At 38.5% G+C, this 72,089-nt stretch overlaps 5 protein-coding genes across 5 annotated transcripts; 4 read left to right on the forward strand and 1 right to left on the reverse strand.

Moving 5' to 3' along the window:
- Positions 1-9,361: 9,361 nt before the first annotated feature.
- On the reverse strand, positions 9,362-9,811 carry LOC135152779 (uncharacterized). Its single transcript, XM_064093876.1, has 2 exons — positions 9,632-9,811; positions 9,362-9,550 (listed from the first exon to the last, which is right to left on the reverse strand). Exons 1-2 carry the CDS (start codon positions 9,809-9,811, stop codon positions 9,362-9,364), a joined length of 369 nt encoding a protein of 122 aa, XP_063949946.1.
- Positions 9,812-18,024: 8,213 nt separating this feature from the next.
- LOC108223406 (protein NRT1/ PTR FAMILY 5.10) lies at positions 18,025-20,976 on the forward strand. Its single transcript, XM_017397656.2, has 4 exons — positions 18,025-18,403; positions 18,550-18,767; positions 19,194-19,711; positions 19,789-20,976. The coding sequence occupies exons 1-4, from the start codon at positions 18,286-18,288 to the stop codon at positions 20,603-20,605; spliced, it is 1,671 nt and encodes a 556-aa protein (XP_017253145.1). The 5' UTR covers positions 18,025-18,285; the 3' UTR covers positions 20,606-20,976.
- Positions 20,977-21,401: 425 nt separating this feature from the next.
- On the forward strand, positions 21,402-24,300 carry LOC108223405 (protein NRT1/ PTR FAMILY 5.10). The gene is made up of 4 exons (XM_017397655.2): positions 21,402-21,690; positions 21,782-21,999; positions 22,794-23,341; positions 23,418-24,300. Exons 1-4 carry the CDS (start codon positions 21,540-21,542, stop codon positions 24,232-24,234), a joined length of 1,734 nt encoding a protein of 577 aa, XP_017253144.1. The 5' UTR covers positions 21,402-21,539; the 3' UTR covers positions 24,235-24,300.
- Positions 24,301-25,012: 712 nt separating this feature from the next.
- LOC108223283 (beta-amyrin synthase 2) lies at positions 25,013-31,656 on the forward strand. The gene is made up of 18 exons (XM_017397452.2): positions 25,013-25,325; positions 26,513-26,698; positions 26,819-26,908; positions 27,085-27,282; positions 27,563-27,647; positions 27,888-28,054; positions 28,302-28,490; positions 28,620-28,733; positions 29,068-29,187; positions 29,305-29,427; positions 29,523-29,621; positions 29,792-29,848; positions 30,117-30,163; positions 30,250-30,393; positions 30,468-30,645; positions 30,813-30,893; positions 31,006-31,089; positions 31,279-31,656. The coding sequence occupies exons 1-18, from the start codon at positions 25,119-25,121 to the stop codon at positions 31,411-31,413; spliced, it is 2,304 nt and encodes a 767-aa protein (XP_017252941.1). The 5' UTR covers positions 25,013-25,118; the 3' UTR covers positions 31,414-31,656.
- Positions 31,657-33,066: 1,410 nt separating this feature from the next.
- Positions 33,067-35,699, forward strand: LOC108223284 (patellin-3). Its single transcript, XM_017397453.2, has 4 exons — positions 33,067-34,330; positions 34,675-34,799; positions 34,909-35,050; positions 35,160-35,699. Exons 1-4 carry the CDS (start codon positions 33,386-33,388, stop codon positions 35,403-35,405), a joined length of 1,458 nt encoding a protein of 485 aa, XP_017252942.1. The 5' UTR covers positions 33,067-33,385; the 3' UTR covers positions 35,406-35,699.
- The last annotated feature ends 36,390 nt before the right edge of the window (positions 35,700-72,089 follow it).

Consider the following 72,089-nt stretch of genomic DNA (forward strand, 5'->3'; position numbering starts at 1 on the left):
ATTTTTTCTGGCTGAGAAACGCGGCAAGACGATCTGAATCATTGTCTTACCGAGTTTTTTCATCCGTTTTTCTTTTATTTTCTTATTTTCTATGCGGCAAGACAATTTCCGAAATTGTCTTACCGTTTTTCCTTTTTATTTTTAATAATATTTACACGGCAAGACAATTGTAAACATTGTCTTACCGTGTTGATCTTCCTTCTCGCAAACGCCTCGTGTGGGACGGCAAGACAATCGTACCGATTGTCTTACCGAGTTTTGGAACGGCAAGACAATCGGCCTGATTGTCTTACCGCTTCCCAAACCCACCTAAGACAATATACACTATTGTCTTATCACTTTTTCACTTTATCTTCTCACTTTTCTTCCTACTGCCATTAACACACACACACCCAAGATTCGTTTTTCAAGTTTTTCGCTCAAAACTTGCTGTTTTCGACTTAGTTTTTCAAGTTTTAAGATTATAAACTTGCTGGTTTGGTGAAATCGCTTCGATTCCACTAGTACAGAAATGATTTTATGCGTCGCACTTTAGGCGTCGGTTTTACAGGGAGGCGATGCCTTAGACATCTTTATGCGTCGGGTGATAATTTAACCGACGCATATTGACAATTTCTCTGGACTTTCTGCGTCGGTTTCACAGTTAACCGACGCCTTAAACCATTTTATGCGTCGGGCTTCAGAATGCCGACGCCTTAGGGTAGTTATAGCGTCGGGTATTGAAACGCCGACGCTATAGAAGTGCAGTTGGACTGGAGCTTTTGCGTCGTGCTTCAGAATGCCGACGCCTAAAGTGCCAGCGTCGTCTTTGTGGAACGCCGACGCCTTAGGTGAAGTAAATAAAAAATATATAAATCTATACTATACTATAATAAGCTAACATAGGTATATTTTGTAGTCTAATCAGCCACATGGGTATATTTTGTAGTCGTACAAAATTTTGGTTTGGTCATGTTGGTTTGGTGATTCACTTTATAACTAAAAGTCTGCCACACGTAGAGTTCTCACAGTCTTACATCTCTAAACAGTTTTATATACTACAAGATAAAAATTACACTATTATACTTTTAAATATAATTTATAATTAGTTAAAAAATAAAAAAAGTAAATTTACTATCATTAATATATATTACTATTATATAATAATTATTAATAAATGCGTAACTTATAATAGAAAATATAAAAAAATATTGCAAAAGCTCAATTTTAAAGTGAATATAATCAATTTGTTAATATAATTTAATAAAAATTTAAATTCATTAATATAAAAACACGAATAAAATGATGTTAAAATTTAAATTATATATGATACATTTAAAATTATATACTATACTATAATAAGCCAACATTGGTATATTTTGTAGTCGTACAAAATTTTGGTTTGGTCATGTTGGTTTGGTGATTCACTTTATAACTAAAAGTCTGCTACACGTAGAGTCCTCATAGTCTTACATCTCTAAACAGTTTTATATACTACAAGATAAAAATTACACTATTATACTTTTAAATATAATTTCTAATTAGTTAAAAAATAAAAAAGTAAATTTACTATCATTAATATATATTACTATTATATAATAATTATTAATAGATGCGTAACTTATAATAGAAAATATAAAAAAATATTGCAAAAGCTCAATTTTAAAGTGAATATGTCAATTTGTTAATATAATTTAATAAAAATTTAAATTCATTAATATAAAAGCACGAATAAAATGATGTTAAAATTTAAATTATATATGATAAACTTAAAATTATATAACCGCTAGTACAGTTAATATCAAAATATAACCCAGAACATAAAAGGAAAAGAAAAGAAGTTGTGCGCGAAAAGCAGTTGTGCGCTTCCAAGGCTCCGGACACGACTCTGGACTTCGTTCTCGACTTCTCTTCCGTCTCGTTCGATTAATCATTGCAGGTGTCAATCTCACTTTCTCCCATCTCCATTCTCTTCTCACTTTTCCATTCTCGTCTCTTTTTCCTGTCTAGTTGTCGAGGGATCGAGGTCTCTTTCTTTTCCGTTTCGAGTTATTTGGGTGTATGATTTCTCGCTAGGTGCTGGGCTGGTTGTTGGGTACTGAATTTTCAGTAGAAAGCCTTTGCTGGGCACTTAAGTTTGTTACTACCCATATACTTAATTTTGTTACTGCATTCCAGGTGTTTGATTCATTGCTCGGTGATGGGTGTTTGAGTTATTTTGCTAGGTGTTGGGGGCTGGTTATTGGGTACATAATTTTGGTTGTGGGTACTTAATATTGAGTACAAAGTCCTTGCCGGGTACTTAATTTGATGTCAAGTTGATGTTTGTAGCTTTGTTTAGTCATGATGTGATTATATAAAATGTTTAGCTTTACATATTGCAGTGTTTTTTAGTATTAGTTTTTTGTTAGTATTTTGCGCCATTAGCTTCTTTCAGTTTTTTGTTGGTTTTTTGGTCTAGTATGTTCAGTTCTGTAACATCAATGCTGTGAATTTGAGTTGGTTTAAACTAGTATTCCCTCCGTCCCCTCCAATTCTTATCGTTTGAAATGGGGTGCTCGGCACGCATTTTAAGACTCATATAAAATATAGTACTATAACTTATTTTTATAATTTTCTTTTTTTGAATAAAAATTTAAACATTATATTTTTATGCCGAAAAAGAAAATTTTAAAAATAAATTATGTAACTATATTTTATACGAGCCTTAAAATGCGTGCCGAACACTCCATTCTAAATGATAAGAATTGGAGGGGACGGAGGGAGTACTGTAGTTGATGATGCACTTTTGATTTGACTGTACAGTAGCTATTGCTGCTATCAAAATTGTGAGTGTTTGATGAATCAAGTGATCCCAAGTTACAATATTCAACATATGATTGTGATTGCCTCTGTCAATTTGATGTTTGTAAATTTGTTTAGTCATGGTGTTATTATATAATATGTCTAGCGTTACATATCGTAGTGTTTTTAAGGATTTATATTTTGCGCCATTAGCTTCTTTCAATTGTTTCGACTTAAAACCCTCTTTTTCGGACTCGGTTTCGCTGGATTTCGCTTGGATTTTGGTGATTTGATCGACTTTGTGGGTTGTTACGATAGTACATTTGATTTGGAGTGTGATTTGTGTGAAAGAGTTTTCGAAACCCTCTTTGGTGATTTTGGATATTTCGAATTATTTCGAATTTTTGGAGACTTTTGGGGATTTTGTGGACTCTTGGACTGATTTGGAACCTTTGCCTTGGATTGATTTTGAAATTTACAACCGTTATAAATTAATTAAATTTTAATTCGGAATTAATTCTTATTTCGAATTATTAATTAATTAATTAATTAATCGTTAAATTAATTATTACGTGAAATTTGCGAGATATTTGAGAATTATCATTTTTTTTTGAAAACTTCTCGCTTAATTCACCTTTTAATTAACAAAATGGTTGGTAAATTCAAAATTATGGAGACTAACTACAACGGATTTGAAGACCTTGAAGCAGTTGTTGCCCGGTTCAGACCCTGGGTCAAATTTCTGAATGAACAATGTCTGGCGAGTACTGCAATCACTGCCTCAGCAGAATTACAAATCCAACCGTTGTATGACTTCTACTCCACGGCTCTAAATACTACTCTTCTGGACAATCATAGAGTTACGGGAGATATAAGGGTAGGTGACGTGAATGGACGCCGGACGATCACAATCTCTGGTGATGATGTGAATCGTGTTTTGGGTTTCCCCCGTGCTAATTTTGTTAATCCTCCTGAAGAACCTGAGTTGATGCAGTTCTTTGAGACTATCCAATATCAAGGGGAAATTCACTTGTCAAAGATGACGAAAGGAAAACTGAAACCAGAATGGGAGATCTTCTTCGACACGCTTGCTAAGGTGTTCTCTCCCACTGACCGGAGAAATTTTCACAACATATCCAACATACTGCAGGTATTTGGAGTATGTATTGCTTTTAATCGTCAGATTGATTTTGGTACAACTATTCCGAAGGAGATTCTGAGGAAGATGGGACCACTTGGAAGTCGGAACGTGGAAACTAATGATAAAGTTGAATGCTTTTATCCACGATTCCTGATGTTGCTGTTAAATGATAAGATGACTGAAGCCGACAAGAACTTCTACTTCAATGCTGAGAGACTCAATGTCAAACAGACCAGTCTCAAGTTGATCAACAAGCTGGCTAAAGGAAGTAAGTACAACGCAGTACCACTCATTGTTACTCCATTTATGTTGGAAAGGTTCAATGCTCAAATTGTTCCTTATCAAGTTCAAGTGGCTCAACAACAACAACATCAACAACAACAGCAACAAGATCAACAACCACCTCAACCTCAAGATCAACAACAACAACAACAATCACCAGATCAATCCCCTGACCAATCACCAGTTCAATCACCTATCCCCCAACGACAGTTTCCATCATATGAAGATGAGCCTCTACCTTTTGACTTCTTCGAAGCTCAACCATCTTCATCTGCACCCACACAACCTACTGCTCAACCACAATACTCTCCACAAACACAATCAACCTCACAACCACTGCCATCAGATTCAGATATCAATCCTGATCTTCAGGAATTCAGAGATAACTTACAGGTAGCTCAGGTACTTACTGACTTCTCATCTAACTTTAATGTTGATATATCTGATTATGGTTGTAACTTTGATTTGTTTTGCCAGCCTGCCAGCAATAAACCACGACAACACACAGGTTCATAACCCTGCTGATGATTCAATTCTACCAACTATCTCTTCTCCAAACACTTCAACCAACACTACTTCAAAACCTGTTAAGAAGGTTGCCAGAAAGAGGAGTTTGAGTAGTTTAATGTATCAACCCGCAGCTCTGTCTTCTCAAAAGAAACAAAGAGTAGAAGCCTCGGAGACAACTGCAGCCACATCCTTGCCTTCCCAAAAGGGCTTGGACACTGATATGGAAATACAGTCTCTGGATTCATTCTCTCAACAGAATGAAGCCATTGAAGTTGACCGTCCAGCCACGGTATCCTGTACAGAGTCTAGCACTGCTCTAGCACTCACGCTAGTGCAAAATCAAGCCAATACACAGGTTACTACACTTTCTGAGAGCACAGTTTTTCAAAATCAAGTTACTATGCATGAAAACTTTGCAGATCACCCTTTCTTTCATGATCAGGAACTGCTTGGCAATGTGCAAGTAGATTTGCCGTCACTGGCTTCCGGAGGACAATTTGTTCCCCCACTACCTTTGAACCCATTTCAGGGAACATTGGTAGTATACACAGGTACAGCTGGAAGTGTGAATGAAACGAGTGACGTGAGGCAAACACCGAGCGATACACATGCACGTGAGGCTAGTGAAACAGCTTTGAGTGTACGTGAGGTGAGTGCACACACTAACCCAGCTCTGTTCGAGGAACAAATTGCTAAGTTACAAGCTGAACTTGCCCGGATGATTGCAGAGAATGAGAAATTGAAAGGTGCACAACTGGTCACCTTAGAGAAGAAAGTAGAGGAGGAGCCATCCAGTTCTTACAGGGATGAGCTCAAGTCTGATATCCATTGTTTGACTGTCGAGATGAGATCCAACCATCAGCTATACATGTCTAAATTTGATGAGATCGACAGCAAACTGGATCAACTTCTCAGGAACTCCAAGTCTGATGCTCCAACCTCCGGAGAGGATCCCTCAACTAAGGGGGAGAATAGAGACAAGGGAGGAGAAGACAAAGGAAACAGCTCCAATCAAAATAACAAAGGGAACACAAACACCAACACTTCTGATTCTGCACCTGGCAGAGAATCTGAAAATTCAAAAGGCAACCAACCCATGCATCAACAGGAAGACAATTATGATGCCTTTCCTAAGGAAATGGATGATGATGATGTGTTTGATGCCACTTACTGCCAGAATCACGAAGATGGTGCATTTGATGAAGATTATGTGTTCCAGACTGAAGAGGAGGCTGTAGATCTTGAACATGAAGAGTTGGTGAAAAAGTTCAAGATGGAAAATGAAGCTAGGAAGAGAAAGCTCAGGGACTTTCAAAAGCTTCTGGAGGACAAGCTCATCACAGAAGAGGAAATCAAGAAGGAAAAGCAAAAGATCTATGATGCTGCCTGTGTGCAGAAGAATCTTGATGTGAAGCATAAAGTTGGTAAGAGTTGGGACATTGCTCGCAGAATTTTCAATGGACCTCGGAGGGAACCCTTCGATGACAGGAAGTTCATGTCTCTTATCTATGATCTAAGGGAGATAAACCCTAATGAGGATTTATTCATGCATGCCCTTTCTCTGGAGTTGTGGTACATTACTGTTGCAGTCAGGAATCTGCTAGATCAATGGGAACTCATCGTATACACAAGGAGAAACGGGACATTCAGACTCTCAGTTGAATTCTTAAAGTCATTTACAGTAACTGAGCTCTGGGTGCTTCGTAACAAAGTCAAGCGAAGCTCTAATTTGAATGAACTCCTTCGAGACAAGCTGATGGAACATGCTGATTTCAATAGCCCTCAGATTGTCAAGAATCCTTACTGTATGAAGTTCATCAATGACGACGTCTTAAACACCTTGTATCTGAATGATGAGTCCTTTCCCAAGTACCCTGTGAACCAACTGATCCTTGCATCTACTCTCCTGAGAACCAAGGGATTCGCTTCGAAAGAGAAGGCTGATGCTGATAAAGTTATAGCTGACTACTGTCTTCGGAATGGTATTTCCAAATATACAAGGAAGATGAAGCAAGTCACAAAGACTCAGCCTGCTGACTTTCAGGAGGACCCTGTGGATTTGGAAGTTATGCATCAACTGGCTCTGGCTAATGAAAGGAAGAAACGTGGTGAAGCCACTACTGCTGCTCAGCCATCCAGGGAAGAACCTTCAACTCCTATTCTTCACAGTTCTGATACTGAAGAAGGAGAAGTTGATACTTAGATTATATAGGGTATTGTAATATATGTTATAAATGAACACCCCTTTTGTAATCTACTTATTATGTTTGAATCTGGTAAATGTTTAATGAATACCAGAAACTTTTGCTATTTATCTTTCAATGTTTAATCCTTTGTCTTATCAGTTAGTTGAGTTATCCTCTCGATAATTTGCATGTTATGTTAACAAACAAATAGGGGGAGATTGAAAGGCATATGTTAAACCTATTTGTAATTAAGAGGAATCAACTCAACTCTGATAAGAAAGCAAGTAAATAGCAAGTACTGTTATCCGGAATCCGTACGAAGAACGTCAAATGATTTATTGAAGATTTTATGTCAGAAGAATTTCAGGATGCTGCTGCAAACCACTGGAAGAAGTTCATTAATATGATCAAGCCCCAGTGTACAAATAATCTTTTGTAGCACGTCCAGAAGATCAGAAGGTATAAAGTTTCAATAATTTATTCATTCAGAAGATTCCATCATTGTGTCTACAAATGAAGAAGAACTAAGAAGACGAAGAATCGACGAACAAGTCACAGCTTAATTGTTTAAATGACCAGGAATATTTAATTGAGCTAGTTACAGATTAACCAGACAGTACATTTGTGTATCAGCTCATCTGATTAAATATTCTACGTCAAAAGAAAGTGGCCGTTCACTCAAGTCGAAGATCTTAATTGTCTACAGAAGACTGAAGACTCTGAAGAAGAAGAAAAGGGATAATTGATTATCTAATTATTTAATCTACTTCTCAAAATAATTATATATGATGTGTAATTTATTTATTAAATTAATTCTATCTCGAATTAATTTAATTTATGAATTTATGCATTTTATATAATTAAGTGGATGTTAATTGGTTAATTAATTAAAGAGAAATAAGCATTTGTCTTGTTGGAATCAACGGGAAAGACAATTTCCTTGATTGTCTTAAGAAATAACAAGGTAAGACAATCAAACAGATTGTCTTACCGTGCCATTTCCCTCCTCCAACACACGGTAAGACAATCCCACAGATTGTCTTACCGTGCCCTTCAAATGTCTTACCGCATGGTTGGCAAGACAATCATTCTGATTGTCTTACCGTGTGGCTCCAAAGACAATCAGGATGATTGTCTTACCGTTTGGAGTGTAAGACAATCCCAAAGATTGTCTTACCGTGTCCCAGATTGTCTTACCGCTTCCCAAAGATTGTCTTACCGCTTCTGATTGTCTTACTAAGCTATAGACAATGCTTATGATTGTCTTACCTTATGTTTTTCAGCAAGACAAAGTGCCAAATTGTCATAGCAACCTCTAGATTGTCTTTGCCACCATTGTCTTGCCTAGTTCTTGAGATTTGCCTATAAATATGGTTCATTCTCATTCATTTGTAAGTGTTCAAAGTGCTTGTAAGCTTTCAAGTTGTGCTAAACTTGCTATTCGTTAAAACCACAGTTTACTGTGCTTTGATCATTCGGTTGTTTTGTTCCACTGAGTTAGAATACTTTCCGTCAAATTTATTCAACGAACTAGTGGACATTAAAACGAACCATATTAATTATATAACGACTTAAAACATTGTTATATTAATTAATCTTAATCTGATTATCAAGTTACATTCCAATCAGATTTATTCCGCCGCGATTATTTTTAGTGACGATTGTATTCAACCCCCCCCCCCTTCTACAATCATTCCAGGACCTAACAATTTGTTATTCGAGATTCAAAAATCAGAGGATCAAGGTGCATTACATATACGTTATCATATATCATTTTTTTATAATTAAGCTAAGGTTTGTTTTGATTTCTAATTAGGTTTTGTTTTGATTTCTTGATATTTTTATACATAGGGGCTGTTTGGCAACAGCTTAAAAGCTGGTTTCTAGATTTATAAGTTAGAAGCACTTATTTCGTACCGTTTGTGTAAAAAATCAAGAGGTACTTATAAAAAGCTAGGAATACTACCTTTTGTTTCAGGGTTTCTACTTATTTCCCAAACACTTTAATCACTTATAAGTCGTAACTTGCTTCTAACTTCTACTCCACTTTTTTATATTAAGCAGCACTTATTTTAAACTCACCCAAACAGCCCCATAGACTTGCAACACATCAGTAGCAACAAACCAAATTCTTTTGGCTTATGTCTTATTTTTTGTTTTGGTTATTTGAGATGATAACATGCATCTGCAGGAAGTAGCTCTATAAAATCTATTAATTGCTAGCATTATAAAATTATTTTTAGCATCAGTGGCTCCTGTATCTACACACCAAGTGCTCGTAGATATGGCCGCTATAAATATTTCTGTAACCAGAGAAAGAGACATACCAGTATTGTTTGTCTTCTTAGGAAGAGGACAATCCTGTTTCCAGTGACCTGACTGCTTGCACATGAAGCACTTTTCCTTAGGTTTTTTCACACCACCTTGAACTCCCACTGCCTTCACAGCTTTCTGTGTATGAGCCTTTTTCTTCTTCTTATTAATTATCTTTCGGCTTAGAGGAAGAACCTTTCTCAGCCACATTCACTTGAACACTCTGCCGAAATAATCTTTCAGCTGCCTGAAGTTCTGTCAGCAGTTCCGCAAGACTATATTGCCTCTGTTTCATGTTGTAATTCAAGAGGAACTGCTCAAAACTCTTGGACAAGCTCATAAGGATAATGTCAATCTGGGTTTTCCCGTCAAGCTCAGCACCAAGGATCTCTATCTCATTCAAATGTGACATCATCTTGAGAACATGATCCCTTACAGGTGTCCCTTCAGCCATCTGAGTGTTCATTAAAGCCTTCATGGCTACTTGCCTAGCAGCCCTATTCTGATCTTCAAAAAGCTCCTTGGGATTAAAGAGCATATCTGAAGCAGTGACCATAGACTGATGTTGATGCTGCAAAACACCCGACTTTGCTGCTAGAATGTAACATCGCGACATCTCATCAGTCTTAATCCACCGCTTATAATACTCTCTCTCATCTTCAAGAGCATCAGCAGCAGGCTGATCAGGCTTGGGTTCATAAGTGCAAAACTTGTACTCCTCAGCAGTCAACAGAATGTCCAAATTACGTTTCCATTCAATATAGTTAGGTCCGGTAAGTTTGTTATCCTTAAGTATGGTGAAAAGTGGATTAAAGCCCATTTTATCTTGAGAATCATGCATGAAATATAAAACATCACATTACACATAAATAAGGGTGCATTAAAAATTAAGACTTATTGGTTCCTCTAACAATTATTACAATTAAATGCTAAACAACATAAGTTTCTGGTACGTCACGATATTTGACATGTATACCATCTAAATTTGTTTAAACGTTACTTCGGTCCTATTACTAAACAATAAGCCACGTTGGGGTGGTCTATATTATTTTTCATAGCTAAGTGTATATCATCATCAAATCTTAAATTATCCGAAATCTATGGAACTTGGTACGCCACGATGGGTGGCATTTTGAATAGAATACTTCAATTCAATATTCATCAATGGTTTGATTTCTAGGCAGTGGAGGAGTCACAACGGTCTCACTTAATACCCATAAGCCTTACAAATCGCCCCATATTAGAAATAAAGAAAATTCGTATTTATTCTTATTAATTTAAGAAGTCTGTTCTAGTAATATCCATAACATTCTAGACACCATAAATTACATGCCACGATGGGTGACGTATATATAATTTATATTCGTCTTTATGATAAATTACATACAAACAATGATGGAGACCATGGGATTTAATCTCATATTAATTCCCTCTCCCACTTAAAATTTACTTTGAGGATTTTAATCTAGATGCATCGCTCTATGTTATTTCTTCGAAGTCCACATGTATACTATCATGGTTATAGCGTAACACAAAGAACACATAACATAGCAACATACTATCATGATTAAAACATTAATAAAAACATTCATATGTCCATGTCATTCTACCATGCGAAGGGTTAGTATCACATGGCATACAACATAGACAAGAAACACATAATAACAATAATCAAGAAAAGGCAGAATTATGTAAATCATAATAAAAACACATCACTATTATGGCCCCGACAAAACAGCTTCGAATTCATCCTTCGAAAAATTCCGGAAATCTTCGACAGCCCGTTTGGAGGCCTAAACAGCGTCATAATGCCTTCAAAAAGTATCTCAACCGGATAAATCCGGGTTGGATCTTGTCCGTCTCGTTCTGCCGCCTCCGAAAATGTATTATTCACCCAAATCGGACATCGTATGCAAAAGTTACGGCCAAAACATTGAAGCACCCCAACAACTGATCGCAGCAACGGAAAACCTCCGTTTCTTGCAGCCCCGTTGATTAAACAATTACATACAAACTTGTACAGACGAACCAGCCTATTCTATTAAATCAGATCATAATCTAAAACAATTACAAATTCATTTACAAGATCAAAACTATCACGATCAACCCTCGTGATTTACAACAAAGTCACGATAAACCACGTGGAACCCAATCATAACAGAATAACCACGATTAAACCTCGTGGGATCCAAAACACATAATCAAAACATGGCCATAATAGTGGATAACAACATGCATCACAGAACCCCTATATACATGCATATATGATCATGACATGGACTACATATCATAAAACGCAGAACCGCAAACCTGGCTCTAATACCATTGTAGGAACAATCGGACCTTGACCCTGCATTTTATGATACTTATTAAAGAAGTTCGTACAGAATATTAACCTTAATCGCTACGGCACAAGCGATTCAAATCCACGTCTTCTACTGCATTCCCTGATTCTCCTTGGACGAAGTGTGGCCTTCGATCTACCAAGGTGCACCTCTCCTTAAAACTCTGAAATTCCAAAACCCTAGCTGGCTCCTTGAGAAAAACGGATTCAAACACAAGGATGTGAATTCGTTTTTTGTGTATCTCATAGCTTTAGGAGAACGAGAATATATATAGGCTACAGTAGGGATCATGGACCATTAGGTCAGGCCTTCCAATGACATTTCGGGCCAAGCTCAATGTCATTAAATATTAATTCAATCCACTAAAGAATTAATATTTGCACTACCTTTCCTAATTCCGTAAATTAATTATTTAATTAGGCTCCCATATTAATTGCTTATAAATTCCCCATGTTTAAGATATCGCATGCCCATTAATTAAATTAATTTCTAACAATTAATTTAATCAATATCTTTTATCCTTGATCATCCATCCACTCAACCTTATAATTATGCAGGAACAAATCTGCCTGCAGGACTAAAGCATAATTATCTTTATGAGCTTTCAAGAGGACATCATCACCCGAATATATTTTTCGGACATGGTTTCCTTTTATAGTTAATATCCAACTCTGTATATAATGTCATTATCCAATACATAAATTCGTAATTTAAAATAAATTATTTAACGTATGAATCAAGGCATGTACATTAGATACAAGTGTCAATCACTATATCCGGATTAAGAACCTAAGCAATAATAACATCATAGAATCTTAGTTCTTTATTGTCAGAAATAAAAGAAACAATTATTCTACTATTTTAATCCCGTTCAATATACACAAAGTATATAAGTATTATTCAATAGTCAAGATAAACTATTTCTAAATAATACTTCAGTCGTTCCAGTGGTTTGTCTAACACCACTTCGACTGTGAACCTTTATTATATTATTATATAAGGAATTTGACAATCTAACCTTCTGCTATCCCATCTGATACTAGATTGTCTACAATATATAATATACAGACAATGTGAAAACATGCATTCAAGATTCTCAAATAATTGTTATATACTTCAAACGAATATTTCAGTATAAACCCTAACGCTGGTGTACTTTCAAAGAATCTTAAAAATTTGCAAGAAACTTCTTCTTAGTAAATCAAAACAAACACAATTATCTTTGCATTCGGTAGGAGAAAATGAAGGCATTTTTAAAAAATAACATCTTGATCAAAAACTTATAGACGTAAGTTAACTGTCATTATCATTATTGATGAACTACCATACATATCTTTCAAGAGTGAGGATTTCATGATTTCATGCATACCACACAACCACTTTTTAAGATGCCATCTCTTATTATCGTTACACAAATTACTAACAAATCTTTTAGGATCAGAAGAAAAAATTGACTACATATATTAAGTTGTCAGTTCAAACCACCGACACTTTGACTTCAATATAGAAGATTAATTTTTATATACATCACGGCTCACTACATTGATCAAAATTGGAACTTGCGAACAAAAATAATGCAAAACTGTTTGCAATCACGGTTGATAATGCAAGTTAAAATTATACTGGTATTGAATTATTGAAAGGTAGATTGTTTTATGGGGGACTTTGTTTTTGAACCAAAGGTACATACACATGAGATGTATAGCACATATAATTAATTTGATTCCGGGGGGATGATTTTGAATCTAAGTCAAGTATCCCTTGCTCCTAGAACGCTCTAGAGAGGCACAAGGGGATTAAACTACAATGTATTGGCGTTAGGGATGAATCTCTGAATAACTTTTAAGGTATTTGGGTGTCATGGGCTTGTACTCATACATTCATAAATACAAAGCTTGGACTAAGGGAATCTTGGAGTAAGGGGATCTTTGAAAAGTTGCCCTATGAACTAAGTAATCATGGTTAGATTAAAAGTCTATCAATAGCCAAGTAGTTTCATTTGAACCAAACAACACACAAACAAATTTGTGCACACTACAACACTTACATCCATTTAACAAGATAGAAAGAGAATTTTGGAAAACAAGAGCTTATGAGAATTGTAGTTTATTGTCATTGTAGCAAACCTTTGTGTTAAAATTTATAGCACCTTCGACACACGCACACGGTATATTCCTTGAACTTTTTGGACTTAGATTTCGAAGACGAACATTAAAATTAACATTTCATGAAAGAAATGTTGATTTGGTAGTGACATATTCAAACATCCCCCCCCCCCCTTATGGCACTTCGGGACTAACAGTGTGTATCAGAGCTTGCTGATCGACATGCTGATCAAGGATCAGTAAAATTAGATAATTTAGCTCTTCACACCCAATTAAAAACATGAAACAATGAACTCTAGAAACTTGGAATCAAAGTTCCTTCTTTTAAATGCGATGACTATAATAATTGGAAGGCTTAATGACCTTTTAACCCCTAAAGTTTGGGGGTATGTACCAATCAGCCGTCAACGTTTTAACTTTGCCGATTCAACCCTCCAACTATTCATTATATACCGAGTAATCATCCTGGGATAAAATGATAAAATTTTATCACTTTAAATTAGATAAATGTTTATCACTTTAAATTAGATAAATGTTTTATAAATGATGATTGTACAGCATGTTTTACTGAAATACATTATTTATCAAATTAAATTGTTAAGGAATTGGAATGTTTTCGGAAAGTAGATCAGATTCGTGGCCAGACCAAATTCATGGTCATGTTAGGCCAATGTGTGCCTGTTGGTCCTCGAATGTATTGCAGAAAGGGGGGGGGGAGGTTGAATGCAATACTGATAAATTTAAATCTTAATTCAACAACCAATTAAAGATTTAAGTATATCAGCAGAGTAAGATACAAACTAAGTTATGAACACTTGTAGTTTAACTTCACAAAAAAATGGTTTATTTATTTTGTTGTTTTGCTACAACCTCGAAAAATAATTCTCGAGCTTCAGTTAATTATCTCAAGGAATACACTTGTGTTTCACTCCTTTGATGTTCACTCTATTTGATATTCTCAGATTCACTCAATGACTGAAGTTAAGGTTCATATACTTTTATCAGAGTTTTACCCTTACTTGGCCATCACGGGTTCTGCAAATCTATAAAGTGGAATTTCGCTTTTGCAGCTACTTTACTGATTACAACCCATGCGACATTCCTAAAATGTTATTCAACAGTTGTTACATTGTATGAAAAGCAACCTAGGAACATACTATTTTGAGTATAACAGAAGTGAATGAATAGTGACTTGTCTTCTTTCCAAGTAGCTATCCACGACTTTGTGTATACTTGAGCTTCAAGCTGTAGGCTTGGTAGGTCTGCTACAGAAAATCTTTTCTGCAACATTCCTAAAGTTGAACATCTTTATCTGCCACGGGATTGACTTGATGTGGAATCAAATCTAATCCAAGATCTCCGATGACAGTGACATAGGGACACCAGAATTTGTTGTCAAACAATGATTGGGATGACAGTGGCATCTTGAGTACGCTTTAGGTAGGAACGCCAGTGTTCAGCTGTCATGCGAGCGGAAACTTGCTGTCTGCGGAGCTTCAGCCAATGTTGTTGTCAAATACAAACTTGCTGTCATGACCTTGCAACTGTCTGCCTTGTGTAGCACTGCTGTCAACCATCTTGACACTAGCAGTCTTTTATTCTTGCTGTCATTTATCTTCGCGTCTCGGGGCATGAAAAATGTGGATTGAACTTCTTCCAAGTGTACAAATATTACAATTGACAGTAATAAAAAGATACTACAAAGATATACTCTGGTTGTGACAATATGTTCTACTTAGATAAATCTAAGTACATGAAAATGTTAAGTTGACTGCTGTCTATCACCCATAAATCCTAACAGTGCCTTGGATCTAGTGTGAGAGCATGATGCATGTCTTTCTCGGGGTCAGTGTGTGATTGATCAGCAGCCTAACCTTTGTTTTAAAATAAATTTTGATTATCCAATTTCAATATTGTTTAAAAACTTGATCACCCTTATTCATTTCAATTGATAACTGTTTAGTTCATTTTATTGTTTATATTACTTGCTGATCTAGTTAGCTCACTCTTGCGAATCTTTATATTCTTTTCTAGTTGAGAAAAAAGTTGTTGGTACCGAGGACCCTCAATCCAGTAACCGGGCAAGGTTTCCAGGTTAAGTTATGGAGCATTCTGCTGGAGATGTTTTGTAATAGTTAGTTGTTGACAGATGTTGTTGTTGGTTTTTGAGATGTAAGTTTGTATAACGATAGTTGAAACTGTTGGGATTAGTACATTGTAATTAAGATATGAATAATGACTTGTTTTATACTTTAAATTGTTTTGATCTGTATTTGTTAGTGTCATTTCGTACTATGTTATAAATAAGTTTGTGTTGTGTCGTGACCCTCAAATCTATGACCCGGATTTGGTGGGCGTCACAATCAGCGAAGATTCTGGTTCAGTATTTCTAATCGATTTATATTCTTACTCGGATTGTTTGATTTCTTTCCAATCTGAGAAATTTTGATTCGGTATCATAAAGGTGCAGTTGTTCATGAGAAAAGAGTGGAAAATTATGTATGGGGAGAAATGAGTTTTCTTGTATTCGAGGAAAGATTGTTATAAACTGGTCAACACGAATGATTTGCATTTGTGGTGGATAAGAGAAATAATTATTGTCTTTATTACGGGACAACTTTAAGGTTTGAAAATGATAATCTTTATGCTAGCAAAAGAGTGGAGTGTGTGTGGCGTCAGTCGACGGTCGTGATTTGACTGCGAGTGTGACACATGATGGTGTCTGCTAAATGGCGATGATTGAGCCATTTGATAGGAACAATGGGATGGAGACCGGTAAAAGTTATTCATTCTTTCTTGAAATCTATATGCATGTGTTTATTTGCAGCTCTTCATTTGAATCTGCTTAATTGTTATATATCTGTTTAAATTTATGATGTTGTACTTTCAACTATTTTCAATCATGATAAGTAGACTTGCTGAACATTCAATTACTCATATGTGCAATTATTTGTTTCCTAAAATATGTCACGGATACTAAGGACAATCCAGAAGCGCACAACATCAAGCGTAAGGGCAAGGCAAGGAATGTAGTCGTATTAAGATGAAGGGCGCGATGGATAGTTCCCGTGGCGAGGGTGTTTGTGTTTATCTTCGTTATTTGTACTTTTGAACTTATTATTGTAATATATTATGAATTAGTAGTAGGTGGACATTCGACCCTGTGTGGGGCGAGTTATGTAATGTAAAACAGGCATGCGAAAATAGTGTGACAGTTTGGATCCGAAAAATATAAATCTTGGGGTGTTACATTTTCATGTAATTAGTCCAAATTTTAGATATTACGTACACACATTTATAATTGGATACCCATTATTCATTATTTTTATATTATATATAGTCTTTTTATACATTGACTAATATTCTCATTATTTCGTTTGTTATTGTTTTTAGACGGAGATTTTAGGGGTTTGCTTAGGGCTGTTAATCGATAAGGACTATCCTGTGTCTCGACTTATATTCGGCTCGAAAGTATGATGCATGTCTCATATCCGTTTTTGAAAACAATCCAAATTTGACGGAAAAATTAAACCTGGATAATATATAATCCCGTATATGAACACTATACCCGCTCAGATTAAGTCTCATATTTTTTTATAATATGATCCTATCTATGATATTGTTCATATTCGATTCGAACTTATATACAGATTATATTTTCCACCCATAACATTTGTACGTAAATGCATAAGACCAAGATAGATCGGTGGTGGGAGAAAATGAGATAATCATTATTATATAAATTTTTTATAACTTATTTAAGTTTAAATCTTCATAAAATATGATTTATTCACCTTGATAATTCATATTATTTTAAAATATATTTGATAATTTATATATACATACATATAATTATAAATTTAATTTATAATTATTATATTTTTATAGTACTATGTTTATTTAGGCTAAATGACAATTATTTATTCTTTAGATCATAAACTACCCGTTAAAAAATTGAAAATACGATACCTGCTCATATTTTGAAACCCAAACATCTGAGATCGTAGGATTGTAAAGTTCGATTATTGAATGTTTTTGTTTTAAAAATAAACTTTTTTAATAAACTTTTTTATTATCTATTATTATATTTTTCTTGTACTCCCTCTGTCCCTCTCATTTCTTTACAGTTACTATTTTGGGATGTCCCTCTCATTTCTTTACGTTACTATAAATAGTAAGTTTTTCACATCATTACACCCACTATCTTCCTCTACTATATCATATTTAACAATAAAAACTACTATTACACCCACCACTTTCCTCCACTATTTCAAATCTACTATTAAATAATTGGTAGGTCCCACCACTTTACCCACTTTTCATCTAACTTTACTCATTTTTCACACATTGTCTTGGTCTCCGTGTCGCCCTCCAATGTAAACAATTGAGGGGGACGGAGGGAGTAGAAAAATAGACCACTACACATACCTCCATAACTCCATTATTAGTTAAGTAGGCAGTAGACTGGTAGTTGGCATTTGATGCTCAATTGCTTCTGAAAGCGAGATGGATTCGACAAGTAGAATCGTAACAAATTAGTAACCGTCCAGAATTCATGCAATAAAAACGAGCAGAATTTAGGATGGAAACGTAATGAAGATATTTTAAAGGTTGACAAGGCTGCTCTCACCGCTGCCGCCATGGACTCGCCGCTACTACCAGTCCCCGACGATATCGTGGATGGCGTCGTTGACTACAGGAACCGTCCAGCTCTCCGATCTAAATCCGGCCGATGGAAATCAGCTTCCTTCATCATAGGTACCTCCTAAAATCCTACAATTTTCACTATTTATGAACATAAACATATAGTATTATTCTTCAATCGAACCAGATATATCTTGCAAATCGAAAGTTAAAAATGTGTGTGCGAGATATATATATGTATGAATGAATTTGATGTGCAGGAGTTGAAGTTGCGGAGAGATTCGCATATTACGGAATCAGCACAAATTTAATTACATTTCTTACTGGTCCATTGGCTCAATCCACGGCCACTGCCGCAGCTAATGTTAACGCTTGGTATGGAACAGCCTCGCTTTTGCCTCTGTTAGGTGCTTTTATTGCTGATTCTTTCTTGGGACGCTACCGCACTATTATCATTTCTTCCCTTATTTACATTCTGGTACGTGCTTCACTCCAATCCGCCACTCATTTAGGTTGCTGCGTTTACTTGGATGGAATAGAATGGAATGAAAAATCATAAATAAGTTTCATGGATAAATAAGAAACTATGAGATAATAGTGACTATATATGAGTTGGTCTAAATTTTTATGATGAAAATTGTAGAAAACATGATGAAGTTGAATGAGCGAGATTTCTAGTTCAAATGATTTGGAATGAAAATTTTAGAAATTTTATCTAATCAGCCCAAATTTATAGTACTAATTTCATTACATTCTCCACTCATTCCATTCCATCCTCCTGACTTGCATCAGGAGGAGTCTAACTCAAGATCTTGTGTAAATTATGCATACTGCCATTGTTTTGTACATTGACTGATAACAAAGTAGTGAAACTGTGTTTACCTTAAATTTGATTGCTCTGTAGGGGCTTGGACTGCTGACACTTTCGGCTGTTTTTACTTCTTCCACTTCTGCGGTCTCTCCTCCACCGCTCGAAATTATATTCTTCTTTTTCTCCTTATATCTGGTAGCAGTAGCACAAGGAGGACACAAACCTTGTGTTCAGGCTTTTGGTGCCGACCAGTTTGACGTTGATCATCCGGAGGAGTGCAAAGCTAAAAGCTCCTTCTTTAATTGGTGGTACTGCTGCATATGTGCTGGTAGTGTGGTGACTCTCGCAATCTTAGCGTATATACAGGACAATCTTGGTTGGGTACTCGGATTTGGGATTCCTTGTATTGCCATGGGAATCGCTCTTGTCCTCTACTTGCTTGGGACAGTGACCTATCGATATACTGTCAGTGACAATGAGAAAAGCCCTTTCGTTAGAATTGGTCAAGTGTTTGTCAAGGCAACTAGGAATTGGCGAATTTCCCCTTCAGAATTGTCCATCGATGAGGAAGCCCGGGGAACTTTACCTCATCAGAGTTTTCAACAATTCAAGTAAGAGAAAAACATATCTCCTGTTCCCTGACTAAAGATCAAATTGATATTTTTAACTAAATATCTATTTTCTTCAGTTTTCTCAACAAAGCGTTGCTGTCACCCGATGGTGTAAAGGACGAAGCGCACATATGCAGCATGACTGAAGTTGAAGAAGCAAAATCAGTTCTCAGGCTGGTTCCTATATGGGCATCGTGTTTGGTATATGCCATTGTGTTTGCACAATCACCTACTTTCTTCACCAAGCAGGGAGTGACCTTAAACAGGTCTGTCGGGTCAAGCTTTGAGATTCCACCCGCTGCTTTGCAATCTTTTATCACCCTTTCTATTGTGATCATTATTCCCATCTATGACCGTGTTCTTGTTCCTTGTGCACGAGCTGTAACCGGGAAACCCTCTGGCATAACAATGCTTCAAAGAATTGGGGTTGGTATAGCCTTCTCCATCATTTCTATGGTAATTGCAGCTCTGGTAGAGATGAAAAGACTCCAAACTGCTCGTGACTACGGGCTGGTTGATAAACCCGATGTTACCATTCCAATGTCCATCTATTGGCTGGTTCCACAGTACGTGCTATTTGGAATTGCTGATGTATTCACTATGGTTGGTCTGCAAGAATTCTTTTATGATCAAGTTCCAAATGAACTAAAAAGTATTGGTCTTTCTCTGTACCTCAGCATCTTTGGTGTTGGGAGCTTCCTTAGCAGCTTTCTTATTTCCATTATCGAGAAAACAACTGGTTCTGATGGTCAGGACAGTTGGTTCTCAGACAACTTAAATCGAGGACATCTGGATTACTTTTATTGGTTACTCGGGGGCCTTAGTACAATCTCAGCTGTATTGTACTTATACTCTGCAAGAACATATGTTTACAAACAGAGGCATACTTTCTGAGTCTACGGAGATGACTGTTGTTGTTAGCATAATACAACTATATAAGCTAGTACCATAGCAATGAAAGTTTCTTTGTAAACGACTGCATTTGTATACACGAGCTTTCGTTAAACGGCTTGTAATGCTCCAGTTGGTTAAGTATCATCTGAAATACTACAGTTCAGTTATCGGAACAGAGAGCAGGCTTCCCCTCCAGCAGGAACAGGAAACGTAACACAGGGTTTAAGAAATTTTATGGTGTTTCAGAATAGAGCCAACAACAAGATTGAATAGCACTATAGGCTATAGCTGGTATGAATCTGAGGATTGTAAATTTGTAACGCAGCACAAGTTGAAGGAAAGAGATGTCATGTTTTAACTTGATCGCTCAACTCATTTTCGAGTAGAGATAAACTCATATCACCTACCCAATTTATAAATCACTGGGGTTTAAAAATATTACGGTACAAACTACTAAATACAAATATAAATTCGAATCAATGCTTTTAAAAATATGGAAAGCTTCGTGGGTCTTGAGAATGGACTCCGAGGAAGGTGTGTGATAAAGTATTGGGGCCTAGTGGACGGGGATGAGCTCTAGTCGGGGATGAGCTCTAGTCGGAAAGGAGTACGGTAAAGTATTGGCTTTTGAGTTTAGAGCAGATTAGAATGGATGAGTGTGGATGAGTGACATCTGGAGATGGTTAAAAGGAGTACGGTAAAGTATTGGTTTTTGAGTTTGGAGTGGATCAGAATGGATGGGTGACATCTGGAGACGGTTAATGTCACATGTCTAGCTTCTCATTCAATTTTCGTATAATTGAACCTCGTGTTGAATTTAATACTACTACACTTGCTAGCGTGGGCAATATTATACCAAACGTATAATATCAAGAAGATGACAATGACAACATAAAAAGACACCACCTCGCGTTGAACATAATTTGAGTTTGACATGGCTACTATCACCGGAATCACTGCTGCTGCCATGGACACTCCGCTTCTGCTAAGCAACGACGACGTTGTCAGCAGCGTCGTTGACTTCAAAAACCGTCCTGCTCACCGATCCAAAACTGGTGGATGGAGATCAGCTTCATTCATAATAGGTATCAAACAAATTAAACTTCACAAATCCTGAAACAAGTGCAATTTGTAATTATATAGTATCATGTAGAAAATTATGAATCTGATATGCAGGAGTGGAAGTTGCTGAGAGATTTGCGTATTATGGAATAAGTACGAATCTAATAACATTTCTTACTGGTCCATTGGGTCAATCCACTGCCAGTGCCGCAGCTAATGTCAATGCTTGGAATGGAACCGCATCTCTTTTGCCGCTGTTAGGTGCTTTTGTGGCTGATTCCTTTTTAGGACGATACCGTACTATTACCATTTCTTCTTGCATTTACATTCTGGTACGTGCTTCACTTCTTATGTGCATTTTATTATGCAATCCCGCTCAAGTTAAACTGATAATTTTGTGATTTATATGCAAATTATTCATTAGTAATTTATGTAACTGTTGTGAGTGGCGGTTTTGAACTCAAATTGTGATTACTGTTTTGAATCCAAATCACCAGTTTCAACCACAGAAATCATCAGTGTCACAGATCTTGTTTTATCTGGTTCCTTGTTGCATAAAGTTTGAGAATGGAATAAGAGTATCAGAGACACCTCAATGGTCATTAATGTTGATTACCATCATGTACCTAAGGAGGCCGTAAGAATTGAATTGTCAAATTTTGAACATGCCTGTCATTGTTTCTAAAAATTTCAAGAGTTATTATACTGAGGCCAAATATGATATTATGCAGACAGCTCAATAATAAGCATTGAATTGTCAAACGTCGAACAGGCCTGTCATTGTTCCTGAAAATTTCAAGAGCTATTATACAGCGGGCATAAATGAAAGTATTCAGATGATGTAGTGTATGTGGATTGGTGGGACGTACGTTTAGGATCATACAAATTTTGATAACTAGATGTATGTTTAATAAGCTCCCATTAACTCATGCTCTGCTATTAATCCCCAACCTCGAGCAAATATCTTTTCTAAGACCTAATAAAGAGACAAAAGGAACCGTGCAAGGCCACTTCTGATCAATCAAAAGCTTTTACTTATATTTTGCATCATGCTGTTTATTTGATACAATTTATTCTATTTAAAAATTGCTAACTGCATTTCTCATAAAGTTGGATTGAACTGCAGGGCCTTGGATTGTTAACACTTTCAGCCAGTTTTACTTCTTCAACTTCTACAGGCTGTATCACTGTCGCTGATACTGGGACATGTTCTCCTCCACAAATCCAGATTATATTCTTCTTTTTCTCTTTATATTTAGTAGCAGTTGCACAAGGAGGGCATAAACCTTGCGTTCAGGCTTTTGGTGCTGACCAGTTTGATGTTAATGATCCAGAGGAGTGCAAAGCTAAAAGTTCCTTCTTCAATTGGTGGTACTTTGGATTATGTTCTGGTACTATGGTGACTATTATAGTCTTATCGTATGTACAGGATAACTTTAGCTGGGTACTTGGGTTTGGAATTCCTTGTATCGCCATGGGAGTTGCTCTAGTCCTGTACTTGCTTGGGACAGTGACATACCGGTATAGTAGTAATGATGATGAGAAAGGCCCTTTCACTAGAACCAGTCAAGTATTTGTCAAAGCAATTAAGAATTGGAAAATTGATCCCTCTGAATTATCCATTTTTGAGGAAGCTCGTGGAACTTTACCACATCAGAATTTTCTACAATTCAAGTAAGTAAACATATTTCTTGTTCCATGAGTTGGAAAATTAAATGACGTTTCTAATCAGCTATTTCATTTTATTCAGTTTTCTTAACAAAGCTTTGATCTTGCCTAATGGTTCAAAGGAAGAAGCAAACATCTGTAGCATGAATGACGTTGAAGAGGCAAAAGCCGTTTTGAGGCTAGTTCCTATATGGGGTTCTTGTTTAGCATTTGCCATCGTCTTTGCACAGTCACCCACTTTCTTCACCAAGCAGGGAGTTACCCTAAACAGGTCTGTCGGGTCAAGCTTTGAGATTCCACCCGCTGCTTTGCAATCTTTTATCACCCTTACTATTGTAGTCATTATTCCCATCTATGACCGTGTTCTTGTTCCTTGTGCTCGAGCTGTAACCGGGAAACCCTCTGGCATAACAATGCTTCAAAGAATTGGGGTTGGTATAGCCTTCTCCATCATTTCTATGGTAATTGCAGCTCTGGTAGAGATGAAAAGACTCCAAACTGCTCGTGACTACGGGCTGGTTGATAAACCCGATGTTACCATTCCAATGTCCATCTATTGGCTGGTTCCACAGTATGTGGTATTTGGAATTGCTGATGTATTTACCATGGTTGGTCTGCAAGAATTTTTCTATGATCAAGTTCCTGGTGAACTTAAAAGTATAGGTCTTGCTCTCTACCTCAGTATCTTTGGTGTGGGGAGCTTTCTCAGTAGCTTTCTCATTTCTGTGATCGAGAGAGCAACTTCTTCTAATGGCGGAGGGAGTTGGTTCTCAGACAACTTGAATCGAGGACATCTGGATTACTTCTATTGGATACTAGGCGGCCTGAGTACAGTGTCAGCTGTATTTTATTTGTATTTTGCAACAACATATGTTTATAACCGCAAATATACTCTCTAAGGTTGAGCATTCTATATTTGAATGGTAAGCCTGATCATAAATGTTAAGTATCCGAATTAATCGTCCTGACGGGGTCTAAAAATGTCCGACAATTCTTAGGAAACTGAATCAAAATCTGGAATATCTTGGCGAAGAAAGGTCTGAGAAATAGAACCAAGCTGGAGAACAATAGCTTGAAACAAGAAACAGGATGCTAGTTTTATTGTATGCAGCTTCTTCTTGTCCCTGGAACAAAAGATAAAACTTAGAGGGTTACTGCTGTTTCAGTATTATATGGACTAAAAGATTTGCATTATATATTTTAGTTAGGTTAAACGTCAAATTTTCACCTTCCACATGTTTATGTCTATAATATAAAGTTAATGCAATTGTTTTTTTTTAATTCTTCAGTATCTTCACAGGTCCTAGATTCTTGCTCCTAGCTTTGCTGAAACCAACCTGCTAAAAATTTCACCTACCAGTCACATGGGAGAAGTATATTGTATATATAATCTACGACGTATATGAGTTCATTATTATAATCATCACTCTTCGCTATTCTAAAAAGTCATTTTTATATAAATTCTACATCAGACACATAATTGCAATTTTTTCAATAACAAAATTTTTATAAAAAAATTGAATTGGTAACTAAGATTTCTTAATAATTCAACATATAGTACTTTTTAAACGAATTACTAATACAGAAGAAAATTTTTTTCTAGTCTTTTGTTGGGAAAGCTCAGTTCAAGTAAATTGAATTATGGAATAAATAACGTGCGAATGCACAGTTTTGTCCTATACAAAACCTGCACACTTTTGTAATGTTTCTGGGTACTGGAAAGCATATATATATATATAGAGGTCTTATTTCCACATGAATATCAACATACAATTGTTCGAAAATGTGGAGGCTAAAGATAGCAGAGGGAGTTTCAAATGATGATCCTTATTTGTTCAGTAGAAACAACTTTGTGGGGAGGCAGACATGGTGTTTTGATCCTGATTATGGAACCCCTGAAGAAAAAGCAGAGGTCGAAGAAGCTCGAAACCACTTCTGGAACAACCGCCATCAGGTTAAGCCCAGCGGTGATCACCTCTACCGAATGCAGGTTTATACTTTTGCCTTCCTGCCGCTTCTTCATCAAATGCATACTTATACTGTATACATGAATAAGCATTGTTAGATAATACAGCTCGGTATGATATGCTGCAACATACGTTGAAATAATGCATGCTCGGTTAGGAGGCAAGTTTGAGTCGGTCAAAAGACACGCGCGACTCCCAATTATTTTGATTAGAATATATGTCCCTTGCACTTAATTCCAAATGAACTTACGAGTTTTTGCTTTGAAAATTCAGGTTTACTTTTACTAGTGACTGACTTTTAGTTTTTAGTCTGCCTTTATACTACCAAACATCTTATTAGTGGAGTGTTTTCTGTGGTTTCTTTTGTTTATCGAGTACTTAGTTAACTCAGACGAATATACAAGAGCTTGTGCATTATGAAAACAACCATTTTACTATAAGTTAGCTACACAGTAAACAGATCCCCACCACCTACAAGTTGAGCTACTGGGATAGAAATACTGAAACATGCCCTTGAAACAAGCTGACAAATCCAATTATTTATCAAACGTTCCAAACCTAACCCCATAAGCAGCCCTCGCATAATGGAAAGATACACGTTAGTTTTTGGTTCATACAAAAAAGGGTTCCAGCCTGAGATAACATGACAATTCTATATTCAGAATGAGATTTCTCAGGTTCTTATTAAGTACTGATACATATGTATTTATCTATAACCGGCCCCCACTAGCTTTCACTAGGAGTCTCCATTTGGACATGAAAAACTACTGTATTACAGTAAAGGCATCTGGTTGAGCATCAAGCCATCAACCACCAACCACAGTGACTTGTAAATTTTTCTAAAAACATAATTAGCAAACAATATAAATGTTCAAAACATTTGACAAAATGATTACTTTGCCGTAAAAATAGGAATATATAGTTTCAAGTATTTTTAATTGAACTCGATCCTAGCTAATCTAGTGAAGATTGACAATGATCAAGCAGGTTTCAGATCATTCTCTCTCTGTTTTTTTTTATGCCATCTCTTATCTATATGGTGTGCGGACTAGTTTGTTATATACATATTTTTAGGGAGTGCTTATAGAAAACATGGGCATAGGTGGTCGGTTCATATTACAGAAGTGGCACTACATTGCATACAACTTGCTTATTAAACAACTGTTATAGTAGTATGTTTTAAGTTTCTACATATGTTTTATGAACCTAGTTCTTAAAGGAAAAGAATTTCAAACAAACAATACCACAAGTGAAGGTTGAGGATGGGGAAGAAATCAGCTATGAGACGGCCACAATCACATTGAAAAGAGCTGTCACCTTCTTTGCGGCCTTGCAGGCTGATGATGGTCATTGGCCTGCAGAAAATGCTGGCCCCCTATTTTTCCTTCCACCCCTGGTAACTAAATCTTCTCCTTTTTTTTCAAGTCCAGTTGTACTGCTTCTATCAAAATTTTATTCCCTGCTGAAAGAATAAAATAATTTTTCTGCTAACTTCTGCTTGTTACAAAAAATGCAGGTGATGTGTTTGTATATAACAGGGCATCTGAATACTGTATTCCCTTCTGAACATCGGAAAGAAATCTTGCGGTACATTTACTGTCACCAGGTATGAGTTTTTGCCATATACTTGATATTTATAATCATATGATTTCAATATGTCATTTTAGAGCTGATGTTTGGCTTATGTGTACCTCAATAACGATCATAATTCATATCATCTTAAGCAACCATTTTTATTTATTTAACAATATATATTTTGAAATTGTTCATGCTGCGTTTCAGAATGAAGATGGTGGATGGGGATTACATATTGAAGGCCACAGCACAATGTTCTGTACAGTTCTCAGCTACATCTGCATGCGTATTCTTGGAGAAGGACCAGGTGGTGGTAAAAATAATGCATGTGCAAGAGCACGAAAATGGATCCTTGATCATGGTAGTGCAACAGCAATACCCTCCTGGGGCAAGACATGGCTTTCGGTAAATCTAATAAGTGTACTTGCTGAGATTTAGACAACAAAATATATTTCACGAAGGATGAACTTTAAGTAAATGTTCTAAAATTCTACTAACTTAAATCATCATAAAACAAATCTAAATATGATTATCAAAATAATTTTGAGTCCCGAACATGTGTAACTCCTAGTAAACATAATTATATTAAGTCCTGAACATGTGTATCGTGTACCTCCTGGTGAACATAATTATCTCAAGTCCTGAACATGTATAACTGCTACTAAACTTTATTATCTTGTTCCAGATACTTGGTGTATTTGAATGGATAGGCACTAACCCAATGCCTCCCGAGTTTTGGATCCTTCCATCTTTTCTTCCGATGCATCCAGGTTGGTTTAGTTACAACCTTATACATACTGCCCACATAAAGTATAAAGTATACTTCCTGCCTTTGCAAAATATATAGCACAGACCCTTATTATGCATAAACACGGTCATTTAGTTTGTGAAGGAAGGAGTACTCCCAATAAACCAATTTATTGTCCATAGAACCCTGTTGGCCTTCCTTGAATTTCACAGTTCCCATGTGGAATGTTCATAAATTTGATTCTTTCTCTCTATGAATGCAGCAAAAATGTGGTGCTATTGTCGGATGGTTTACATGCCTATGTCATATCTCTACGGAAAGAGGTTTGTTGGTCCAATTACTCCTCTCATTTTACAACTAAGAGAGGAACTTTATGCAGAATCATATGACAATATAAACTGGAAAAAAGAGCGGCATAATTGTGCAAAGGTACTATCACGTTGCCCTCTTTTCTGATAAAATATTAATTTGATAGACTAAATAAAGATTGAAGGTGGTTTGTTACCGTGGTTATGCACAAATTTTAACCCTACAACACATGTGTATGTCATGCTATACTATAATAGTTTGAATTAAACAAGCTCATACAATTAGGCATTAATTCTCATCTACAAATTAGTAGCTATCTGCTTATTCACGTAATAATAACACATGAAACTACAACTTGTGATTTCAGGAAGACCTCTACTATCCTCATCCATTGATACAAGATCTCATGTGGGATAGTCTTTACATATTTACAGAGCCTTTCTTGACTCGTTGGCCATTTAATAAGTTAAGAGAAAAAGCTCTTCAAACAACTATGAGACATATCCATTATGAAGATGAGAACAGTAGATATATTACCATTGGATGTGTGGAAAAGGTACCCTCAATATGGTATACGGAGTAGAATGTTATAATAAGATATAGGTTTCGAGCCAATACATTTTCATTAACCATTGAGATCTTCTACTGTGAAAGTAATACTTTGCTTTCCACTTAACATGAACAGGTTTTGTGTATGCTTGCTTGTTGGGTTGAGGATCCAAATGGAGATTATTTTAAGAAACATCTTGCAAGAATCCCAGATTATATATGGGTTGCTGAAGATGGAATGAAGATGCAGGTTAGAATAAATTTGTTATAATCTAAAACTATCCGAAACACAGAGTTCAAGATCAAAAAGAAAATATATTATGTTATATGTTGGAGAAGCCTCCCAACTTTTATCGTATACTGTTATATTAAAATTTTAAACTATTACCTAAATAGATGTCATTTATAAAATAGTTTTTCTCCCATCTTTCTACATTTTATACTATATGCAAATTTGTACAGAATCTACTATATAGAAGTATTGACCTCATGAATAAAAGCAATTATACCCAGAACTAAGCATTATTTCTTGTTACTTGTTCCTTTAAAGTTGCTAATGTTTGCATATCGACATTCAAATGTAGAGTTTCGGCAGTCAGGAATGGGACACTGGTTTTGCCGTACAAGCTTTATTAGCAAGTGATCTTACTGAAGATATTCATTCGACTCTTATGAAGGGACATGATTTTATTAAGAAATCCCAGGTTTTAGACTAAACTTTCAGAAAACTCTTCATTTCTTCTAACAAGTTTGCCTCTCAGTCAAGATCGCTTAGCCTAAGAATATTACCATTTACCATTTCTATTTGAATGATCTTGCAGGTCACAGAGAATCCTTCTGGGGACTTTAAAAACATGCACCGCCATATCTCTAAAGGATCCTGGACCTTTTCAGATCAAGATCATGGCTGGCAAGTTTCAGATTGTACTGCTGAAGCATTAAAGGTATTTGAGTAATATTTATGATTTTTGACCATCTTTGAACTTAGCAAAGATGACAAAAGATTTTTATTAACATCCCTAATCTTTTGGTTCTTTAGTGTTGCCTACTTTTTTCAAGAATGCCTACACATATTGTTGGTAGTAAAATGGAAGATAGCCGATTGTTCGATGCTGTCAATGTACTGCTTTCTCTGCAGGTAACTATGAACCAGAACAATTCCTTGTGGCACATGTTATTATACATTGTTATTGTACAAGGAATAACTTTGATATTAGCATCGATACAAAATCGTTGCATCAAGTGAACTGCTATGCAGTATTATTGACTTGAGATGCTGAATTTTATTTATTTCATATGCAATTTTAGAGTAAAAATGGTGGTCTAGCTGCATGGGAGCCTGCAGGATCATCAGAATGGTTGGAGGTAACTCATTTACGATATGTCCTTGGGTTAATAATATTTTGTACACCCCCTGTTCCAGTATGGTCCAACTGTAGGTTTCCAAATACAATCAGAGAGGAAGAAATCTGAAAAACTAAGAATCTTAATTTGGAAAGTACCAATCGGAAAAATATTACAAATACAAAGAGGAAAACCCCAAATGCAGAAACTCAATTTGAAAAGGTTATATGTGTCATTGCCTTTAATGTGCATAATATAATCTGTTTCTTTAATTTGTTTACTTTTGCAGCTGCTCAATCCGACAGAATTCTTTGCAGACATTGTCATAGAACATGAGTAAGATTATCTGCATATATTTTTCTAACTGCCAATGACTTTGCTAGTACTCTTGTGAGCTCAAAGCTAATAAACCAGTTATTCAGGTATGTTGAATGCACTGCATCTGCAATTCAAGCAATGGTATTGTTTCTTAAATTATATCCTGGGCATAGGAAGAAAGAAATAGAAATCGCTATTTCAAATGCTGTTCGCTACCTGGAAGGCATACAAATGTCAGACGGTTCATGGTATGTCCTCCATAGTAATGTTTGAGTTAAAATGAAAATAAAAAATCCTCTAACATGAGAAATTATGCATGCAGGTATGGAAATTGGGGAGTGTGTTTTACATATGGCACTTGGTTTGCTATTGGTGGTTTAACTGCATCTGGAAAGACGTACGACAACTGTCAGAGCATTCGTAAAGGTGTTGATTTTCTTTTAAAGTCACAGCGCAGTGATGGTGGCTGGGGGGAAAGCTACCTTTCCTGCCCAACAAAGGTACTACTTGTAGATAAAACTCATACACAAAATTTCTTCAAAATTTAGGAAGTCAGGCGGTTTGATATTGTTATCTATCCTCTGCGCTTGGACAGCATCAGAAGCTCACTTCGCAAAATATTATAGGTCACTCCTAAACTTAACATAGCCCATATAATTTCCTGCAGAGATACATACCTTTAGAAGGAAGTCGTTCAAATTTGGTACACACTGCATGGGCAACCATGGGCCTGATTAACTCTGGCCAGGTATATAAGCTTGTGATAATTGTCTTTATCTAACATCATAATGTCAACTAGCTTCACTCCATTGATATGTTCTTTCTTAGAAATATTCTAATTCAAGCTATACTCTTCATAGGCGAAGAGAGATCCAACACCTCTTCATCGTGCAGCAAAATTGCTGATCAATTCTCAATTGCAGAGTGGTGATTTTCCACAACAGGTAAGATAGCTGTGCCAATAATTTGAGAAAGCAATTTGTACCAAATTAAAAAAAAAGAAAAAAAAAGATCCAAATTCTATTACATGAACCAATTGTCCATATCAAAGATGCAGGCTAATACTCTTTCATCATTAAAATAAATTTGTTCCGCTGATCTCTAACGAGTCCAATCCGACTGCACAATGACAGGAGATCACTGGAGTGTTCATGAAAAACTGCATGCTGCACTATGCAGCCTACAGAAATATCTACCCTCTGTGGGCTATAGCAGAATACCGTAAGAACGTGCAATTACCATCCACAAGTGTGGAAGTGCTTGCATGATGCCTCAGAAATGGATTCTAAATCGATACCTACATCGTACATAAAGGATCCTAAAGAAATGGGAATGCTTGTTTCTCAGATCATTTGGAGTCGATGTCACTGCAAATAAGTTCTGTTCTCACCAGCCTGCATAGTACATGTATATATTACTTCATGTTTAGCCTTCTTCCCGTGGCATGTATCAATAAAGGTCGTTTGTATGAAAATGTGATTAGTATTGAAGAAATAACAAAGAGTTTACTACCTCAAATCCTCAACCACATGAAAAATGGCACCAGATCTCACAATATGGAGAAGTAATGCCCAGAATAACAGATTTGAGAGAAATGATCTCAAATACCATTATTAATGCCAGGTAATCTAGCGTTTTCAAATTGAGAAGAAAACACTGGATCGTGTAAAAGAAAACGCTAGATCGTATAGCGTTCTGTTGTTTTAACCCCAACAAAACGCTACATGATGTCTGTTTTTTTTAACCCTAACATAATGTTACATAAACTAGCGCTTTTAACCCTAACACAACACTACATAAACTAGCGTTATCTAGGCGATGCAGCGTTTTGTATGAATATACAAAATTTACACGATAAAGCGTTAATAAATGATATTTAAGGTTCTTTTTTCGGATCGTGATATTCAGGGTATTAATAATGGATATAGTCCTAACGGGACCAACACCTCAATACATTTATCCAAATTCTAGATAAACACATAGTAAGATGTAATTTAACTCTCATTAAAAAATTTACAAGAATCTTGTTGTATTAAATTAAGATTTTAAATTCTCTTATTAAATTTGATAATATTTCAAGATTTTAAATTATTCTTGAAAATTCGATGATATCGAACTTATATTATTAGAATCTATTAAAATCTGTTGGTATTCAATCGGGATTTTAAATTTTGCTTAAATATATAATGATGTCCAATTGAGATTATTTAAAATTCATTAAAAATGATGGTTTCAAATACTCGTGATTTTTTTTGTACTATATAAAATAATGGATTTATGAAATTGTTCGATATATTTTATTATTTTTAAATACTATCATTAGAGCATCTCCAACGGGGTTGGCTATAATCGTTGGCTAAATGGGATCTGTAAGACATTATGTAAAATAGACATTTTATTTCAATGGTATTGGCTATACCAGTTGTCTATAATTTAAAAATAGTATGTTATTAATAGTTTAGATTGTTAAAATAGAATATATCAGTTCAATATGGTAATAAATGATGTGCAATCTTCCTACAGATTTCTTACAGACCTGTAAACGTTCGACAAATTTAGTCATCCATAGGACGTTGGTTAGAGTTGCGTTTTTCGAGCTGTTGGCTAAATTTTTTTATTTTTAGTATGCCAACTCATTTTTTAGCTAAGGGTTTTCGATGATTGAAGAAGCTTTAACCGATGAGATTTTGAACTATTATGTTTAAATGCGGAGGGAGTGCATTATTAATAATTGATAGCCAATTAATTAATAATTCCCATAGCTCAGTGGTAAAGAGCTTATCCTCTGTCGTCCCAGGTCCTGGGTTCGACCCTGGCTCACCCCGAGAGTTTCGTAGAACAGATACTCATTTCTAAGGCTATAAGCCATATTTGTCAAAAAAAAAAATTAATAATTCCCATGATTAAGTGATTAATAATGTACAGTGATTACGTGGTTCTAGAGTGGGAAGAGGCGGTAGAAATTATAAATGGGAAAGCGAGGGAAGATTGATTGGGATGATTGGAACATCTTCAATTCTTCATTGCGTTGATTAGGATAGTGCTTAGCAGGAGAGAAGAGATGGGGGTCCACCAACACAAGTAGTGGCGAGGAGCTGGCAAACAGACTGTGTCACACGAACCCCCCTCTCTTAAGCCCAACCAACTTTGTTCTCATCTATAATATATATCCCCATACTTGATTTCCTCCTACTCATTCTCTACTCTGCACATACACTCACACATACTTCTCCCCTCTATATGGCTGAAGAGACTGTCAAGACCGAAGCATCTGAGGTTCTGGTGGCTGTCAGTGATGTTCCCCAGGCTGAGGAACTCACTGCACCACCCGCTTCTGTCGAGGAAACCAAGAATATCGTTGAGTCAGCTTCCTTTGAAGAAGAGACCAACGTGGCCCATGAGCTTCCTGATCCCCAGAAGGTTGCTCTAGATGAACTCAAGCAGCTTGTCAAGGAAGCTCTTGAGAAACATCAGTTCACTACTCCCGAGGCCCCGGTTTCTGAACCGGAGCCGGAGGAGGTGGTTCAGTGTGAACCGGAAGCTGCGGTTGTGGACAAGGCGGAGACTGTTCATGAGGACGGTGTTAAGACAGTGGAAGCGATTGAGGAAACGGTTGTGGTGGCTCCGGAGGAGCCTGTTGTGGAGGCTCCTCCGTGTGAGCCGGCGGTGGCGGGGCCAGAGGAAGTTTCCCTGTGGGGAATTCCTCTCTTAGCTGACGAGCGCAGCGATGTGATTCTGTTGAAGTTCTTGAGGGCCAGGGATTTTAAGGTAAAGGAGGCGTTTGCGATGTTGAAGAGCGTGGTGGCATGGCGAAAGGCGTTTGGAATTGAGGAATTGCTCCACCAGGATTTGGGAAGTGAGTTGGAGAAAGTTGCGTTTATGCACGGTGTTGATAAGGAAGGTCATCCGGTTTGTTATAATGTGTTTGGGGAGTTTTCGAATAAGGAATTGTATCAGAACACGTTTGCTGACGATGAGAAGCGGACTAAGTTTCTGCGATGGAGAATTCAGTTCCTGGAGAAGAGTATTAGGAGGCTTGATTTTAGTCCTGATGGGATTTCTACAATTGTTCAGGTCAATGATCTTAAGAATTCACCGGGCTTTTTCGCGAAAGAGCTTCGACAGGCAACTAATCAGGCTCTCCAATTGCTTCAGGACAATTATCCCGAGTTTGTAGCCAAACAGGTACTCAATTGTTAATTCAAATCACTTCCAACTGTTGTAATTCAAATTCTGATATTGTTTATGTTGTTGTTGCTCTGTGCTGTTTAAATTTCTTGTATCTGAGTTTATAATTCTTTTCATAATGTGAAGATTTATCAGGAAAGATCTGTTGGAACAAGTATTTGATTTTAGATTTTTAGGTGATTCTTGTTGTTAAATCTTATATAAAAGCCCGTGTCAAATTTCTGTAATAAGATGCTATATATGGACTCTGGATACACTTCTTTTCTTTTCTGATGTTTTGATTGTTTGTCCATGTGTTATGCTTGGATCTATAATTTGAATTGAATTTTGTGATGCAAAAGGTGGTCGTCAATGTTCCTTGGTGGTATCTCGCGTTCTACAGGATGATCAGTCCTTTCTTTACGCAAAGAACCAAGAGTAAGCTTGTATTTGTTGGACCTTCCAAGTCTACTGAAACTCTTTTCAAGTAAGTCATTGAGTTTTTTGCTTGTTCTGTTCATATATGTTGCTTTTGCATATTGAATCCTTTTATAAATTGTCTAGTTTGCTAATGCGCGGACTAATTTTACAATCAGATACATATCACCCGAGCAACTGCCAGTTCAGTTTGGTGGACTTGGTCGGGAAGGTGAACAAGAATTTACCATTACTGAGGCTGCGACAGAGGAGATCATGAAGCCGACATGCAAGCATACAATTGAAATCCCAGTAACAGAGGTAAGGTTTTCTCTTTTTCTGATGATCCACAAGCCAGCGAAGGAACAGATATCCAAAATTTAGACAATTTTTTTTTGTTAACTTCAAATTAATTTACATGAATTTGTAGACATGTGTTTCAATTTGGGAGGCTAAAGTTGTCGGATGGGATGTATCCTATGGTGCTGAATTTGTACCTGTTGAGGGATATACAATCATCATACAGAAGTCAAGAAAGATGGGATTGAGTGATGAACTGGTGATCTGCGGCAGCTACAAATCCAGCGAACCTGGTACACTGATCCTCACTTTCGATAATCAAACCACCAAGAAGAAGAAGCTCCTCTACAGGTCCAAGAACAAACCCGCTGAATGAGCTCTGCTTATACAACGAATGTTCATTGTTGGGATTCCAAATTGAGTCGCTAATTCTTACAACAATGAACATGAAAATCATAACCGGTCCTTTGTCAATTTTCGCCTCTGCAGTTTATATTTCTTGTTGATTTTTTCATTTGTTAATGAATTCTCTTCAATTTTGTTGTGGAAGGAGTTTGTTGTTTTGTTCTACTAAGTTTACACATGGAATGTGTATGTAAAGCTTACTAGTTGCCAGTCCTGTAATACACGTATGTTTTTATAAGTATTATGATGATCGCAGTTTATGGTACATATGGTTATGAAGTTTAAATATATCTCACTTATTTTGACTGATACATGATTCAAGAGTCTATTTTATGTAACTTTTTGCAAGAATTTTAAATATATAATTTGTTTTACTGTTTGAAATCAATAGAGAGTAAATTAAAAGTATACGAGTGTACCATAGAGAGTAAATTAAAAGTACGAGCGTACCATCGGTAGAAGTCAAAAATGCGATGATATCATTGAAAAACCCAATTCCACGAGGTATCATCAAGAATTTCCATATTGTTTTTTTACGATTTTATCGGGATAAAAGTTATTTGTGATTTGAACACTCATTTTTTGATTTTGATATTATGATTTTGATTTAAATACTCGTCTAAAATTTTGATATTTCGACCATCAAAAAGTGCAAATAATTAATTGCGAATCAGTCGTCATCTTCTCTGCCAAATAAACAAATAGAAGTTTGGATTGATAAATCTGTGAAGCACTCTTGTGAAAGAGAAAGTAGAGGAAAGCTGTGTCCTATTTTTGCTTTTAGGATTGCTATCCAAGGGTATCTTTTTGTGCATAGTTGTGCAGTATGATTCTTTCAAACTTTATATTTTTCTAAATTTTATAATAAGATTTTAAATTTGACATAGGTCTTGCTTTTGTGATCAATCATTCTATCCACCGCTTACAAGAATGATACATCAATGGGACTACCGTCTAGAATCTGATTACGATGGGATCGTCTGGCTGAGTTTAAAATAAGTGTTTTTTGCTTAAAATAAATAAGTAGAGTAGAAGTTAGAAGCAAAATAAGACTTATAAGTGATTAAAGTGTTTGGGAAATAAGTAGAAATCCTGAAACAAAAGCTAGCATTCCTAGTTTTTTATAAATACTTCTTAACTTATTACACAAACGGTACGAATAAGTGCTCATAACTTATAATCCAGAAGCTGGACTTATAAGTTCTAAACAAACACCCACAATATATTTATCTAAAGACCCCATCAATAATTGAAGAGAATTGTAGAAATTGATGATTTGGATTCGAAATCAAATTTAAAATTTGAACTTGGGGTTTGTGAACTCTCTTTTGGTTGGAAACAATTTTGTATTATAATTCCATAGATGTCATTTCTCTAATACAGGGAAGATCATATTAAAATATTGAAAATTATGGGTTGGCATGTAAAGGACATTGGAGCGAGTTTATCTTCGCTCCACGAGAATTGAATTTCAATTTTTTTTATAGACTTTCACGTTAATAAATAATGAATGATGTTAAAATATAATATTGAACTAAAATAAATCTTTCATAAAAAAACTAGATACACAAAAAATATTCTCAAATTTTTTGCCCAACCTAATTTGTAAGGTATGATTGGTTCCAGTTACGTTATAAAAAGTCAAGATGAAGTTCTTTTATTTATAAAATTAGGATATGAGATTCGCTGAGTTAGGAGATCACATGAACCGCATAGATCGCCCGCAACACAAGACATCACAAAATGTGATTTTTAGCTTCCGTGGCGCAGTTGTTGGTTGAATGTTTCACAAACAAGTGGCGCCGATGAGGTTTGACATAAGAAAAACCCACAATGAACCGCAATATAATATAATATAATATATAAATATTAAATATATTAGTAGTTGCTAAACAAAATTATATTATATATATATATTTTATAATTTATGTTATATATACTTGTTATTTGTTAAACCTTTTCAAATAGCTAATTATTATTTTATAAATGTAGCATTATTATTATACCAAATTTTTATAAAACGATTATATTATTATAATATATATCTTAGTACTCGTTATTAAACATCTTTATATTCTTTAGTAGTTGTTCTGAAATGAAATATAGTATTAATTTATTATAAAAAATGCTTTAATTTTTCATTCTTTTTAAACAAAAAAATGTTTTAATTATTATATATTTAACTTTTATTCATAATTGTAACTAAAAATATTTATTAAGAATGTACAAACCGCACCGCGACGTATTTTTGTGGTGTGTTTTATGCGATTTTTATACTAATATAATACGGTTACGATTCGGATATTCAACTAAACCGCATAGATGGTTTGGTTTGCGATTTTAGAATCAGCCCTGGACTAAGCTATCTGTACATGGGTTTTTGAAATATTAATTTGAATCCAGAGAGGTGCAAGAAAATGAAATACTACGATTGTAAGTGGGATATATGATGTCTTGAAATTAGGGTGAAAGATGAACCGACAGGAAACGTGAGCTGCTGCTGCTACATCAATTGACCACAACACACCATCCCATCCTTTTGTTTTTGTTGCGGATAATAATATTACCAGTACTCAGTCTATTACTATTACCACTCTGTTGCGTCTTTGCCTCACCGTGCCCTCATTTTCAAATTCAAATTGCACCTGCACCCGAACCGCACAGAACCTTAAACCTGTCTGCCTGTCTGTTTTTTCATGCCACTGCTCTGCTGCATTATTTCCCGTTACATTATTAACATACTACACTAATATGCTCATTTGGGGGTGGGGATCATATCAACATTATTTATATGACACAAACAAGGAAGGAACTTGCTCAGCATTTTCAACTAAAATTCGAGAGAACAACCAAAACAAATTATACGAGTGATAGGGTACCATGCTACATCGACGCTACAGTGCTCGCCTCCTACTACAGTGCGCAGACATCCCGAAATAAATCTCATCATTACAAAGTACAAGTCAAACAGGATAAAATTGGATACTCACTTCACACCAATATATCATCCGGGACACTCTTGAATTTTCGGTCTCATTTAAAACACTATTTCCAGGAAGTGTATCAGTCTTAAAAGTAAAAAGTTAAATTCCAAAACAAATCGACAATTTGAGAAGTGTTACTCATGGGGATTTAACACAGTAGGCTATAGAGATTATGTAGGTACGATTAATTGAATTTCTATTTCCAAAAAATGGCTATATATAAATTATTAGGGTTCTTCATAACCCATCTCTTCCACCATCAATTTTACCCATTTTTTGGACACAGAAATTCAATTAATTGTACCCACATAATCTTTATAGCCTACTGTGTTAAAGCCCTATGAGTAACACTTCTTAAACTGTCGATTTGTTTTCGGATTTAACGTTTTATTTTTAAGACTGATACAATTTCCGAAAACGGTGTTTCAAATGAGATCGAAAATTCAAGAGTGCCCCGGATGATATATTGATGTGAAGTGAGTGCCCAATTAGATAATTAACCCCATAAAAAATATGCACAATTACCAAAAGGACACAGAAAAGGATAGTTGATACACTAAATAGACAACCATGCTGGGGAGCAAGTATGGACCCGCGCCCGCCACTGTAACTAAAGTGACGGAGAAGGGCCTATATAAAGGGCTCCCCAGTCAAAGTGAAAGGTAAGTGCAATTTCTCCCATAACCCCCTCCCCCCCCCCCCCCAACCCAAACCCATAAAAGCATATCACACCATACACATTTAGAGTTTAAGCTCTATGATCACCCTACTTGTCAAGCATTCCGATTACTGATTATCACGCTGGAAGCGGTTCACGGTAGGGGTGTCAATGGATCGGATATCCGGTCCGACCCGGTCCGATCCAGGAGCTAACGGAGCGGATATAGATCACTTAAAATAATATCCGATCCGAAAAATATCCGATCCAATATGTATAGGATATGGATTTAATACAATCTGATCCCAAAAAAATCCGATCCGACTTATATATATATATATATATATATATATATATATATATATATATATATATATATATATATATATATATATATATATATATATATATATATATAGGGTTAATTATCTAGTTGGTCACTGAAGTGGGCTTAATGTATCAAATTGGTCACTGAACTCAAAACGGTATCAAGATGGTCACTGAAGTTTATTTATTTAGATTTTATCAAGTTTATTTATTATTTATTTTTAATTAAAACAAAAAAATAACTATAAAATGAAATATAAATAATAAATAAACTTGATAAAATATAAATATATTATTTTAAATACTAGAAGTCATAACCTTTTAGTTGGTTGTGGTAACATTTAAAAATAATGCGTAAAACTTTATAAATAATATTTTTACTACTTAAACTCATATTTCAAGATACTTGTTTGATATTTATGGTGACTTTAATGACCATCTTGATACTGTTTTGAGTTCAGTGACCAATTTGATACATTAAGCCCACTTCAGTGACTAACTTGATAATGAACCCTATATATATATATATTTATTTATATTTATATATCTGTGTATATATATACTCCATTAAGATATTACATATATAAATAAATAAATAAAATTAGATAGCATTTGAACTTGGATAATTGAACTTATTAAACATTTTGTTTGAGAATTTTGAGCTGCATTAGTACAACCTATATAAATTCTAAGTTTCTCATATTTTATTAGAAGATTTGTAATATTTATAAGTTAACGTGGTGTTTCTAAATCCTAAACTTCCAAAATTTATTAAAGACTTGTAATATTTGAACAAGTGTATTTTTGTATTTCAAAACACTACATTTTGAATTTGTAAATTATTATTATAAGTGATTCCAACAAATTTTTATAAGTGAAGAATTTTTTTTGTTTAAATATAAACGGAGCGGAGCTCTGATCCGAAAATCCGTGATCCTACGGATTAGGATATGGATCGTGTTCTAAAAAATCCGGTTGAAATCCGATCCGAATCCGAATCCGATAAAATTAAACGGACCAGGATATGGATCATGCCTGATCCGATCCAGATCCGATCCATTGACACCCCTAGTTCACGGGACGCATCCCCGTGCGGCGTTGTTTTGCAGGTTAGGTCGCGACTTGGGCTTCTCGGAACAATGCATTGGAACCCTAAACGAGAAAAAGAGTTATCATTTGGCACGCCAGGAAGGGGGCATTCTCCTTAAAAGAAACCGAGTCGCATTAAAAAGAAACCAGATAGATTTATGCAAACAAGATCAGGGCTAATAGTAAGCCAGCATAGTCACATTGCGAACATCCACAACCCGGATGCTAAGAACGCGAATGCCGCAAACCCTAATGCACGAGAAGTCGACAACAATGTGACCATACATGACGGGACCCCATCAGGAAACACAGGCCCTCGTATAGAGCCAAACAATAACGCACCACCACCACCTGTCACACAAGGAGGACACACTGATTTAACCCGCTTCACGTAGCACCAAATCGATATCTTACTAAAGGTTGCGTCCGCATTTCCCCCACCGGAGGGGGATGCCCGAGGAAACCACGAACCTCACGATGAGGAAGAGCGTGGTGAGGCTCATAGCCAACCGCGTCCGCCAAAATCTGTGGCATCCCAACTCGGATCGTCACAAAACACTAATCACAAGAATCATGGCGGCCAGCAACATCGACCGGAAACATGAAAAGAAAACAGACGAGTTTGCGACCTGAAAAAAGAGGTCGAAGCCAAAAAAGCGGAATACGAAAGAGCCCGGGAACGTCTTGAGAACCGCAACCCGGAATTGCCGGAAGGCCGAAATGACACGGGAAGCGTCAACCCTAAAAATGCAGATATGCTTAACACACTGATGACACTAAAAAAGCGTTTGGAAGAGGGAACAAGCGGAGAGGTTGGAGAATCCCCTTTTACAAAGAGGCTAGAGGACGAGCCCAAGCAACGGCACATAAAGCATCTCAACCTCAACTCTTTTGACTGGATGGGGGACCCTGAAGAACACCTTAGTTACTTCAATCAGTTAGCCCTGCATTACGAGTACCGCGATCTCATCAAATGCCGGTTCTTCGCCGCCACCCTAAGAGGAAGCGCACAACGATGGTTTAGCCGCGTCCCGGCCAGAAGCATAAACACCTGGACAAATTTCAAGAAAGCCTTCCTGAACAAATTCAGAGCCAATCAACCCCATGAGGTGCATACCTCATACTTGCAGATAATAGGGCAACGAGTCGCTACAAAGCTACATCGACCGCTTTAAGGAGGCGGTCAACAAGATCATTTGTGTTAACGAAATTGAGGCCCTGGTACATCCAAAGCGGGGTTTGGACCCGTACGAGTGCGAGAAGTACGTGGTCAATATAATAAAAGTACAACTCACGACCCTGGCCAAAGCATACGACCTAGCATCCCAAGCGGTCACGGAGGCGGAATCTTTAGCCGTCCTGAAGCGGGCACGGGCCCCACCTCCCAGCAACCAGCGACACTATTCCAGGGAACGACACACCCCGTACCAAAAGCCCGCCGAGCAAATGCAGGTTCAAACCACACATGATCCCGCTACCAACAAAAACAACAACGTATCTGTGAAGGACTCACTTGGGCCCGCGGTTGAGCCTAGGCCCCAGAAGCGCCCGGAACCCAACTAGACAAAATTCAGCATGACCCGTTCAGCTCTGCTAAGAGACATCAAGAACAAGCCATTCTTTCAAGCACCGCCACCCATGTGGACCAACCTGGATGACCGGAACAAAGAGCGCCACTACGACTATCACGAAACACACGGGCACTCCACGGATAGTTGCCTCGCACTTAAACATTTCCTATAGCGACAAGCCAAGGCAGGAAACCTCAATCAGTATCTTCCCAGAAATCCGCCACCACCGCCGCCGTAGGATCACAGAGAGGGCCGCAACATAGACAACCCCGTCTTCGGTGGCACCATTTCTCCGGCACGGGCGGATGATCCAACAGTATATGCGATCACTCAGATAGAAGCACACAGCCCCATATATTTTACGCATGCGGACTACGAATGTATTAATACTGATCATAATGAGGCCCTAGTCGTATATTTGCTAGTGGCCGAGAATAAAGTCAAAAGAATCCTAGTAGACAACGGGTCTTCTGTTGACATTTGCTTCAAGCACACTTGGGACCGCCTACGACTAGACAACGCGGTTCTGGAGCTGTGCCTCGACGAAATACCCATCTATGGCTTTGGACACAACGCCGTACCGATTGCGGGAATAGCCCATCTGTCAGTCGTGTTTGGTTCTTCGCCCAATCAAGTCATCAAGACGTTAAAATTCTACATAATCAACGCGGTCTCTTCATATAACATGATTTTGGGAAGACCCACTCTGAACGCCCCCAGGGCCATCCCCTCCACATCGCACCTAAAAATGAAGTTCCCCACTCCCGCGGGAACGGGCGAAGTCAGAGAAGATTCTGAGACTTCAAAACGATGTTATGGCATAGCCCTAGCCTTGGCGGCCACTGAACCCGGAAACATGAAGCGGGAAAGTGCAAACACACGAAGGCAGGAAAAGCGAAAAAGGCAGGCCGCAAACCTCCAAGCCCGTAATAAAAAGCACCGTGATGTACAAGTCATAGAAACACATGATCCCATGCATGAGGAACCTCCCAGGGTGGACGCAGAGCTTAAAAAATGTCTATTGCGGGATGAGCAACCCGTGGCAAAGCCTGCCGTTGCGACAGAGCAAATTGAGGTCTCCCCCACAGACCCAACCAGAAAAATCAGCATCGGCGCATGCCTAGATTCAGTATTCAAAAAAAACTCACAAACTTGCTACGAGAATACGCTGACGTATTCGCTTGGAGCCCCAAAGATATGCCCGGGTTGGATGAGTCTGTGGCCATGGACAAACCCAGCGTAGATCCCAAGAAAGCCCCCAAAAACCAAAGCGACGCAATTTCGCACCAAACCGCCAGAAAGCAATCGACGTTGAGATAGATAAACTGCTAGACGCGGATATAATCTGCGAGGTCTCTTACCCAGATTGGGTCGCAGAAGTCGTACTGGTAAAAAAGGCAAACGGCAAATGGCGCATGTGCGTGGACTACATAGAACTCAACACGGCCTGTCCGAAGGATCCATACCCACTACCCAGCATCGACCAACTCATCGACGCCACTGCAGGACACCTCATGCTCAGTTTCATGGACGCCTTCTCTGGGTATAATCAAATCAGAATAGCACCTGAAGACCGTGAAAAGACTTCGTTTATCATCCACAGGGGGTTGCACTGCAACAAAGTAATGCCTTTCGGACTTATCAACGCGGGAGCAACTTACCAGCGCATGATGAATAAAATCTTCGTACCTCAACTGGGCCGCAACATAGAAGTATACATGGATGACATGATTGTCAAATTGATGCTTCAAGAATCCCACCTAGCGGACTTGGTGGAATGTTTTGCCAATCTCAGGCAACACAACATGAAGCTCAATCCGGACAAATGCACCTTTGCCCTGGAGGCTAGCAAATTTTTAGGGTTCTTAGTCAGCCAACGCGGTATCGAAGCCAACCCGGAGAAAATCCAAGCCATTATCGACATGCAGCCTCCAAAAACCATCAAGGATGTCCAGCGCCTCACCGGCCGTCTCGCGGCCCTATGTCGGTTCATATCAAAGCTCGCAGAGCGATGTCTCCCTTTCTTCGACAGACTTAAGGGAGCACTCAAAACCAAAAAACTCACATGGACGGAGGAATGTCAGAAAGCGTTTGAAGACCTCAAAAAATACCTGGCACCCGCAGCACTCCTCACAACCGCTTCCCCCAGTGAACCACTCTCGTTGTACTTATCTGTTTCTGACAAAGCAGTGGGGCCGTTGTTGATTAAGGAAGCGGAGATGGTCCAAAAACCAGTCTACTATGTTAGTCAAACGCTCAAGGACGCGGAGACCCGCTATCCCAACATAGAAAAGACAACCCTTGCTCTCGTCATGGCCAGCCGAAAACTCTGCCATTACTTCCAAGGGCGGGAGATCCGCGTCATCACTAACCAGCCACTACGCAAAATCCTGCACAAGCCAGAACTTTCGGGACGGCTCATTAATTGGGCGATCGAGCTTAGTCAGTTCCATCTCACATATGTTTCGAGAACCGCGATCAAAGCACAAGCCCTCGCAGATTTTGTCGTCGAATGCAACTTCGCTAAACCGGACGAAGAGGTCCCAGACACACAACAACCCATCCTGAGCACTGACGGTTGGAAAATGTATGTTGACGGCTCTGCAACCACCACCAGATGCGGAGCAGGGGCAATCCTCATCAGCCCGGATGGCTTCTACATCAAACAAGCGCTGCAACTCAACTTCAAATCCACTAATAATCAAGCCGAATACGAAGCCCTGCTCTCGGGACCGGATCTAGCCATCACCCTACAACTACAGAACATCATCATATACAGTGACTCACAACTGGTAGTACGCCATACCACGAGCGACTACGTGGTCAAAGACTCGACATTAGCCCAATATTAGCAACAAGTGCAGTCACGACAGTCTACGCTGAAAAGCTACCAGCTTCATCAAATCGACCGCGAAGACAATACTATGGCGGATAACCTATCCAAGCTTTTAGAGGGAGAGTATACGGAGGCAGACGGTCCCGTATACTCTCCGTCACTCCGCATCCATCCATCAAACAAAAAGAGGAACTTAACATGGCACTTAACGAGGACAACTGGATGACCCCATATATCACTTACCTCCGCGACGGAACCTTGCCAACAGAGCACACCATGGCCAGGCAGTTCAGAGCACAGGCGACCAAATTCTTCCTCCAAAATGATACCATGTATCGCCGCAACTTTGACTCCCCGATCCTCAAATGCGTTGATGATGACGAAGCAATGTACTGCATGCGGGAAGTGCACGAAGGCATACGAGGGGATCACATGAAGGGAAAAGCTCTCACACACAAGATTTTGCGACAAAGATACAACTGGTCCACCATGGGAAAAAACTGCAGCCTTTGTAAAGGCATGCCACCAATGCCATCTATTTAGCAATGTGCCGCGCGCTGCCCCCGCGGTTCCCGTCTCCATACTCTCGCCAAAACCATTCTCAATATGAGGAATCGACATCATGGGTCCTTTCTCCAAAGCCAAAGGCGAACTCCAATTTGTTATGGTCACTATAGACAATATGACCAAATGAGTAGAGGCAAAAGCACTTAAGACCATCACCAAGGAGGACGCCATTAGATTTGTCCGGGATCAAATTATCACCCGCTTCGGGATCCCAACAACTCTCATATCTGATAACAACACTTGGCATGTGGAAAAACTCGGGAAATATTACCAGTAGAAGTTGTGACTGGATGATGATCACAACATGTAACCTACTATCATTTTGGTCTATCAATATATATCGCTGTTATCAACTGAATTACGAGTCTGCAATCTCACTCAACAAAAGCACATAAAAAGCACAACCCACAAGCATATAAAAACAAAAGCACATAAAAACAAATCCACGAGGAAAGTAAAAGCAACTTGTATTATAAAGCACATTTTACACAAAGCACATACACGCATAGCCGCCGCAGGCACAAACGCAGCCCGGGTCGCGCAATACTCACACACTACAAAGACAAATAAAGCAAAGACACAATACATCAGTACACCGCCAAATGAACCCGGATACAGGATCACCGCGGGCTTAGGGAAAGCAAATAAATACTACAAACACATCAACTCAAAGTCTAAGACTCCACCTCCTCTTCACTCGAGTCATCTACGGACAGTTCATTATGGATTAACTACAATTGCGCCCAGATGGTTCCGCGACGCTTCACATGACGGGCCCGGATACGTTCCATTTTCTTGTGATAAGATTCATGCAAGTCTTTGTTCTTCTGCACCAATTCCCCGATAGCACCACGAGCCCGCGTACTCAGTGGCTCATCAATCCAATCTTCATAGTGATAGTCGCCAGCACCGCGAACCTCAAAGCGCCGACCAACATTCCGACCACCCCAAATGGTCTTCACCGCCACGGGACGATCACAATAACAACAGAAACCTAGAAAGGTAGACATGATAATGCAAGTTCAGAGTAAAACAAAATAAAGGCAAAGTAAGGAAAGATAGCATACCTCCATTGCCAAGACCAGCCATTTATACTACTCAATCGCACGTGCCCGGCGTCAACCTGCTATAAGGACAAGCAAATAAACAAAGACAGAAGGACAATTGGCACCATCCCTGTCTCAGACTAAAACAATACGCAACATTTAAAGCATGTCAGGGCATGGCCGCAAGCCCGCGACCTTACCCTGACAACAGTATAGCCGTGACTGGTCAACTCCAGCAACATCTAAGTACAAAGTAACACGCGAAAATATAGACAAGAAAGCAACATTATCCGCAAAGCAAATTAAAGTCAAAAGCACTAATATCCAACCATCCATGTACAACATATTACAAACCAAAACCATTGTTCAGATGCACGAATACCAACTAGACAGTTCAAAAGTTGTTAGAAAAGAAACTACGAAATAAACAGAGTTAAATGGCCGCAGTCTCATCCGTGTCCTCGGCAACTGCATTTCCGCCCTCAGGAGTTTAATCTTCCGCCTCTGCATCCTACTCCGCATCCGCAGCGCTCGCATCCGGGTTGTCCATCTCCTTGGCATGTGACTCAGACACTTCGGCATCCTCCGCTTCCGGATTCTCCATCACGGTCGCCAGTGTTCCAGGACTTTTTGCCGCGACGCTGCTCCCGGAACCGGGACCAGCACCCTCCAATTCTTTGACACGAGCAGCCAGCTTCTTATTCTTCTTCTTCCTCTTGTGGGCTTTGGACTTAGCCTTCTTCAAAGCCGCTTCTAGGCTGGCAACGCGCTTCTCCAAACCTGAGATACCCTGGGAAGAACCCATCCGCACCCGCCACCAACTTCGTGTACTCCGCGCTTTGCTTGAAAGAGGAGATTCCTTCCTCACACGCATTCGCAAGGGCGGCACGGTACTCGGCACTGCCCTGGAATTTCCGAATAGCCATCTCCTCAATTGGTCACGATGTAACCATAGCTTCAGCCTCCTCAGCATGCTTTTGCAACTCAGCGAAAGTACGTTCCGCGACCGCTTCCTTGCCCTCCTAAAATAGCCGTTGCATCTCCAACTCAGCGTTCACTTGGTCCCTTTTGTCAAAAATGTGCTTCCAATCCACCTTCAAGTTGTCCAAATCAAGGAACAACTTCTTCTTCTGATCCTCCACTTCATGACAATTCTGCACCAAGGTCCTTTTCTGAATCTCAAGCTCAGCAACTTGTTTCCGCAAAGCAATCCTGTCTTGGCGGAATACTTCCCCCCGGGTGCTGAAAGCAAGATCATAACCGCGGGCCTTCAGTAAACATCACGCAGCACATTACAACTTATACATCAAGAAAAAATACTAAGTACAAAAGCATACAATTACGCATACCTTCCTATGATGAAGCTCAGAGCGGCGCATCAATTTCTTCCAGCCGAGGCCTTCCACTTTCTCCACATCATCATCTATTAAACCCACCTGCCCAGGTGGGCCAACACAAAACAAATTCCCCCAACCGGGACGGCGAGCATCCTCAGGCCCAATTTCATCTTCAGTCCCGGACAACTCCTCAGCACCAGCATCTGCCACCAACTCAACATTTCCGCGGAGCCTGACACGACGCCCGATCCTAGAGCTCAAGGCCAATTTTCTCCCGCTACCGGAGCCCCGTGCCCATTTTCTCCGCCTTTAGGGTCCTGGAGTTTCTGTAGGAACAATCAGACCTTGGCCCTGCGTTTTATGATATTAATTAAAAGTTCGAACAGAATATTAACCTTAATCGCTACGGCGCAAGTGATTCAAATCCACGTCTTCTACTGTATTCCCTGATTCTCCTTGGACGAAGTGTGGCCTTCGATCTCCCAAGGTGTGCCTCTCCTTAAAGCTCCGAAAAACCCAAAACCCTAGCTGTCTCTTTGAGAAAAAGGTCTGCCTCTCTCAAACTCTAGGATGAATTCATTTTGGTGTGTTTTTCAGCTTTAGGAGAACGAGAATATATATAGGCTACAGCAGGGATCATGGACCATTAGGTCAGGCCTTCCAATGACATTCTGGGCCAGGCCCAATGTCATTAAATATTAATTCAATCCACTAAAGAATTAATATTTACACTACCTATCCTAATTCTGTAAATTAATTATTTAATTCGGCTTCCATATTAATTGCTTATAAATTCCCTATGTTTAAGATATCGCATGTCCATTAATTAAATTAATTTCTGACAATTAATTTAATCAATATCTTTTGTTAGGAATCAATAATTTTTGATGATAACATAAACATTTTGTAACATGTCTTACTTAGTATCTTTATCAAATTTCAGTTGTAATTGTTATATTTCTTATCATTGGGAATTATCAACGGATGGGTAGAATAGGATGGCTAATTGTAAATATCCAATGCCATGTAATTTTATCTAAGTGAAGGATATTCAACTGATGAGATGTAATTCTTCAACTGATGAAGACTGAACCGTGTTTCAACTGATGAAAATCAAGCATTCAACTGAAGACAAAGTATTCAACTGATGATGCTAAGGAATTCAACTGATGAGACTGGAACAACATTCAACTGATGAAGTTTGTAATTCATTCAACTGATGAGCCCAGCACAACATTCAACTGATGAAGTCAAGAGCAGTTGAAAGTAACCAGAACTCTCAACTGATGAAGCAAAGAGCAGTTGAAAGTGACTAGAGCTTAAGTCTGACAAATCACATGGATCGAATTACACTAAAATAGACATGGAAGCCTAATTAGGAAAATAAAGAAGAAGCAGAAACATACTTATCTCATGCAGTGCAATCTGGGTCAAATCAAGATGATGGTTAAAGATGAAGACATCTCAGAAAGCATGCATAAGACAAAGTTGTGCAGCATTGTTTTTAGATTAGAGTGCATTTTGTAATCTAGCTAAAAGCTTTGTAAAACTTGGAGTATATAACCAAGTTAGAAGCATCAGTTGAACTTGTTCAAATTACTTGAGAGAAAAATCTGAGAGTTAGAACTTGTTTGAGTGATGAACCAGCAGCTTTGCGAATTGTAAACAATCCACAGATTCTTCTTTATAAAATCTCACGGGTGGATCATTCAATCCACCCGTATTTTTAATACTTGGTGTTCTCTGTTAAACTGTAATCTAGTGTACTGTTCTTGAATCTTTTAAATTTGTAAAAGATTGTATTCAACCCCCCCTTCTACAATCTTTCTTATAGCTGGTGTAAAATAACAATTGGTATCAGAGCCAGGTTCCCAACAAACAGGGAAAAAGATCAACACTGCTAAAGAAAGATGGGAAAGAAGGATGCTGGAGTGAAGATTCCTGTTCTTGACAAAGACAACTATTTTCACTGGAAAGTGAGAATGCATCTGCATCTGTTGTCCATTGATGAAAGCTATGTGAACTGCATTGAAAAAGGACCTCATGTCCCCATGAAGGTCTGCACCAGTATGGGAGCTGATGGTGAAGACATGGCAGGTAAGATGATTCCAAAACCTATCCATGAATATTCTCAAGAAGATACTGAAGAAGTGCACAAGGACAAGAAAACCATGAACCTTCTGTTCAATGGTTTGGATCAAGAAATGATTGATAGTGTTATCAGCTGCACAAGTGCCAAAGAAATTTGGGACACCATCAGGACCATCTGTGAAGGGAATGAGCAAGTAAGAGAGAACAAAATGCAGCTTCTGATTCAACAATATGAGTCATTCCATTTCAAGTCTGGTGAATGTTTGAGTGATACTTTTAACAGATTTCAAAAACTGTTAAATGGTCTAAAGCTCTTTGGAAGAGTATATCAAGTTAAGGATTCAAATTTGAAGTTCTTAAGAGCTCTTCCCAAAGAATGGAAACCTATGACAGTCTCTCTCAGAAACACACAAGAGTTCAAAGACTATACTCTAGAGAGATTGTATGGAACCTTAAAGACTTATGAGCTTGAAATGGAGCAAGATGAAGAGATTGAGAAAAGCCAAAAGAAAGGACATTCATCTGTGGCTTTAGTTGCATCTCTTGATGATACTGTCAAGGACAAAGGAAAATCTCAAGTTGAAGAAACTGAGAAGTTGGTCAAAGAAGAGAGCTCAGAGTCAAGCAAAGGAAAGAGAAAAGAGAAAGATGGAGCTGATTCTGGTGAAGAAAGTGATGGAATTGATGAACATCTAGCCTTCCTATCAAGGAGATTCTCCAAACTGAAATTCAAAAAGAATTTCAATTCTGCAAAATCATTCAAAGGCAATCAAAAGTCTGACAGAAGCATGGTTGACAGATCAAAATTCAAGTGCTTCAATTGTGGGAATGCAGGTCACTTTGCAAATGAGTGCAGAAAGCCTAAAGTTGAGAAGAAGTCAAGTGAAAACATTGACTACAAAAAGAAATATTATGAACTTCTCAAACAAAAGGAAAGAGCATTCATCACAAAGGATGATTGGGCAGCTGGAGATGATTCTGATGAAGAGGAGGAGTTTGTCAATCTAGCTCTAATGGCCAACTCCACAGATCAAGAAGAAAACACCGGAAGCAGTAGTCAGGTATTCACTACAAACCTAGTTGAGTTAACTTAAGATGAATGCAATGCTACCATTAATGAAATGTCTACAGAATTGTATCATTTGCATGTTTCTTTAAAATCTCTCACTAAGGAAAACAGTAGAATTAAGGACGCTAACACCTTTCTTAGTGATAGAAACAGTGCCTTAGAAGCTCAATTTATTGAGTTTGAGAAACTGAAAATTGAGTGTCAGACAACCAAGGATGATCTCTTGGTTGTTCTGAAAAGAAAAGAGATCATAAGAAAGCAGCTTGATAAGGAACAAGAGATTATTGCCAAATGGAAATCTGGAAGAGATGCTTCCACCAATATCATTAACATGCAAGGTAGAGAGACTTTTGTAGAGAATGAATGGAAGAGGAATAAGAAAGTGCTTGAGGTATCTGAGAACAGTTCAAGTGATGAGAATACTGATGATGATCATCAGTTGAAAAGCAAAGTCTCAACTGATGAGAGTCATCAGTTGAACAAAAACTCATCAGTTGACAAGAAAGTTCTCAAGAAGCTTAACAAGAAATATGGTCCTGTTAAAAAGAATTTTGTTAAAGGTGAGAATAGTTCTTCTGAGACCAGTGATAGTGTTAATAACACTCTTAATTCCAGTAACAAGAACAAGAAGAAGTTGGATACTAGTGAGCATAAATCTGAGGAGACTAAAAAGAAGAAAGGAAATAGAAATGGCAAAATAGGAGTTAACAAGCACACCAATTACACTCCCAATGCTAGTGCTCTTAGGAAAACCTGCAGTAAGTGTGGTAGTGTAAATCATTTATCTGCTAATTGTAAAACTGTGATTGCTCCTAATTTATCTTTGCCTATTCCTATGACATCTGTTCCTCACATGAATTTATCTGCTATGAATATGATGCCTGGTTTATTGCCTCACAATCCTTATTCTCAGCCTAACATGCCATATATGTTCAATCCTTATTTTAATGCCTTTAACATGCCTCAATTTCATTCAAATTTGCATGGAATGAACAATGTATGCATGCCTCAAAGGCCTGTGTTTGAAAACAGAGTTGATATTCCAATTTTTCAACCAAAATCAAACATTGAACCAATTCAATCCAAGGAAAAAGTTGAGAAAGTGGAAAAGGCTGCTAAGACTAACAAATCTGGACCCAAAGCAATTTGGGTACCAAAATCAACTTGATCTGTTTATGAAATGTGTGCAGGGAAACGACAAGAAGAATTTGTGGTACTTGGATAGTGGATGCTCCAGGCACATGACTGGTGATTCCTCTCTGCTCACAAAATTTGAGGAGAAAGCTGGCCCTAGCATTACCTTTGGAGATGACAGCAAAGGATATACTATGGGATATGGCTTAATTGCAAAAGAAAATGTCATCATTGATGAAGTTGCATTGGTGTCTTGTCTTAAGCACAACTTGCTTAGCATCAGTCAACTCTGTGATAAAGGTTACAAGGTTAATTTCACCACTGCAGCCTGTGTTGTCACCAAAGGAGATGACAACAATGTGGTTTTAATTGGACAAAGGAAAGGAAATGTGTATGTAGCTGACTTCAATTCTGTAAAGTCTGAATCCATCACTTGCCTTCTCAGCAAAGCAAGCTTAGATGACAGTTGGCTATGGCATAAGAGATTGTCTCATCTAAATTTCAAAACCTTGAATGAGTTAGTAAAGAAGGACTTGGTAAGAGGTCTACCTAAGCTGGAATTTTCCAAAGATGGATTATGTGGAGCTTGTCAGCTAGGAAAGCAAAAGAGAAGCTCTTTCAAAAGCAAATCTCTTTCATCAATTGTGAAGCCCCTTCAGCTCTTGCATATGGATTTATTTGGACCAGTCAACATAATGTCCATTTCAAAGAAGAAATATTGCTTAGTGATTGTTGATGATTTTTCAAAATTTACTTGGACTTTCTTCCTGCATTCTAAGGATGAAGCTGGGAAAATCATCATCAATCATATCAAGGCATTAAACAACAATCCAGATGTCAAAGTTGGAAGGATAAGAAGTGACAATGGAACAGAATTCAAGAACTCTGTGATGAAAGAATTTTGTGAAGAAGAGGGAATTATTCATGAGTTCTCTGCACCAAGAACGCCACAACAAAATGGTGTTGTTGAAAGGAAGAATAGAACTCTTATTGAGGCTGCAAGAACCATGATTAATGAAGCTCAACTTCCAACCTATTTTTGGGCTGAAGCTGTGAATACTGCTTGTTTTACTCAAAACATTTCACTAATTACCAAACCTCACAATCTAACTCCCTTCCAACTCTTCAAAGGAAAGAAGCCAATAATTAGCTTTCTACATGTATTTGGATGCAAGTGTTATGTTCTAAGAAATCAAGGTGAAAATCTTGGAAAGTTTGAGGCCAAGGCAGATGAAGCTATTTTTGTTGGATATTCTGATGGAAAATCATTTAGAGTATATAATCTGAGAATCAACATTGTTATGGAATCAATTCATGTGGTTTTTTATGATAAAAAGATTCAAGGTCTGACAGATGAAGGATTTCATGATAATCTCAGATTTGAAAATGAAGGTGAAGGTGATCTATATGACAGTGATGATGATTGTGATGACACTATTCAGAATGTTGGAATTAATCCTGGAATTAATGTTCCAACTGATGACTCTCTGGTCCAAGAAACAACTGCTATTGAAAATTCAACTGAAGCATCAGTTGAAACTACATTGGAGGGATCAGTTGAAACACCTCAAGGATCATCAGTTGAAAGAATGTCTCAAAATTTCAATCAGTCTAGAAATAATGAGATGTCAAATTTAGGGGGAGCTTTCCAACATGGAAACCTGAACTTCAACAATGAAGCCACATCATCAAGGCAATCACTTCCACCACAAAGAAAGTGGACAAGGGATCATCCTTTTGAGCTAATTATTGGAGATGCAAATGCATCTGTACAAACAAGAAGACCAACTCAAGATGAGTGTTTGTACAGTGCATTCCTTTCACAGGATGAGCCTAAAGTCATAGAAGATGCTCTCAAAGATGCTGATTGGGTCCTTGCTATGCAAGAAGAATTAAATCAATTTGAGAGAAACAATGTATGGAAGCTGGTACCCAAACCTAAAAACAGAACAATTGTAGGAACAAGGTGGGTATTCAGAAACAAGGTGGATGAGAATGGAGTTGTCACTAGAAACAAGGCAAGGCTTGTTGCTAAAGGATACTCTCAGTCTGAAGGAATTGATTTTGATGAGACCTTTGCACCAGTTGCATGACTGGAAGCAATAAGAATCTTCCTGGCCTATGCTGCTCATGCAAACTTTAAAGTTTATCAAATGGATGTCAAGAGTGCTTTTCTAAATGGTGAACTGGAAGAGGAGGTATATGTCAGTCAGCCTCCTGGTTTTGAAGATCCAGAATTTCCAGAGTATGTTTACTTTTTATTAAAAGCACTCTATGGACTTAAGCAAGCACCAAGAGCATGGTATGACACTCTATCTCAATTCTTGTTAGATAATCATTTTTCCAGAGGAACTGTGGATAAAACACTATTTTACAGAAATGTAAATGGTGCCTTTATTCTGGTTCAAATTTATGTAGATGATATAATTTTTGGTTCTACAGATGAGAAACTTTGCAAGAAGTTTGCTAATCTAATGAAAAGTCAGTATGAAATGAGCATGATGGGAGAGCTCACCTACTTTCTTGGTTTACAAGTTAAACAAGTAAAGGAAGGTATATTCATAAATCAAACTAAGTACATCTATGATCTACTTAAGAAGTTTGATTTAATGGATTGCAAAGAAGCTAAGACTCCCATGCCAACAGCCACCAAATTAGAGTTAAGACCTAATGAGAAATCTGTGGACATCTCTAATTATAGACGCATGGTTGGTTCTCTTTTATATCTGACAGCTAGTAGACCAGATATTATGTTTTCTACATGCCTCTGTGCTAGATTTCAATCTGATCCTAAAGAATCACATCTTATTGCTATAAAAAGAATATTCAGATATCTTAAGGGAACACCAAATCTTGGTATTTGGTACCCTAAAGACTCTGGATTTGATCTAATTGGATATTCAGATGCTGATTTTGCAGGATGCAAAATTGATAGAAAAAGTACAACAGGCACATGTCAATTTCTTGGTGACAGATTGATTTCTTGGTTTAGCAAAAAGCAAAATTCTGTATCAACCTCTACAGCTGAGGCTGAGTACATTGCAGCTGGAAGCTGTTGTGCAGAATTATTGTGGATGAGAAATCAATTACTTGATTATGGCTTAAATCTCTCAAAAATCCCAATATTTTGTGACAACACCAGTGCTATTGCTATAACTGAGAATCCAGTTCAACACTCAAGAACCAAGCACATTGACATCAAATATCACTTCATAAGAGAACATGTGATGGCTGGCACCGTTGAAATGCATTTTGTTCCAAGTGAAGAACAAATTGCAGATATTTTCACAAAACCTCTTGATGAATCCACATTCACAAGGTTGGTAAGTAAATTAGGTATGTTAAATTTCTCCTAATTTAGAGTGAATTTTTCTGTAATTTGGCAGCCAGATTTTGATTAATTTTAATTTATCAAAATTAAGTTAATTATAATTCTGGACAAAGTCTGTAATACTTCAACTGATGAACTAATGAAATTGTTTCAACTGATGTTTGAAACAATATCCTCTTGTCTTATTTTCCAATCAACTGATGACAGCAGTTGAGATTACTTTCAACTGATCATCATCAGTTGAATAGGAAGTTTAAAGAGGTGCTTATTTCATCCGTTGAAAGCATTATCAGATCTGAGCCGTTGAAGTTTCTCTTGTCTCTCTCCTACTTTATACACACAATCGTGTGTGTAATTTTTGTAGAGTTCAATAAGAGTAATTTCTTCTCAACGGCAATTTCTCAGCCAATCACAGCAATTTTCTGAGAAAGTATTTAAGTGTTTTAATTTATTTTCATTTCTTTTCATCTCACTCTTTCGAATTCATAAACCCTCTGCTCTTCTCTCTCTGTGCAAAAACAAGCTCTAATTTTTCTTCAAGCTTTTTCTGTAACTGCAATGGCGCCCATGAAGAAATACTCCTCACCAACAAACTTCATCTATGAGAAGAACAACTTCGCGTCATTTGTTGACACTGGGGCGGTAGAAGAGAAAGAATACCACAAGATGATGAACTTCATCAAATCAAGCCAGCTCTCTCATGCTATGCTTGAAGCTCCTACCATCTACCATGAAATAGTGGAGGAGATGTGGACCTCTGCAGAGTTTAATAGTGAGGATGAAACTCTAACCTTCTATATTAATAATGAAATTCATTCTGTTAATGCTGATGTTATGAAAGCATGCTTTAAGATTCCTGAAGACACTGTTTTATCTTTGCCTAGTGATATTCAGTTGGTTAATTTACTTAATGCCATGAATTATGTTTTGCCAACTGATGCCTTAGGTAAAATAGAAAGAAGAGGTCTTAGGAGAGAATGGAGTTATTTGTGTGATGCATTTATTAAGGCATTCTCTGGTAAAATTATTAATTTTAATGCTCTTACTTCCCAGATTTTACAAATGCTTTATATGTACTTGACTAATGAATATTTCAACTTTGGTGGTTTGATGATCCAAGAAATTGGGGAGAAACTAGGTGATAAAACTGGTAGACCTTGGAATATTTATTATGTTAGATTTCTCATGATGCTGGCTAATCATCTCAATAAAAAGCTGGTTATCACTAACAAGGAAGCCAAGCTTCCCAGTTGTGTGCAGGAAAAGAGAGTCTTTAAAGATCTCTTTAGGATGAATCTATACCCCTCCTTGGAGGTGGTGTACCTGCCAACCATGGATCCTAGAAGAGAAAAGGAGGTACATGGCTTTCCTACTACTCTTTCTCAACCCTCATCTTCTTTGCTTTCTGCCATCAGGGCTGTTGAAGAGGCCCATCAACAGTCCACACAAGTGGCAAAACCTTCTAAAACCAAATCTTCTAAACCAACCTCAGGTGCCTCCCAAAAGGCATCTGTTGTAAAATCCAAGAAAAACAAACCTGAGGGGAGTGTGATTGGAGGTTGTGAGGGGGAGGGAAAGGGTGAACATAAAAGAAGCCCTAAGGATAAGGATGGAGAGGTGAGTGCTGACCAGCCTAGCCACTCTGCAGTCTCCCAAAAGACTGTAGATGTTAATATGGAATTAAGCACATCCCTAGCAGCATCCTCCCAAAAGGATGTTGCTATTGAAAATAGTCCCCAACCAGGGACACAGATAAAAAGGGGGAGGGACACCACTTCTTCACCAATCAAAGCTTATGGGAGAAAGAAGATGAGAAGTGACAAACTTAAGCACTCTGCACACACACAGGCATCCATTTTGGATTTTATGCCTGTAACTTCTCAAAGTCAGATTGATGTGACTCCAATAAATGTGGAGTCACAGCCCCCTTCTTCATCTCAACAAATCACCCATATTCATGATCTTACCATCTCTACTACTCAAACACAATCCCCAACCTCTTCTGTGGATGTGGAATTAATTCACACCACACTTGTAAATTCTCCATCTTTGGATTTCATGGAGAAGCCCCCCTCTGAGATTGATCATCATCATTTTGATGATTTGTTGGATCTTTCTCTTCCAATTTCTTCTTCTGTGACAGTGTGTTCTGTGGATTTACCTTTAAAATCAATCACCACAGACTCAATTATCACAGCTTCTAAACCTATTTCTTCCTTATCTTCAACTGATCTCCTTCATCAGTTGAACAGTGTTTGTTCTTCAACTGATATGCTTAACAGCTCTCATCAGTTGAATGTCTCCTCCACTTGTGTTTCAACTGATGTCCCTCATCAGTTGACAACTGCTGCTGATTCAACAACTATACCATTTTCTACAGCAGTTGATCACATGGTGGCACAAACACTTCTAGGATTGAGTGCAGTGAGCTCTGGAGTGGAGAGGCAGCCTAGTGAGCTGGCAAAAGGAGAGGGAGTGGAGAGTCTGGCTATTTATTCCAGCCAGGAAAAAGGAGAGGATAAGAGTGACCCTTTAGTAAGGATAAGTGAGGGAGAGGTAAGTGGTGTGGTGAGCCAAGGGGAGCCCTTTATGCAAGAAAAGAGAGAAATTGAGAGAAATGCAGGTGTCAATGAAGGGTTTAGTGAACAAGATTTTCAAGCTGAATACAGATCCATATTGGATGGTGTTTCACTAGACCCTGAGACTTTTACTCATGGGATGTCTTCTATTCAAGACTTTGCCAGATTGGATAATCAAGCAGCTGAGAGGCACCTCAATCTGATTCACACTACATCTTCTATGCTTAGAGCAAAGGAGGCACTTACAGCTCTGCCTGCCAATGCTGGAGATGACTTTCAATATGATGATAGTGATGAAGACCTCAATGATGCACTTGAGGAATCTCTTGGTGACCAACCTACAACTTCTCTTCCTTCTTGGGTCTCCATGCAGTCTGCCAATGCAACTGTAGTTAGCTTGGAGCTGCAAAGGCAAGTCTCCACCATTCTTCAACCACAATCTGAAAGCTCATCCTCCCCTCCATCCATCTGTGCTACTATTGCCAGTCAGGCTCTGGACAACCTCAAGCTTCACAAATATCAATCTCTCCACTTTCAGCATGAGATAGAGCATCTAAATTCTCTCATTGCCTCTGTCAAGACTGATCTGACCAAGCAAATTGATGAAAAGCTTCCAGCTAAAGTCAAATCAGCACTTTCTGAATCTGAGCAAAAGCAACTTCAGTTGGAAAAGCAAGTGGAAGTTCTGGAAGGAAATGTCCATATCTTAAACTCTAGAATGGAAGAGATGTTGCAGCATCAAAGAATTCAGACTGGACTTCTTCAACATCTTCTTCTTGCCTCTGGTGTTTCTCTTCTCAGTTCATCTCCTACACTTGCTGCTAACAAAAAGGGGGAGAAAGAATTACCAACTCCTGCAGAATTGATCAGCCAAATTCCTCCTCCTTTCCATACTGAAAGGGAAAAGCAAAAGCTTGCAAGGATTGCAGAATTAGATTCTATTGCAAAGAGAGTGGCTCAGTTGGGAAAGAAATCTTCTGTAAACTCACCATCCTCATCTGCAGCCACCACAGCTCAAATCTCTTTTCAAACCACAACTACAATTCTCAGGGTGATTACACCTGAAATTGTTATTTCTTACAAGAAAGAAAAGGGTGAGCCATCATTTTTGAATGAGTTCAAGGCCATTCTATTTCCAAAAAATTGTGGTTACTCCAGGCCTGGAAAAGACTCAAGCTCAATCTACTTTCCACTAGCCAGGTCTGACAAAAGTGAATACAAGCTTTTGGGCCAAGAGATCAAAAGTTACAAAGACTCTACAGATGTGGCTTTAAAAGCTCATTTTGCCATCATCTACAGAGAAGGCCAAAAGCTGTTTATTGGAACTGGCCATCCTCACTACTCATTTGCAAAAGCTGAAGAGGTGGCCAGAGAATGTGAAAGAAAGGAGTATGAATCTCAACTCTCTTTGAATCAAGAAATAGAGGTTGATGAAAGGTATGCAATTGAGCTAGAAGAGGAGTTGGCAGCTGAGCTTCAAACTGAGAAAAGATTGCCTCTTGAATCTTCTCCAAAGAAAAAGAGAGTCAAATCTAAAACTAAGATGCCTGAGGCAGCCAAGAGAAGAGAAGAAGTGCCTGAAAAGCCTATCTCAAAGCCTTCTTCTCCAATCAAGGACACCACAGTGGTACATCCAGATGTCAACTTCCATGATGAGCCAATAATGCCAAAGGAGGAGCCAGTTGACTTGGAAGATATTCCAATTCCAGCTTTTCTTGTTCAAGAAACTTCCAAGCCAAAGAAGAAAGTCAAGTCTGTGGCTAAGAGGATGGCTAACCCTCCTAAACCCCCAAAAGAACCTGAAAATCCAAATGACTATCTTGTCATTGCCAACATTGAAGAAATCTCTGAGTTGGAGCTGGAGCTGGATGATCTTCAAGAAGTAAGAGGAATAGAAGCAACTTCAAAATTACCTGAAAGATTGGCATTCTCTTACAAAAGCAAAGGTGATGTCATTTGGCCTCTTCACAGAGTTCTGAATTCTGAGGGATTCAGCTCTTTAACAAAGATATATGGATCTATGAAGAGGACAGGAGGATTTACACCACCTGCAAAGCAAATGGTACTAAAGAGAATCCTTGAAATCAGGAAGGAATGGTCCCTAGATGCCAGTCTGCAGAGAAGGCTGAAAATCCCTTACACTGGAAAGAAAATTCATCATGAACCTACTCCAATCATGGAATTTAGGGACAATCAAGGTGTTAGGAGATTTTTCAGACCTAAAGATCAACTCAAAGTTGCTAGCTTGAATACTCTGAAGACTCTCCAATCCAAGCTCAACAGGCAAGACAGTGATGAAGAATGGTTCTACATGATTTTTCAGAAACAGATTGATATTCTTGAAGAAAAACTTAAGTCCAGAAGAAGAAGATCTTCTAGGAACAAGTAACTGCTCAGTCTAGAGGAGCATAATCATCTGTAAACTTTTCTAACTCTTGTATTTAAATTCTGCATTTTATTTTATTTATGTTTTGTTATCATCAAGTGTAGAATTTATGTCTGCATCTTCTCCAGTCATAAATTGGGGGAGATTGTTAGGAATCAATAATTTTTGATGATAACATAAACATTTTGTAACATGTCTTACTTAGAATCTTTATCAAATTTCAGTTGTAATTGTTATATTTCTTATCATTGGGAATTATCAACGGATGGGTAGAATAGGATGGCTAATTGTAAATATCCAATGCCATGTAATTTTATCTAAGTGAAGGATATTCAACTGATGAGATGTAATTCTTCAACTGATGAAGACTGAACCGTGTTTCAACTGATGAAAATCAAGCATTCAACTGAAGACAAAGTATTCAACTGATGATGCTAAGGAATTCAACTGATGAGACCGGAACAGCATTCAACTGATGAAGTTTGTAATTCATTCAACTGATGAGCCCAGCACAACATTCAACTGATGAAGTCAAGAGCAGTTGAAAGTAACCAGAACTCTCAACTGATGAAGCAAAGAGCAGTTGAAAGTGACTAGAGCTAAAGTCTGACAAATCACATGGATCGAATTACACTAAAATAGACATGGAAGCCTAATTAGGAAAATAAAGAAGAAGCAGAAACATACTTATCTCATGCAGTGCAATCTGGATCAAATCAAGATGATGGTCAAAGATGAAGACATCTCAGAAAGCATGCATAAGACAAAGTTGTGCAGCATTGTTTTTAGATTAGAGTGCATTTTGTAATCTAGCTAAAAGCTTTGTAAAACTTGGAGTATATAACCAAGTTAGAAGCATCAGTTGAACTTGTTCAAATTACTTGAGAGAAAAATCTGAGAGTTAGAACTTGTTTGAGTGTTGAACCAGCAGTTGTGCGAATTGTAAACAATCCACAGATTCTTCTATATAAAATCTCACGGGTGGATCATTCAATCCACCCGTATTTTTAATACTTGGTGTTCTCTGTTAAACTGTAATCTAGTGTACTGTTCTTGAATCTTTTCAATTTGTAAAAGATTGTATTCAACCCCCCCTTCTACAATCTTTCTTATAGCTGGTGTAAAATAACATCTTTTATCCTTGATCATCCAATCAACCTTATAATTATGCAAGAATAAATCTGCCTGCAGGACTAAAGCATAATTATCTTTATGAGCTTTCAAGAGGACATCATCACCCGAATATATTTTTCGGACACGGTTTCCTTTTATAGTCAATATCCCACTCTGTATATAATGTCATTGCCCAATACATAAATTCGTAATTTAAAATAAATTACTTAACTTATGAGTCAAGGCATGTGCATTAAATACAAGTGTCAATCACTATATCCGGATTAAGAACTTAAGCATTAATAACATCATAGAATCTTAGTTCTTTATTGTCAGAATTAAAGAAACAATTATGCTACTATTTTGATCTCGTTCAATATACACAAAATATATAAGTATTATTCAATAGTCAAGATAAACTATTTCCAAATAATACTTCAGTCGTTCCAATGGTTTGTCTAACACCATTTAGACTGTGAATCTTTATTATATTATATAAGGAACTCGACAATCTAATCTTCTGCTATCCCATTTGATACTAGATTGTCTACAATATATAATATATAGACAATGTGAAAACATGCATTCAAGATTCTCAAATAATTGTTATATACTTCAAACGAATATTTCAGTATAACCCTAACAATCTCCCACTTATACTCAAGATATTCTTTGAGTATATCAGTGTTTATTACAAGCAATCCACTACCAACTATAATAACTATGTGACCAAGTATCTGACTCCTATCGCTTCCACGTGCTCCTGAAAAGCCTTAGCTGGTAAGCTCTTCGTGAAAGTCAAAGGGGATTCTGAGACTTCAAAATCATGTTATGGCATAGCCCTAGCCTTGGCGGCCACTGAACCCGGAAACATGAAGCGAGAAAGTGCAAACACACGAAGGCAGGAAAAGCGAAAAAGGCAGGCCGCAAACCTCCAAGCCCGTAATAAAAAGCACCGTGATGTACAAGTCATGGAAACACATGATCCCATGCATGAGGAACCTCCCAGGGTGGTAGCGGAGCTTAAAAAATGTCTATTGCGGGATGAGCAACCCGTGGCAAAGCCTGCCGTTACGACAGAGCAAATTGAGGTCTCCCCCACAGACCCAACCAGAAAAATCAGCATCGGCGCAGGCCTAGAGTCAGTATTCAAAAAAGAACTCACAAACTTGCTACGAGAATACGCTGACGTATTCGCTTGGAGCCCCAAAGATATGCCTGGGTTGGATGAGTCCGTGGCCATGGACAAACCCAACGTAGATCCCAAGAAAGCCCCCAAAACCCAAAGCGACGCAATTTCGCACCAAACCGCCAGAAAGCAATCGACGCTAAGATAGATAAACTGCTAGACGCGGATCTAATCTACGAGGTCTCTTACCCGGATTGGGTCGCAGACGTCGTACTGGTAAAAAAGGCAAACGGCGAATGGCGCATGTGCGTGGACTACATAGACCTCAACACAGCCTGTCCGAAGGATCCATACCCACTACCCAGCATCAACCAACTCATCGACGCCACTGAAGGACACCTCATGCTCAGTTTCATGGACGCCTTCTCTGGGTATAATCAAATCAGAATAGCACCTGAAGACCGCGAAAAGACTTCGTTTATCATCCACATGGGGGTGCACTTCTACAAAGTAATGCCTTTCGGACTTATCAACGCGGGAGCAACTTACCAGCGCATGATGAATAAAATCTTTGTACCTCAACTGGGCCGCAACATGGAAGTATACGTGGATGACATGATTATCAAATTGATGCTTCAAGAATCCCACCTAGCGGACTTGGTGGAATGTTTTGCCAATCTCAGGCAACACAACATGAAGCTCAATCCGGACAAATGCACCTTTGCCCTGGAGGCTAGCAAATTTTTAGGGTTCTTAGTCAGCCAACGCGGTATCGAAGCCAACCCGGAGAAAATCCAAGCCATCATCGACATGCAGCCTCCAAAAACCATCAAGGATGTCCAGCGCCTCACCGACCGTCTCGCGGCCCTACGTCGGTTCATATCAAAGCTCGCAGAGCGATGTCTCCCTTTCTTCGACACACTTAAGGGAGCACTCAAAACCAAAAAAACTCACATGGACGGAGGAATGTCAGAAAGCATTTGAAGTCCTCAAAAAATACCTGGCACCCGCACCACTCCTCACAACCGCTTCCCCCAGTGAACCACTCTCGTTGTACTTATCCGTTTCTGACAAAGCAGTGGGGCCGTTGTTGATTAAGGAAGCGGAGATGGTCCAAAAACCAGTCTACTATGTTAGTCAAACGCTCAAGGACGCGGAGACCCGCTATCCCAACATAGAAAAGACAACCCTTGCTCTCGTCATGGCTAGCCGAAAACTCTGCCATTACTTCCAAGGGCGGGAGATCCGCGTCATCACTAACCAGCCACTACGCAAAATCCTGCACAAGCCAGAACTTTCGGGACGGCTCATTAATTGGGCGATCAAGCTTAGTCAGTTCCATCTCACATATGTTTCGAGAACCGCAATCAAAACACAAGCCCTCGCAGATTTTGTCGTCGAATACAACTTCGCTAAACCGGACGAAGAGGTCCCAGACACACAACAACCCATCCTAAGCACTGACGGTTGGAAAATGTACGTTGACGGCTCTGCAACCACCACCAGATGCGGAGCAGGGGCAATCCTCATCAGCCCGGATGGCTTCTACATCAAGCAAGCGCTGCAACTCAACTTCAAAGCCACTAATAATCAAGACGAATACGAAGCCCTGCTCTCGGGACCGGATCTAGCCATCACCCTACAACTACAGAACATCATCATATACAGTGACTCACAACTGGTAGTATGCCAAACCACGAGTGACTACGTGGTCAAAGACTCGACATTAGCCCAATATTAGCAACAAGTGCAGTCACGACTGTCTACGCTGAAAAGCTACCAGCTTCATCAAATCGACCGCGAAGACAATTCCATGGCGGATAACCTATCCAAGCTTTTAGAGGGAGAGTATACGGAGGCAGACGGGCCCGTATACTTTCTGTCACTCCGCATCCATCCATCAAACAAAAAGAGCAACTTAACATGGCAGTTAACGAGGACAACTGGATGACCCCATATATCGCTTACCTCCGCGACGGAACCTTGCCAACCGAGCACACCATGGCCAGGCAGTTCAGAGCACAGGCGACAAAATTCTTCCTCCAAAATGATACCATGTATCGCCGCAACTTTGACTCCCCGATCCTCAAATGCGTTGATGATGACGAAGCAATGTACTGCATGCGGGAAGTGCACGAAGGCATATGCGGGGATCACATGGAGGGAAAAGATTGAAAGGCACATGTTTAGCCTATTTGTATTTAAGAGTATCAACTCAACTCTGATAAGAAAGCAAGTAAATCGCAAGTACTGTTATCCGGAATCCGTACGAAGAACGTCAAATGATTTATTGAAGATTTTATGTCAGAAGAATTTCAGGATGCTGCTGCAAACCACTGGAAGAAGTTCATTAATATGATCAAGCCTCAGTGTACAAATAATCTTTTGTAGCATGTCCAGAAGATCAGAATGTATAAAGTTTAAATACTTTATTTATTCAGAAGATTCCATATTGTGTCAACAAATGAAGAAGAACTAAGAAGACGAAGAATCGGCGAACAAGCCACCGCCTATTGTTTAATTGACAAGGAATATTTAATTCAGCTAGTTACAGATGAACCAGACAGTACATTTGTGTATCAGCTCATCCGGTTAAATATTCTGAGACAAGAGAAGGTGGTCGTTCAATCAAGTCGAAGATCCTAATTGTTTAAAGAAGACTGAAGACTCTGCTGAAGAAGGAAAAGGATAATTGATTATCTAATTAATTATTTCACTTCTCAAAATAATTATATTGGATGTGTAATTTATTTATTAAATTAATTCTATCTCGAATTAATTTAATTTATGAATTTATGCATTTAAAATAATTAACTGAATATTAATTGGTTAATTAATTAAAGGGAAAATGGATTGTCTACTTGTAAAACACAAGGAAAGACAATCTATTTGATTGTCTACTTGTGAAACTACAAGGAATGACAATCTAGTTGATTGTCTAAATGTTTAATCAAAAGGAAAGACAATCCAAGGCTTTGTCTTGTTATAATCAACAAGGTAAGACAATAACTATGGTTGTCTTACCTCTTCCTTCCTTTTCCAACACAAGGAAAGACAATCCTTGAGATTGTCTTACCTTACTTTCAGATTGTCTTACCTTCCCTCCAAAATTTTCTTGCCCACGAATTTCATTGTCTTACTAGTTGTAGACAATTAATTTTATTGTCTTACAAGGTCTAAAATAGCAAGACAAAGTGCTAAATTGTCTTAGCAAGTTCTAGATTGTCTTTGCCACCATTGTCTTACTAGTTCATGGGATTTGCCTATAAATATGGCCTCCCCCCATTCATTTGTTCTTGTTCAAAGTATTGTAAAGCTTTCAAGTTGTGCTAAACTTGCTATTCGTTAAATCCACAGTTTACTGTGCTTTGATCATTCGGTTGTTTTGTTCCGCTGAGTTAGAATACTTTCTGTCAAATTTATTCTACGAACTAGTGGACATTAAAACGAACCATATTAATTATATAACGACTTCCACATTGTTATATTAATGAATTAAAATCTGATTAACAAATTTATATTCAATCAGATTATTCCGCCGCGATTATTTTTAAGTGACGATTGTATTCAACCTCCCCTTCTACAATCGTTCCAGGACCTAACAAAAAGCTCTCACACACAAGATCTTGCGACAAAGATACTACTGGTCCACCATGGGAAAAAACTGCAGCCTTTGTAAAGGCATGCCACCAATGCCATCTATTTAGCAATGTGCCGCGCGCAGCCCCCGCGGTTCCCGTCTCCATATTCTCGCCAATCCTATTCTCAATATGAGGAATCTACATCATGGGTCCTTTCCCCAAAGCCAAAGGCGAACTCCAATTTGTTATGGTCGCTATAGACAACATGACCAAATGGGTAGAGGCAAAAGCACTTATGACCATCACCCAAGAGGACGCCATTAGCTTTGTCTGGGATCAAATTATCACCCGCTTCGGGATCCCAACAACTCTCATCTCTGATAACGGAACCCAATTTGTGAGAAATAAATTCACCACATTCCTCTCTGATCACGGGATCAAGCACAAGAAAGCCTAAGTATGCCCCCCGCAAAGCAACGGCCAGGTAGAAGTCACTAACCGCATCATTCTTCGCGGTTTGGAAAAAAGCCTCACCGAGTCAAAGAAAAAATAGCCAGAATACTTACCCCAAGTACTATGGTCATATCGTGCTACGCAAAGACAAGCACAGGGGAAACCCCATTCATATTGGCTTTTGGCGCGTAAGCCCTCGCACCAGTCGAAGTAGGTTCGCCATCCTTCCATCTCCAGAATTTTAACATTGATGACATCATATAGGGATTGCGGACCAACTTGATACTGCTAGATGAAGTCCGGGCTGAAGCAGTCCGCAAGATGGAACTCTACAAGGAAAAGACAAGAGATATCTTTGGCAAGAGGGTACGCATAAGAGCGTTCCAAGTAGGCGACTTGGTCAACCGGGCTACTGAAGCATCAGACCCGCGCCATACAGGCAAACTCATGCCGAAATGGGAATGACCTTACAAGGTTGCACAAATTATCCGCTCCGGGTCCTACAAGCTGTCTCACTTGGACGGGACGGAGGTCAACAACACTTGGCATGTGGAAAAACTTGGGAAATATTACCAGTAGAAGTTGTGACTGGATGATGATCACAACATGTAACCTACTATCATTTTGGTCTATCAATATATATCGCTGTTATCAACTGAATTACGAGTCTGCAATCTCACTCAACAAAAGCACATAAAAAGCACAACCCACAAGCATATAAAAACAAAAGCACATAAAAGCACATCCACGAGGAAAGTAAAAGCAACTTGTATTATAAAGCACATTTTACACAAAGCACATACACGCATAGCCGCCGCAGGCACCAACGCAGCCCGGGTCGCACAATACTCACACACTAGCAAGACAAATAAAGCAAAGACACAATACAGCAGTACACCGCCAAATGAACCCGGATACAGGATCACCGCGGGCTTAGGGAAAGCAAATAAATACTACAAACACATCAACTCAAAGTCTAAGACTCCACCTCCTCTTCACTCGAGTCATCTAAGGACAGTTCATTATGGATCAACTACAATTGCGCCCAGATGGTTCCGCGACGCTTCACATGGCGGGCCCGAATACGTTCCATTTTCTTGTGATAAGATTCATGCAAGTCTTTGTTCTTCTGCACCAATTCCCCGATAGCACCGCGAGCCCGCGTACTCAGTGGCTCATCAATCCAATCTTCATAGTTATAGTGGCCAGCACCGCAAACCTCAAAGCGCCGACCAACATTCCGACCGCCCCAAATAGTTTTCACCGCCACGGGACGATCACAATAACAACGGGAACCTAGAAAGGTAGACATGATAACGCAAGTTCAGAGTAAAACAAAATAAAGGCAAAATAAGGAAAGATAGCATACCTCCATCGCCAAGACCAGCCATTTATACTACTCAATCGCACGTGCCCGGCGTCAACCTACTATATGGACAAGCAAATAAACAAAGACAGAAGGACAATTGGCACCATCCCTGTCTCAGACTAAAACAATACGCAACATTTAAAGCATGTCAGGGCATGGCCGCAAGCCCGCGACCTTACCCTGACAACAGTATAGCCGTGACAGGTCAACTCCAGCAACATCTAAGTACAAAGTAACACGCGAAAATATAGACAAGAAAGCAACATTATCCGCAAAGCAAATTAAAGTCAAAAGCACTAATATCCAACCATCCATGTACAACATATTACAAACCAAAAGCATTGTTCTGATGCACGAATACCAACTAGACAGTTCAAAAGCTGTTAGAAAAGAAACTACGAAATAAACAGAGTTAAATGGCCGCAGTCTCATCCGTGTCCTCGGGAACTGAATTTCCGCCCTCAGGAGTTTGATCTTCCGCCTCCGCATCCTGCTCCGCATCCGCAGCGCTCGCATCCGGGTTGTCCATCTCCTTGGCATGTGACTCAGACACTTCGGCATCCTCCGCTTCCGGATTCTCCATCACGGTCGCCAGTGTTCCAGGACTTTTTGCCGCGACGCTGCTCCCGGAACCGGGACCAGCACCCTCCAATTCTTTGACACAAGCAGCCAGCTTCTTATTCTTCTTCTTCCTCCTGTGGGCTTTGGACTTAGCCTTCTTCAAAGCCGCTTCTAGGCTGGCAACGCGCTTCTCCAAACTTGAGATACCCTGGGAAGAACCAGCCGCACCCGCCACCAACTTCGTGTACTCTGCGCTTTGCTTGAAAGAGGAGATTCCTTCCTCACACGCATTCGCAAGGGCGGCACGGTACTCGGCACTGCCCTGGAATTTCCGAATAGCCATCTCCTCAATTGGTCACGATGTAACCATAGCTTCAGCCTCCTCGGCACGCTTTTGCAACTCAGCGAAAGTACGTTCCGCGGCCGCTTCCTTGCCCACCCAAAATAGCCGTTGCATCTCCAACTCGGCGTTCACTTGGTCCCTTTTGTCAAAAATATGCTTCCAATCCACCTTCAAGTTGTCCAAATCAAGGAACAACTTCTTCTTCTGATCCTCCACTTCATGACAATTCTGCACCAAGGTCCTTTTATGAATCTCAAGCTCAGCAACTTGTTTCCGCAAAGCAATCCTGTCTTGGCGGAATACTTCCCCCCGGGTGCTCAAAGAAAGATCATAACCGCGGGCCTTCAGTAAACATCACACAGCACATTACAACTTATACATCAAGAAAAAATACTAAGTACAAAAGCACACAATTACGCATACCTTCCTATGAGGAAGTTCAGAGCGGCGCATCAATTTCTTCTAGCCGAGGCCTTCCACTTTCTCCACATCATCATCTATTAAACCCACCTGCCCAGGTGGGCCAACACAAAACAAATTCCCCCGACCGGGACGACGAGCATCCTCAGGCCCAATTTCATCTTCAGTCCCGGACAACTCCTCAGCACCAGCATCTGCCACCAACTCAACATTTCCGCGGAGCCTAACACGACGCCCGATCCTAGAGCTCAAGGCCAATTTTCTCCCGCTACCGGAGCCCCGTGCCCATTTTCTCCGCCTTTAGGGTCCTGGAGTTTCTATAGGAACAATCGGACCTTGGCCCTGCGTTTTATGATACTAATTAAAAGTTCAAACAGAATATTAACCTTAATCGCTACGGCGCAAGTGATTCAAATCCACGTCTTCTACTGTATTCCCTGATTCTCCTTGGACGAAGTGTGGCCTTCGATCTCCCAAGGTGTGCCTCTCCTTAAAGCTCCGAAAACCCAAAACCCTAGTTGTCTCTTTGAGAAAAACGTCTGCCTCTCAAACTCTCGGATGAATTCGTTTTGGTGTGTTTTTCAGCTTTAGGAGAACGAGAATATATATAGGCTACAGTAGGGATCATGGACCATTAGGTCAGGCCTTCCAATGACATTCTGGGCCAGGCCCAATGTCATTAAATATTAATTAAATCCACTAAAGAATTAATATTTGCACTACCTTTCCTAATTCCGTAAATTAATTATTTAATTCGGCTCCCAAATTAATTGCTTATAAATTCCCCATGTTTAAGATATCGCATGTCCATTAATTAAATTAATTTCTGACAATTAATTTAATCAATATCTTTTATCCTTGATCATCCACTCAACCTTATAATTATGCAAGAACAAATCTGCATGCTGGACTAAAGCATAATTATCTTTATGAGCTTTCAAGAGGACATCATCACTCGAATATATTTTTCGGACACGGTTTTCTTTTATAGTCAATATCCCACTCTGTATATAATGTCATTGCCCAATACATAAATTCGTAATTTAAAATAAATTACTTAACTTATGAGTCAAGGCATGTGCATTAAATACAAGTGTCAATCACTATATCCGGATTAAGAACTTAAGCATTAATAACATCATAGAATCTTAGTTCTTTATTGTCAGAATTAAAGAAACAATTATGCTACTATTTTGATCTCGTTCAATATACACAAAATATATAAGTATTATTCAATAGTCAAGATAAACTATTTCCAAATAATACTTCAGTCGTTCAAATGGTTTGTCTAACACCATTTAGACTGTGAACCTTTATTATATTATATAAGGAACTCGACAATTTAATCTTCTGCTATCCCATTTGATACTAGATTGTCTACAATATATAATATATAGACAATGTGAAAACATGCATTCAAGATTCTCAAATAATTGTTATATACTTCAAACGAATATTTCAGTATAACCCTAACAATCTCCCACTTATACTCAAGATATTCTTTGAGTATATTAGTGTTTATTACAAGCAATCCACTACCAACTATAATACCTATGTGACCAAGTATCTGACTCCTATCGCTTCCACGTGCTCCTGAAAAGCCTTAGCTGGTAAGCTCTTCGTGAAAGGATCTCCCCGGTTATCCTTCGATGCTATGTCAGCCACACTGATATCTCCTCGCTTAACGAATTGTCGTATGAGGTGATACTTAATTACGCTCTATGTGTTTCGCTTCCTTATGGGCCCGTGGTTCCTTGGTATTCGCCACAACACCAGTGTTATCACAATAAATCGTGATTTGCTGTGGCAGATTAGGAACCACATCCAAATCCAGCAGGAAGTTTCGGAACCATATAGCCTCTTTGGCTGCCTCAGAGGCTGCCACATATTCGGCTATCATGGTTGAGTCTGCGATGCATTTCTGCTTCACACTCCTCCATATTACGGCTCCACCTCCCAAAGTAAAAACACATCCCGAGGTGGACTTTCTCTTATCCTTATCTGTCTGGAAATCCGAATCGGTATATCCCAGCTGAGGCAATAAATCAGAGGACTTGTAAACCAACATATACTCCTTAGTCCTTCGCAGGTACTTGAGTATTGCTTTTACAGCACTCTAATGTTCATGTCCTGGGTTTGACTGGTATATGCTAACCATGCCCACGGAAAAGCAGATATCAGGCCTCGTACATAACATTGCATACATTAGGCTCCCACATGCCGAAGCATAAGGAACTGCCTTCATGTTCTCTATCTCCTTAGGTGTCGAAGGACGCTGCCTCTTTGATAGAGTAACTTCATGTCTGAAGGGTAAATTGCCCTTCTTGGAGTCCTGCATGTTAAAACGAGCTAATACGTCATCTATGTAGGGCTCCTGAGATAAAGCCAACATCCTTTTCTTGCGATCCCTTATAAGTTTGATCCCAAGGATGTATGCTGCTTCACCTAAGTCCTTCATTTCAAATTGTTTGAACAACCATGCCTTTATTGAAGACAACATCTTAACATTGTTTTCAATGAGTAAAATGTCATCAACATAAAGCACTAGAAAAACCACTACATTTCCCTCACATCTCTTATACACGCATGCTTCGCTTGGACATTGATCAAATCCATACGACTGGACTGCCTGATCAAAGCGAATGTTCCAATACCTAGAAGCTTGTTTAAGTCCATAAATA

The sequence above is a fragment of the Daucus carota genome, chromosome 5, assembly GCF_001625215.2.
Source record: "Daucus carota subsp. sativus chromosome 5, DH1 v3.0, whole genome shotgun sequence".
NCBI classification, from domain to species: domain Eukaryota; kingdom Viridiplantae; phylum Streptophyta; class Magnoliopsida; order Apiales; family Apiaceae; genus Daucus; species Daucus carota.

Coding starts and splice junctions, on each gene's coding strand:
- LOC135152779 (XM_064093876.1), bottom strand. CDS start 9,811: ATGTCGCGATGTTACATTCTAGCAGCAAAGTCGGGTGTTTTGCAGCAT. Junction 9,551..9,631: donor AGATGGCTGAAGGGACACCT/GTAAGGGATCAT, acceptor GGGAAAACCCAG/ATTGACATTATCCTTATGAG.
- LOC108223406 (XM_017397656.2), top strand. CDS start 18,286: ATGGACTCGCCGCTACTACCAGTCCCCGACGATATCGTGGATGGCGTC. Junction 18,404..18,549: donor ATCAGCTTCCTTCATCATAG/GTACCTCCTAAA, acceptor TTTGATGTGCAG/GAGTTGAAGTTGCGGAGAGA. Junction 19,712..19,788: donor CAGAGTTTTCAACAATTCAA/GTAAGAGAAAAA, acceptor TATTTTCTTCAG/TTTTCTCAACAAAGCGTTGC.
- LOC108223405 (XM_017397655.2), top strand. CDS start 21,540: ATGGCTACTATCACCGGAATCACTGCTGCTGCCATGGACACTCCGCTT. Junction 22,000..22,793: donor CTTCTTGCATTTACATTCTG/GTACGTGCTTCA, acceptor ATTGAACTGCAG/GGCCTTGGATTGTTAACACT. Junction 23,342..23,417: donor CAGAATTTTCTACAATTCAA/GTAAGTAAACAT, acceptor CATTTTATTCAG/TTTTCTTAACAAAGCTTTGA.
- LOC108223283 (XM_017397452.2), top strand. CDS start 25,119: ATGTGGAGGCTAAAGATAGCAGAGGGAGTTTCAAATGATGATCCTTAT. Junction 27,283..27,562: donor GGGGCAAGACATGGCTTTCG/GTAAATCTAATA, acceptor ATCTTGTTCCAG/ATACTTGGTGTATTTGAATG. Junction 28,734..29,067: donor AAGATGGAATGAAGATGCAG/GTTAGAATAAAT, acceptor ATTCAAATGTAG/AGTTTCGGCAGTCAGGAATG.
- LOC108223284 (XM_017397453.2), top strand. CDS start 33,386: ATGGCTGAAGAGACTGTCAAGACCGAAGCATCTGAGGTTCTGGTGGCT. Junction 34,800..34,908: donor TCTACTGAAACTCTTTTCAA/GTAAGTCATTGA, acceptor TTTTACAATCAG/ATACATATCACCCGAGCAAC. Junction 35,051..35,159: donor TTGAAATCCCAGTAACAGAG/GTAAGGTTTTCT, acceptor ATGAATTTGTAG/ACATGTGTTTCAATTTGGGA.